We start from the raw sequence: 68629 nt of genomic DNA on the forward strand, positions 1-68629 counted from the left end.
TGAGCAGTTGGGAACTTGATTTTCGCCATATGCATATACATTTACATTTATTTGAGTGTTTTGGGTGGCCGTGGGCCTCGTGTGGGGCATATTGATAAAGAATATGGGCGGCGGGCGGTTGGAACTCCGATATTAATGGAATTTCTAAATCAACGGATTTGCATTCCATTCCGCAGGAGCGAGGACGACAGCCCAGGAGCCCAATTCATTCATTCAGGATTAGCTGAAGCGCTCTCTCTTACTTTTCGGGAATGGAATGGGGATGGGCTGTAAATGTGGATGTGTGCACGTTCAACGAGCCTCATCATAAATCTTTGGGCATTTTTACTATGCAAGGACCGAAACTGTATTTTAGCCAAAAGAAATTAGAAAAACTCCCGGGCAGGGACTGAGTTATTGCTTACCTGCTGCCAGGATCCTGCTTCCTGTGTGTGTGTGTGTTGGCGGTGTCCTAGTCAAATTCATTCATAAATTTTAACACCGCTTTAAGTTGAGCTGTCAGGCCGAAGGTGCGAAAGAGAAAGGGGCCCAAAGCGGCACTCGGCTGGGCCATAAAAATGTCGCATTATTTTATGCCGACACACGTGCGAGTTCTGCGAAGGACACTTCCGGCATTAAGGAGACCAGAGCCTCAAGGATGCCGCGTGGAATCGGAAAGACTCCCGGCCTAAGTGACTCGCCTCTTTGTGGCCAGCTCCATTGTTCGGAGAATTTGCATAGAATACGTGGACAAGGTCGCTCCCTGAGGAATCTGAGCACCTGAAAGACTCCTACCTGGCCGATGGATTGTGCAATCGAAACTGGAGCAATTAACATCCCTGCTAATTGAGTCCGCCTTTGCGAAGGTTATTAGGGGAAATCTGCTTACGGCTATTATGTGTAATAGGATTTCGAAGGAAGCAATACTACGTTTATGAATTGTAAGGAATTCTTGCAGGAAATACAACATAATTAAGTGTTTCAGTTTCGAGAAATTTATAAACCAATAAAACCAATAAATCTATAAAAAAAAATACTAAGGATAGTAAGAAAACATTGAAATATTATAATAAAATGGCTCAGAAAAATTTAAATAATTTATCTTTAATTTAACAGCAGATAGATATTAGATCTTTTGGTTGTTTATCTTGTTTTGTTTGCTATACTTTAATATTTAAGAGTTTCTGTTGGAAAGGCCATGACATAAATGTGATTTGCAGATAGCTGATGGACTTATATTGGATATTGCTAGCCTCAGATATCGAAAGATAGACAGACTTTGACATGTTTCAGGTCAGTGCATTTGCAGCTGCGAAATATTACTCGAAAATATTCCATTTGGCGTGTCAATCATGCGGCGCTTTGATTGCCATGCAATATAGCAAATATTTCTGCGTATGCAACAAATTTGCGCACAATTCGCATTTCGCTTGTGATTGATAACGGCACGCAGACCGAAAGGATATAAAAAAAGATACATAGATACATGCCCGGCATGCAAATATTGCCACCCTACCAAAGAAATCTGCAAAATTGAATCATTTCACAGTGACAGCGAAATATGAAATCAGAAATGGAATTACAAAAACTGGCAATACACCAGCCAGGCACCTGCAGTCGCAACGGAAACGCGGGCAAATTGAATTGTGTCGCCCTCGGAGAAAATCACCCAGGTCCTTGGCCCCTCGACCCCCCTTCGGGCATCGTCTGTCAGTGAGTTCTTGAGGTGAAAATGCAATTATTTATTAGCAAAAAAGGGAAATCTAAGCCAGGCACACTGTAAAAACTAATCAAAGGCGGAGCAATATTAATTTAGAAAGGAAAATAGTTAGGGCTCTAATAGAATAATCAAAATGTTGTATTATTTCCCAAATAAGTCTAATTAACCATTCTCATTTCTACGTAAAAACTATTACTTTCTATTCTGTATGTATGGATTAATTAAAGAATGAATTGAATATTCTTTAATTAAAACATAATTGAAGCTTTATTATTGTTTTTAGAAAGGAAAACCATCCATGATGTTTTTCTAAGGCTGTGTTTTAATAATCGTAATTAACATAAATTTTGATTCAGAACTCATGTACATAAAATAACTGCTGTGGGTAAATATTTTAGCATTTGTTTTCCGTGCATCCACCACCCGTATCCACATATGTATCCTCCCATCCAACCGTTCGGTGCGGAAAGCCGGAGCGAATCCGTCCGTGTGTACATGACGCCAATCAAAACATGACGCACGGCCCACAGAGGGCGCCACCGTGGCCCAACGCACGTAACGATTTGGTCGCTCTGCGGGAAGCCAAAAGGGAAAGGGACCAACAGGGCGGATGGGTGATGGCTGACACGGGCACGTATGTAGAATTAGTTTACGAATTGCTGCAGGATACGTGGGCCAACATTTTTCAGCAAACCCACCATTCACAACAACAACAGCGGCAGCGGAAAAAGGGCCTGCACGAAATGAAGGTCCTTGGAGTTGGGTTAGAAGTAGACCCAAATGGCACAGTGGGTAACTTGTCAAATAAAGAACTTATCGAAGTTATTTTGGAATTTTCGTATTCAAAGCCATCCGGGGTGCGCTGAACCCAAGGAGCTGGCGATATGAATCTTGGCCAGGTTTGATTTCTTAGATGCTTTCAATGGGGGGAAGTTTATGTAGGCGAGTGTTTTTGACTGCCAGTATGTATCAAGATGGAACAATTTGATAATATACTGACCCATAAAAAAGTGCGGGAGGGTTTCCTAAAAAACGAATAAAAGTACAAAGAGTAAATATATTAAAGTAAGGAATTTAACGAATTTCATTTAACATTAACTTTAAATTATTTTCTTATATTTTTAATATAAGTAAAGTGAAACTCGATACATTTCCACTGTGGCCAGTCCGAAAAATAGACAAGTGTGCCAAAATGGGAAGACAGCAACATCATAGTTGCTTGGCAGTTGGGGGAATTGGCTGGGATTTCGGTGGCAGGGCTTTAAAAGCGAGATGGGGAAAGTAGGGGCATTACGATGGGGCAGAGAGTGGGGAGGCGCCTCGAGAAGTGAGCAATTTGGAGTGCTTGTAACGCGGCGTCTGCCGACAAGCGACGCAACCTGAGGCACACAAATTTTGGCAGCTCTATTAAGCGATGCCGCTCCGGATCCGTATCCGGAAAACCCCCCCTCCCCGCTGCCAACTCCACCTTTGGGGAGGGGGAGTCTAGAAAAACCCCAGAAACCCATGCCCACCTTTTACCCGAAACTTTTTTTGTGTTTGCCTCTCTCACAGTTCGTTGATTTTTCTGGCGGTGAAAAGGGGTAAAGGAAGTTTTCCAAGAAAACTTGGCCATATGTGTGTGTGTGTGTGTGGACTTTGAAATGAATATGCATGGGCATGAAGGGGCGTGGCTGGTTAGGGGGCGGGAAAAACTCTTAGCAAAAGTAAATTTAAAAGTTTTTATGCGCTACTGTCGGCGTGTCCGCCTTGGAGATATGTATACATATACATATATACATACATATATATGAGTGGAGTGCGCACTTTTAGACAAGTTTTCTAGTTCTTTCCCGTTACAAAGTCCCCCGAAACCCCTTTTTTCGATGCCGTAAAATGTGCGATAATTCACATAAGCATTCTTATCATGTGTGCGTGTGTGAGAGTTAGTGTGTGTGTGTGTGTGGGCGTGGAAAATGATTTGAGAGTGTGCGTCTGTGTGTGTTAAGTGCGTGTGTATGCGTACTTCCTGCGGAAAGAAATCACCTACCGAGCATTTAGGCAAGCGAAGTTTTCCCGGCTCACGTTCCACTCGAAAGCCATTACACCGAACCCATGCTAAAATATTAGTATCTCCATTGTCACTTTATAAATCATATTTCAGCATAAAGTAGTTATTTTGGGAAAATAAATAAATAAATAAACATTATCAACCCAATATTGTTAAAAATTTTCGGAATGCATTTTACTAGCTATTCAGTTAACGTTTGTTTCAAAATCAACTTAGAAAACTACTAAATGTTAATAACAGGGGAATAATAAAAAAATAAAACGTCCCCATATGAAATATTTGCATAAAATTATGAAAACAGTAAAGTGCTCCCAAAACACATATAAATGAAACTTATATATTTCTAGAAAGTAATGCCACACAGCATTTTTGCCGATAATTATTATTATCGATAAGCTTTTTTCGATAAACTGACTTTGTCCTTTTGTATGTAATATAGTTTGCAAATAGTTTGCATATCAGTAAACTGATTACCAGTGAAAAATGCCGAAATCTTCCTTTCTAGGATGCCTATAAAAATCGGTGGAGCTAACAAATCACGAACATTTTTTTTTCCCAGGCAAAGAAATTCTAACATGGTTTGTAGCACCTGGCGTTCTTACTAACATTTTCGCACGTACGCATCCGAAAACCATTTAAATAACGCTCCATCATCTAACCCACCCATGGCTTTGTGGAAACTTTTACACGGCAGCGCTGTTGCTCCGGGCTGCTGCGCTTCATGGACTCCTGGATGGGTTTTCCACCCAGCTTTTCCACCCCTTTCCCCCTTTCCCGCTAACCCACAGCACCACACCCGACCGCTTTTCCCCGCTTAGCTGGCGTTGATAAATGCACGGAGCATAAAAGTTTGAACAAACTACTTGAGTTTTTAGGCAAATTTTCGCCCCGAACTAGAACGTAAAACGTAGCCAACTACTTTCCACTTTACCTGGCGGCGTGCCACGCCCCCCTTTTGCCGTACCGCCCCACCGGCACGCCCACTACAAATCGCTGGGCCCATTAGAGGCTTGGCAAAAACGCCGCTAAATGCGACGTGAATTATTTAAGGCACGTGTGTTGTGCAGAATGCGGCAAATTCGACAGTGAAATGCATTTATTATTGAAGATATTGTCGGAGTCTGCGGGCGGATGAAAAATAAAGGGGAAGTAAGATGGGGCGGCATCCTTTGGGCCAATTATGTGGGTGGCTCTTGGGCGAAACGAGAACGGGGCGGCTATACGTTTTGATAAACGTTTTACAGTTTGAGAACTTTTCTTTTCTGGGCTGGCACGTGATTGGAATTACGCGTGTTCCGCCCTTGGCCCTCAGCCAGAAATTTACACAAATCCACAAAACACTGGATGCCAGGATGCCAGGATGGCTGGATGGATGGTGGCTTCATTGGATGACTCCCATGTGCGGCAGTGTGTGTGTATATATTTGAAACATGTTTGCCAGTTTGGCAATCGACAAATGTTGCACACACTGTGAGAATTAGCATAATTTAGTTTTCGCGCTCGGGGCGTTCTCGAATCTCAATCCGTCGCATCGCATCACGATTATCGCCATTGATTGAGTGCAAAGCACTTCAGCTGGAATAAATCTCCTTTCATTCGGAAATTACAATCGCATTTTCCTCGAAATTGATATTGATGAAATGTATACCACTCGGTTATATAACGTGAGTTGTATCCATTTCATTGAATGTGCCCTAATTTAATATCAATTCATTAATCCTTAAGAAATACATGGAAGTTTCCAGACCATACAAATTGAGATATATATCCTATGTATAATTATTTTCTCCCAAAACATAAAAATTGAATATTATCTTAGTGATGTATTTATTTGCGGAGTAGTAGAAAATGGAATTAGAAAACGGTTTTTCAAGAGATGTGTGTTTTACATCAGACGATTATTTTAGGGTCTTCAAATTGCACCTGAGAAGAAACCTACAGGTAACGAATCAAATCATAAAAAATAAACAAGGAAAATCTTGTTAATTTTTTTCAATTATATTGAAATATTCGACCTAGTAAGTTAATATTAATTAGTGCCCAAAGAAAAAACTAAGTTGTGCAGGCTTTTTCTCAGGTGTGTCTAGGGCTTAACTGTCCCTATTTGCTCAGTCTTCAATTGGCAGCTGGCTCTCCGGCACCATGGACATGGAGAATCATCTCAAAGGGATCCCACTCGAGATCGGACTCGTGCTTGACCCGCCGGCGAATGGGCTGCGTATGCTGCGCATGGTGCATGGCCAGCGGCGGATGGTGTCCCTCCTGCTGGTGGTGCTGCACCAAGCCGATGGGCATGTCCTGGGCGTGCTCCACCAATCCTGCTGGCGGCTGTGGTGGACGGTAGTGGTGCAAGTGCTGCGACGGATGGTGCTGCGGCTGCTGGTGGTGGTGCTGCTGCTCGCTAACGATCTCCTGGATCTGTTCGCGTGTCTGCTCCCTCTCATCGACCTTCTTCAGCAGAATCTCGCGCATGAAGGACATTCGATCGAAGTGCTCCCACGTGGAGCGGAAGGACTGGTGGGAGTATTGGGCATGGCGCTCCTTCTGCAGTTCATCTACGTAGCGCTGCTTGATGATTGACCAGCGCGTTTGCATAAGAGCTGGAAGGTATTAGATGTTTTGGGAAAGTAGGGAAACATTTTAGAATACCCATTCATTTAAGCTTTAACCTTTAACCTTAACCTTTAACCTTATTTTAATACCAATTCGACAGGACCTTAGTAACATCCATTTAACATGGTATTAAATGAGCTTGGTACATGCTATATATATTTCAATGGAATATCTTTTGATATTTTCAGATAACTTACTCGGTGTTAGACCCATCTCCATGGCCGCTTCCTTCCAAACCGCTGAGGTTCTGCTCTGTCCCTGTCCTTTCTCACTCCGCTGGCGTCCAGCCCAGAGCGATGGACGCGTCTTTATGGCATCGATGATACGTCCGCGCATGCTATTGTGCAACGAACTGGGGCGGCCCAACTTTCGCGGCGGCGTGGCCACCGCCTCTGAGGCCACAGTGGCCGGTGGAGGCACCAGGCCCGTGAAAGCGGTATATGTCATCCCATGACCTTGACCATGGGGCGGCTGAGCGATTAGATGCGGCAGTGGAGGGGCGGTGGGTGTGGTTGCGGTCTGCAGCCAGCTGAAGCTACCACTGGGTCGTCCGCGACCATGGGTGGCGGTGGGTAATGGCGGAGGCGCCACTGGGGCAGCAGGTTCCTCCCCCACACTTGCTGCTTCAGTGGCTGTGGATGGGGCATCGGAGGAGGTGCCTCCGCCACTGCAGCCGCTCGACTGAGCGCCCACGATCTTAGCCACCGTAATGTTATACATGAAGGACATGGGCTCAAAGTGCTCCCACTTGGTGTTGAAGCGATCCTTGTGGAGGATCTGGCGGTGGACCAAGTTGTGATAGTGGTACTTCATCTGGCTCCAGATAGATTGCAGCTTAACTGAAAATTATAAATAAATATGGTAAAAATTTTCGTTTTTTAAGTATTTATATGTTCTAAACTTCGTATAAATAGGTACTTTTTACTTCACTGCGTCTATTTCTTCAATTCATTAATATTGTAATATCTTGTAGCACGGTGCAGATAACTAAGCTTACATTAAGCCACCCCATTGCATTCATCAAAGTACATTCCACCCGTCAATTATTTCTACTGCGAGTGCTTCAATTTGCATTATATAGTGGCGTAGGCTCCTCTATTATTCCAAACGGACAGAAACCTTTACTTTCTATCCAAAATGCCCTTTGTCTATTTTTAGCCAAGTGCAGTGACGTCATTCAAGAAAATAATAAAAATTAAATAACCCTTCAAGAACATTGATTCAACGTGGATTTTTTTTATCGAGCAGTTCTTGAACCTTTAACATAGTTTTTTTTAGCCCCCTTTAAGAAACACATGCCGACGCCACTGAATGCACTTCGAAAGAGCTGGCGAAAGGAGAGTGCGAAAGGCAGCAACAAATGGGCACCGCTAGCTAGCTGGCGAATGGAGCAGTGGCGTAGAGTGTGAGGGGGGCTTATGGCGGAAAGGGGAATGGGTACAGGTACAGGGACTGGTACATTCTTGGTGGGCTCACCTGTCGGCACATGACCGCCGAACTGCTCGGCGATCTCTGTCCACATGGGCGATGTGACGCTGCGGCACATGTGCAGCTTGTTGTTGGAGTCCCAGATCTCCGGATATTTCTTGATCGCCTTCAAGAGCTGGGCCCGATTCACGAACGGATCTTCCTTGGGCATGGCCACACCGAAACTGGTCACACTGGCACTGAATGATACCGTACCGCGGCAATGATTCCAAAGGCGATGTGAAACTGCGCCGGCGGAGCACAACTGCGTCCTTTGACATCAATTATCGGCGAATAACTGAAAGTAGAGTTTGCAAAAATATGCGAATTGAAAATGAAAAGGCACAGCGATTGAGGAAAATAGAGAAAACGATGACGGCGACGGCGACGCCAGCTTTTCGTTGTTGTTGCCCCGATGCCGAAGAGATTGGAAAGGCAGCGAAAGCGTACACGAGATGAGATACACAAAATGCAGGCGAGAAGAGAGAACAGGGAGAATGTGCAAAAAAAAAAAGACAGAAAAAGGAAAGAAGAGTCAGCAGCGACGACGTCAGTTTTACATACAAAAGTCTCCGCGTGTAGGTGCTTGTATCTGTGTGAGTGAGTAAGTGTGTAAGATGGCAGGGCGAAAAAGCAAAACAGACACAAGCAACAAGACCAAAGAGGAGACAGACAAAAAGCAACAACATAGCGCAGCAGCGGCAGAAGCAGCGAAGCTCAGAGCTGCAAAAACCGAAAAACAACAGAGAAGAAAAACACTGAAAGAAGAAGAGGAAGATGGAGGAGGCGGAAAAAAGCAGCGGGCAGGCTGCCCAAAAGAAAGGCAACGATAAACAAGCTACCTCTCTTTCATTGGGGGTCTCCTCTCTCTCCCACTCTCTAACTTGGAGCCACCGAAAACGAGAGGGTGTTGTCGGTGAAGGGGTGAGTGGGGAACGAGCATTAGAAGCAGCGAAAAGCGAAACAAAAGAGCAGCGAAGAGTGCAGAGCAAAATGCAGGTCCGCAAAACGGAGAGCAGAGAAATCCACGATGACCGAAGTCGACTGTCGGTCGAAGTGGTAGGTGTGCGGGTGTGAGGGGGAGCAGCGAACGAGAGAGGGAGGCAGGCGGAGGAGACCCGGAGTCCGAAGCCCGGCTGTCTAAACCGGAGACCCAGCAACAACAGCACCAACAACACCAACAACTGCAACAACCAGGGCAAACAACAACTGCATCACGAACACGCAACAAAGTGACGAAGCAACCGACGGACAGTGGGACGCATAGGAGCTGGCACAGTGGGGCCAACGGCGGGTGGGGGATAGTAACGCGGCAGTAATGGTTTATCTGGCTAGAAACTTGTTAAGAACCCCATCTTTAAGACTAATAGTGATTGCGAATGCAAGTAAAATATTTAACATTTTCGTGAAATATGCAATTTTCAATATTTATCTTCATATACTATGATATGGCGCCGTAAGATAGGCAACACATTTTTCGCATATGAAGGGTAGATTACGTATACGTGTAGTTGTCTTCATTGTATTAGTAAAACTCATTTAAAACTAGTTTTTTAATTTTTTGCTAAACACTTTATATTTACAAACATGCTATATTCAAAAAACTTTTAATGTTTTTCATAAGTGAACTGGGCGTATACGTTATATCCTCATTGCATGCGGATGGCGCATTATTAGGAATATATATTTTTAAAATCTTGTGCATGTTCAATATATGTAAATATCGAGACATTGATGTTTGCTGACTTATAAATTAAGTTAGCCGTTTTTTCGCCAAATTGAGTTGGCATTGTGCAAAGAAGTGGCATCACTGGTGGGTGGACTGTTCGGTCGCTTGCTCGGTTCGTCGTCGTTGGTCGTTTTGGGCGCTGTGCGTGTGTTTGTGCGAGTGTACGTGCAATGAACCCGCAACTACAATTGCACACAACTGCAGCACGCACACTCGCACACCCGCCCACACACACGCACTGCATTAGTATTGGCAACGATTCGTAGGCGCTGCAGCGCGCTGCGTTCATTTACTCAGTGCCCCAGACCCCGATGCCGAGCAGCGACCCACAGTGCAGCCCCCACCACCCACCGCACACCTTGCCACACCACTTGGGCACCAACGCCCGCCACCACCGCCACCACCCCCTCAGATATCCGCATTCAGCGGGCGAGAACGAGACTGCAAAACAAACAAGATTCGGCATAAATCAGAGGTGGTCAACTATTTACATAGTGGGGATGTTTGTATTCGGGAGCGGATTTGTGTTACTTAAAATAAACCAAAGAGCGCCAATTACAGCGATTTCAAAACTAACAAATAAAAGCCAAGGGAAAGTTTGGTTTTAATGCTTACAACACTTTATTGGACCACTGCCAAATGGTTGATCAACGAGTTACTGACCTATCGCATATAGAAACAAGTTTTTCTTACGAACAAACGCATGTTTTTTATTTAACTGACGCCTGGATAATATACAGCTTAAGATATGAATATTAACGCTTGAAATCAAATTGTTATGCTAAAACTATAAAAAGATCGTAAACTCGGTTTATGGACGAGACATTTATATATTTAAGTACCCAATATTTACACGCTACTCGTTTTAAGACACCAATTAGAAACTTTGATATCGTAGCAAAAAAAAAAAAGAATGAACCCCCCCACATGGCGATTAATTCGGGGCCATAAAAAAATTGAAATAGCTGAAAGAGCACACACACATATAGTACGAAGATATATCATCTGAAAACATCGAAGATGAAAGTCACTCAAGAATCAATTCGATTAGTGCCAATTGCTGCGTGTATACGATGTGACTGTACGAAATGGGTCCCATTTGCCGGCATAATTTAGCAGTGAATTGGGGTCGGATTGGGGATGGGCCACTTATCCGTGCCCCCGCTTAATTATTCAACGACAATGGGCAATTGTCATTGGCGACTCTATCAATCCGGGATGGCCACTCCACGGTGCCACATCTCCGTGCATCTGTAATGCGGCCGTTAATGTTTTTAATGCCCCCCATTTTATTGGCTACTGTTGCGAGCTATCTTTGTGGCCCTGGATCCGTAAGTATATATATCTGTGAGATGCGTAACTATGAGCTCTACCACCGAGCCGCATAATGAACGCACACGCACTTTCTTATCGGCCGAAAAAAAAATAATAAAATAGGGAGAGGGACGGCGTCTTTAATTTTTATGGCAGCATAAATGGTCCACCGTAATTTGCTAGATTAGAATTAATTTGAGTCGCAGTCAGGGAAGAAGCACTTGCGAGTACAGTGAAGCTAGCTATTGGATGGACTGTTTAAGCGAAAAATACAACAAGCTTGTTATGAAAAGGAAATTCATATTATAATTTAATATATTTAATAAATATACAATTTTATCTTAAGTATTAGAGTTTTTATGGTTGAGTTTATAGAACAGGAACTGTAATTACTTTCCCAACCTTTAGTTACATTTTTTGTTTGATTTGCTACTTTGTAGAAACCACTGTGTCTAATAATTCTGCGGACTAACAATGCCTGTGGACAAACTTCGACAGTAAAAAGTAATGTATCTGGGGATGGATTCTGTGCGGGTCGGCCGCACATCAACTGCAGGCAGATAGAGCGTCTGCTGGGGCCCGGGTCCCAAGTTCCAAGTTCCAGGTTCCTGATTGAGGTCCAGACCCAGGCACATCCACATCCACAGGCACAGGCTCCAGCTCCAGCTCCAGCTTCAGCTCCACATCAATTGTCGTTCTGCGGATCGGAAGGCACCACCGTGGACCATGGAGCTGGGGCTATCTGCTGTCTGTTGCCTTTGTTGGGTTTTTATTTTCATTTATGCTTTATAAGTGCTTCATTAAAATCGCGTACGGCAGCGGGGAGCTGTGTGGCGTGGGGCGGGAAGACCTTTGTCAGCGTCATCATCGTGGCACACACAAGCAACAACAAAAAGTATCTTTCGGATACATGTCCAAAAGCAAGGAAAGAAAGCAACATGGTACGAACCAAAAAAAAAAAAAACGCCAGCGACGACGGTGAAAATAAATAAAAAGAATTAAATCCAAACATGTTTTTACTCAGTTCACTTCGTGGCTCTAGCTGTGCCTTAAAATACAAAAAAAAAAACAACGAAAAATCAGTGGAAAAAGGCAAAGCAAATCCAACTTGAATAAAAATAATAATATAGTGTTCGATTTAAAATCGTTTGATTATACTGTTGTTGTACCGCTTAGCAGTTCACCAAATAATTCGAGTCGAAAGCTAATAATAAGCCTAAATAAATTACATTTAATATTTATTATATTTATTTAATAAAAAAATTAGTAGAAATTAGTAGATTAGTAGATTATATCTTATGGGTTATGTTAATAATAAGGACTTGGTTGATTAAGTTTGTATATTTAAATGCACAAACAATATGTATTTCCTATTTATTGCTTTTATTAAGACCAAGCTCATTTGATTTTATATTATATTTTATATTTATATCTATATTTATATTTTACATTTATTTTTCCAGTGCCTCGGCTAAAAACTCCAACTCCAATAGCAGCTCAAACTCCGGTTTCAAGCCTATGCCCCCTGCATCTGTATCTGTATCTCTGGGTGCCTGTGTGTGTTGTACCTCCGACTGCGTGGCAATAAGTGTGCCCCGTTCACGGGGCAATGCAAAAAAAAAAGAGAAAAAAAAAAAAACACACAAAACAGCATTAAGCATCTTGTTGTTCTTTTTTTAAGGTGCGCATATAAAGAGGCCTTAACAGCCATCCGACCAGTCTTCGGACCGTTTCCCCATCCCCGGTTCATCACAGTGGATTAACTCGCTGAAGAACGCTGTCAAAAAAAGGCATGCATGCAGCGGATTAGGATTATGTGATATGTGGGTGATAGTGGTAAGCCCCACTATAACAATCATATAAGAAAGAAGAAACCACATGGAATACTGTTATATCAGTGTTCTGGCATGGAAATTAATCTTCTTGAGATCTTTTACAAGTAGTTTTTGAGCTCTTTAGTACTTTATATTTTTCAAGAAGGGTTTTTACTTATGTATGTATGTATATTTGTATTTATAATAATGAATATAAAGCGCAAAGCTATTATGCTGACCATTTCTATGAACTCAAAACTGAACTCCACAAACGAAAGCTGCTAGTAATGGTATGCTATGGGAAGCAAAGCTTAGCGGACCACTCGTGCTGAATTATTTATGAGCGCAAAACCCTGAAAATCGCCCACAGTGCAATGGCACCGATTGCCAACGTCAGAGATAACAACAGCAACAGCAACTCCAACAGCGACAGCGGCAGCAACAGCAGAGGATCGCATTTAAGGCGCAGCATCTCGCATCCGAGGAGCGAATCCATCCGCACTGTGGGCCGCGGGACGGACGGAGTCGCATGGAGTCGAGTGGAGAGTGGAGAGTGGAGTGAGTTCGCAACTCCTTTTCATCCTCATGCCATGTGCAAATCACATACAGTAGCAAAAAATTTCGACAGTTATTTACGATTAGCACAAAAGATACGAGACATGACATGCGCTGAATGGAGCTGGGGACAGGGGCTCGAAAATGGGCATGGGGCATGGGGCATGGAGTATGTGTATTGGGAACGGGGGACTGGGGCATGGTTGAGGGACTGAAACTGGGGACAGATCGGACAGACTCGAACCGGGAACCCAGCTTCCAGATACAGATACAGCCCCAGCTTGGGCCTACGCTCCCCATCTGTGCCGGCTACTGTTCCAGCGGGTACGTGTTGCCTCAGCGGGTGTCGGACCACAGATCGCCGCTCTTCAGGTATACTGTATCTGAATGCAAGATACAATTTTAGCCAGCGAAATATCACCAAGAAAGTATCTTGCATATAAGTTAAAGAAGAAGTATTTCAATGCCCAATCTATATATAAATTTCTTAAATAATAACAATTATTACAATACTAGTTTGATTAGTCAAACTTGAGTCGTACTACTTATGCGACCATGGCTGTATCTGCACTCACGAACACACACACACTCGCAGATGTGAAAAAAAGAACATAAAGTACGCACACTTATGCATACGGGACAATGGCGATGGGGGCACATTTGTTAGCCGAGCTGCCTTTCTCCAGCGCCAAGAGCTGACCTATTAAATGGGTAAACTACTTTGTGTATCTCCATCTCTGCATCTATTCGCTGATCTAAAATGGGCCATAAAACGTGAACTTCAATGGTAAAACGCGATGGGATGCGATCCGAGTTATAGAGCTCGAAATTACAGGGTCCAATCTATTAATGGATCATTGTCGTGCATCTGAATTGGATTGCTTTAGAAGATCAGCAGGGATTTTTCTAGGGGAGATATACTAAACATACAACATCATATCGTTCTAGTTAGCATAATAAAAATCTTAGAGCGTCTAACTAAAAAGTGTGAATAAATCTTAACAATTTCCCCCTAAAATCCAAACTTCAAGTTGCAGAGGACGGAAAAAAATCAACCCAAATCGCTGGTCACTAATTGTGGCTGTCTGACGCTTTATGGGATTTCATTAGCCGCTTCTCAAGCGGCAGTCATTAGACCACTTGGCCACCTTCCATCCAGAAGGTTCCGTTCCGGAGTGCAGGCGAAATTTATGGACCTCCTTCGCCCTCCGGCGAATCATTTGCAGAAACTCCTGGAACTCCGGGAAGCCGCAGCTCCTGTCCTCCACTATCCTGACTATCCTATCCGTCCTTGCCAGTTGGCCAGTTGGCCATTTCGCTGTTTGGCCGTTTGGCTGTCAGGCAGCTGAATAATTTAGCTGCGATAATAAGCGGCTGTAGTGCAGTGTCCACTGGCCAGGATCGCATTTGGCCATAGAAAAGTCGCTCTTGGCCGGGGAGTGTAAAAAGCAAAAAAAAAAGAAAAACAATTTATCGAGTCGTGCGTCCTGTTGCGTGCCATGCAATTTAATTGCGGTTTTCGGGGGCGTGGCAGGGACGCCTACCGCCCATGCCATCCCATTGCTTCGCCTTTGCGTGCATTTTAATGCACTTTATCATTCGCCTGTGGCCCCGTGTTTTATTATTTATATTTACTATAATTTTCCCGAACGGCCGGCAATAAAAAAATAACAACAATATAAGCAGCCATGGCACAGTAGCGAAAAAGTGGAGAATCGGGGTAAATAGAAGCGCAATAATTATAATTAAATACATTTTTACGTGCCATTTTGCCGTTCGCAGGTTTTTCCTTATGCAAATAAATAATTGCGTACACCTTTTCCACGGCGTGTTTTAAAACTAAAAGCCCAGCGGAGTGAAATAAAAATGGAACATAAACCGGGGAAAAAAGTGCGGAGGCAATTAATAAAGCCCCGGCTACCGGAATGAGAAATAAAAGCCAGAATATCTATGAATAAATCAGCTGGCTAATGCAATCTCAAATTCAAGCGTGCTTTTAAAAAGAAAAATAAATATATAGATTTAAATATATATAATTAAATCTTAATTGTAGTGATTATTTGTTATTAGACTGTAATAACATTTATTTACTGATTATCATAAAAGAAGTCTTATAATTAAGAATCTTTATTATTTAAATCTTTCTTAAATACCATGAATATCAAAAAAAAAAAAAAAAAAAAAAAATTAAGTATTTCCTAAGGATTTCTTACAACTAATACTACCATATTTTTTTTCTCAAAATATGAAAGTTTCCGGAAACACTAAAGACCATATTTTGGTAACAATTTTGCGCTGACACATTTGATATGAAATTTGATTAATTTCGTCACCTGATGGCACTTGCTGATAAGCCATTCAAATTAAAATGATTGACACTAAAATTGCCTTAATGAATCATTAAATACAAATTACACATAATCGGTGACATTCTCCCCATCTATTTCCTTCATTTCCCGCCGCGAGTTTTCTTCTGCTTTTCTGTAATGCCTGAGTGAGTATATTTTGTTTTCCTCATGCAGGAAAACGCTCCGTCATTCTGTCCCCCTCAAAGTTTTTCGCTTCGTGTTATTTTATTTAGGTTTTCTTTCAGTTTGTATTTTTTTTTTCGATTTTTATTTGATGAACAAAATTGCGTGCCGATGCACGAAGGCAAAACACGCATAATGGATAAATGCGAACGGCAAAATGAACAGGGAATAAATTCTAATTGCGTGCTTTTGGCATAAAATCAAAATTCGTTATAAAAATGCGAAAAGTGAAGGAACACAAGGGAAGCACAACACAATCACACAAAACACCAAACAAAAGGGCAAAAATTGCTTGCCAAATATGCCCAGATTGAAGTCAAACACAAAGACCCAAAACAAAAACTTCTCAGATATTTATTGGATCACTTAGCCGAAGCTTTACTGCACTTAAGTTGCTAAAAAAAATACAGTATGCTTCGCACTTACAAGATAGGGAAACAAAACTAGCTTTGGTTATAAAATAAAAAAATATTTATAGTTTTAAGTACTAAAATAATTTCTTATAATAAAAACATTTCAGCTTATACATATATAATTTATACATTTGCGTGAAGTATTACTTTGTATTTCCATTAGCTGTTGAGCTTTTAACCTTAAGCCTTAGTTTACATAAACTACTACTATAAAATCAACTTTAATTGCAAAGCTAATCAGTTTAATATATGCTAAGCTTATAAGCAAATAAGCCTATCCATTGGATATAAAAAAATTTAAAAAAAGATTTGATATACGTTCATATGGATGTTTATCTTTGTTTTTGTGAGGAAAATACGTGTGAGTTGTTTTTATTTTTTTTTTTTTATTTATCATAGCCCGATTCATAATTTCCCCTTGGTCGGTTATCCCTTTCTATAAGGATAGGGTATTGCGAAAAAATCAGTTTTAATAAACGTGTCAGGCAACAAAAAGAGGCAACGGTAGCAGCTATATATACACTTTATATGTATATATATGTATAGCCGTGTGTGTGCGTGCATGCAACGCATTAATTATGAATTTAATTCACCCAGGCCTTTGGATGTTTATGGCAAGGGGGGTGAGTGGGGGAGGAGAGGACTGCAAGGGGTTGGGGGACACGCAGGCAAGTGGCAAAGTCAACAAATGTGCAACGGACACAATTTTCTCAATGCACAAACACGAGGCCAGCCCGCGGCCAAATGGCCTGGCCCCTTCCCCATATTTTACCCCCTTCCCGGCCCCTTGTGCCCCTTCAGCTCCATTGCTTGCCACAAGTTGCGGCGATGTCTTCGCTGCCTTTGCCACTTTTTCGTAATTTTTCATTGGAAATATCGCGCTACGCAGTTGATTGCAGCATTTAATTAAAGCAACAGCAACAGAAGGAGCAGCAGCAACAATTTAAGAGGGACACCACCAAAAATTAACACACTAACAAAAATATGTTTAATGTATGGCCTAAGATTTACATTTATTCATTAAGTGCAAGGTTCGCTTTTAAAGGCAGTTCTTGTAAATGTTACATGGTAATAAAAGCGAAATTATTTGCCAATATTTCATTTTCGGGATTTATTTTTTAGGCGTTCTTCTTTTAAATCCTTCTATTTTTTCAAATATTTGAAACTTTTCAATACTTTTCTACAGTTTTGTTTAAGCAAGTTTAATGCTACTCATAGTTTAATACTACTCAATTAAATGTCAAAAATCGATTTGATAGCAGTGCAATTTTTTTGCAGTGCATCACCAAGAACCGCATCAACAATTGCAATTATAACAACAACAGCCAAAATCAGAGAAGGAAAAAATAAAATAAAATCAAAGCGAAAAGCAGCAGCAGCAGCAGCAACATCCTGAGGCAACAACAAAGCATAACAACATGTTGCCGAGATATTTATGCGCAACACTTGACAGATTTATTTATGTGAGGTTATGTTGGTGTGTTGATTCCACTCGGCCGCATATATATACATACATATACACATACGTTTATATGTTTGCGTTCCATGCTCAATCATTCTGGAAATCGGACTGGAAGGAGGACGAGGCGTAGATGCATCAAAGAGATAACTAAAAATTTTCGGTTTTAATTTCTACACTCATATATCAAATTTGCCAGATACATATAGATTCGCTTCTGAAAAACTAATGAACACACTCGTTCATTTATATTTGAAAATATCAATCATTTTTTTGAACAGGAGATGTGTGTGTAGATACACAGGATTCACATTCATCTGTGCATCGCTGTATTTTCGTTATAAAATGATAACGAAAAATGATTATCAGAAAAACTGATAAATGTGTTTTCGGGCCTTGGAAGCATATAAATTATAAAAAAATTCGTAGTTGCACTTAGGCCAATTCCTACCAAATGCTTAACCCATGCTACTTTTTAAAAATTTCCCCATCTAGTTCGTATTCTCATTGCATGTTCTATAAATTCCCGAAGGTTTGCTTGTCTAACCATCACATGTCGAAAAGATTAGCCCCATTTTCCATATTTCTAGCACTCGATTCGGTGGATAAATCTAACATCGATGGGGCTGGTGCATTGCGGAGGCCGGGGCCATAAATCAATTTACATTTTCTGGGACTCTTCCTCTTTTTGGCAAGTTAAATTTTAATTAAAATAGAATGGAATGGATTCGAATCGAATCGAATCGAACCGAATGGAATGAAAGCAACCGCAGCCCGAAATGTGCTGCCCCAGTTCGGTGCGTGGATAGCGACAATCTCCCAGATACTTTTCGGTTTCGAAAATAGCTGAAATATCTGCTCTAGTCCGTGCATCGCCCGTCCGATTCGGATACAACATAATTATATTGGAAGCTGGCCCATAAATCAAAGGCATAGTGTCGGCACACAGCAACTGCAACTGCAACTCGGTTGAAGAAATGGAGCTGCGAATGGGTATGGCCATCGAATGGTACACTGAACAAAATATGGGCACTGTTTCCCAAATAGTAACTATTATCATATCTTTCGCTCTGTACTGTTCTGAACTTATGACCTTAATTTCCTTTAATATATTGATTAAATTTGGAAATTATTATCTTATGTATAATTTCATTTTTCTCCGATTTTATAGTTAATTAGATTTATTTCTCCCTGTGCATGTTTCGTGGTAACGAAAAGGGAATCGCTTGTGTGGGCGTAGCGGCCGAAGAAAGAACCTCTCCACCATTTGGCAGCATGTGGCAAGTACGCGAACGCGAACGCAAACGCTTCACTGCAACTTGTAGCTGCAGATGAAACTGAAGATGATTTATGCTGCATTTGTCTGTCTGTCTGCAGCATGTGCTGCATTCACCCAAATTCATTTTAACCAAGCCCAATAAATTGAAACAATATTTATTTTTCGATGCGCTGCCAACATATTTATTACCGTCGGATAATAAAGGCACAAGGCATTTTACTAATGAATTCAAATTGAGCCAACAAGTTGAGGAGTGAAATGTGCTGAATTAAGTTCTGGTTTTACAACTTAAAGTAGAATATTTTCATTATAAAATGGGCTTACACACATGAGGCTTTACATATATTCTTATTCATTTAATGTTAAGTGTTTGTAACATTTACTTGTATATTAAAGTAAGTACTAGTATTAAACTATTTGCCACAAGAAGTCTGGTTCTTGAGCTGTAAGCGAAACCCCTTGGCAACATACAATACAAATTTAATAAAAATATAGTTCATTTATTCAGACTTTCATTTGGTTTCTTATCTGCCGAAAATGACCTCCAATAAAGTTCGCATTTGATAGCACACAAATCAAATGTTTTTGAAATGAAAGTCGTTGTCTTGAGTTTGTTAAATGATCTGTGGACGGCGGCCCCAAAGATTTCGAGTACAAATTGGTTGCCAGGGGGGGTGGATGGGGCTGGAGGATGGGGTCAGCGAAGGTCAGCGGTGTCGTAAACCGAAATTTGTTATTTATACACGAGCGTTGACACAGAAATCGGGCAAGTGCCATAAATTATCGCATAATATTAACATACAGCCACGTAACGAGTGCCACATCTCGTGCACTTTATGTTCTGGTATTGGATTACATAACGCCGGTTCGCTTGAGTTATGATTGCAGCGATACGAGGCCGAAAATTCTATCCCGGCCATAGAAGTCGGAGTCGTAATATTTCATATTTTATTGGGATGAAATATTGTTGCATCATCAGCGCCGGGGGAAGTCTGTCAGAAGCTAGAGACCGCAAACCATTTCCCGATGAGTTATACTCCCTGTGCTGCCTTTTCGGGCTCCACCATATGCTCACTGACCGGCAATTTATTCAGCGATAAGAAACTATGGTTCTCATTTGCATTTTGCTGATGGCATCTGGTTAACAAAGTCCGGAGTGAATTTATCAAAAACCTTAAGATTGGACTTTTCTCGTACAAAGAGAGAAGTGGCTTTAATATTTTAACATATCGAATGGTCACAAAAGATAATAACACACTTTCTGTCAGCTTCGTTATTACAAATTTAATAGGCCATAATTAAATATTGTTAAATGGCTTAGAAATACCTATTTCATCAGTTGAAACTACCTGAAATGTCAATATTTAACAACGTGCCTGTACATCAGACTCAGTCATTTCGACTCCTTGCCATATTACGCTGCCACTTTTCACCACCAAAAATGAAAAGCGGCATTTCCCTTGGCCATAAACAGCTATCAAAAAAACACATTCATCGTTACGGGCATAAATGTCGCGCAAGAACATACTGTAATCAATGAAAAGCAGATTAAAGTTATTGCCATGACCGATTCTCAAGGCAAATGCTTACCCGGATAACAAAAAAAAAAAACTATGAAAGAAGGACTTGCAGAGCTTTTGTTTGGATACCATGGCGGGGATTACGGATTACAGCCGGTTGCCATGGTCATAAACATTTTTATTACACCAGTATATGCCCATTCAAATCTGAGCGGGATTGATCCGTGCGATTCTCACGTTGTAAAAAAAGAAAAAAAATGAGTAAAGAACTTTGTTCTTTTCAAACCGCCCCGACTTATTCACCAAACTTACAGCTGCTGGCCAGAGAAACCGATTCCGGTGGCATGCGGTGTAAATTTCACAAAGCCGGAAATAAATCTTAGTTATGCCTCGGCCGAAATCCCTCAACAATGGAAAACCCAATGCAACTCTGAAACTCAAAAACTATAAATTGCGTCATAATTTTGCGCTGGCAAACAACAAAAGGGGGAAAACGGCGCTGGAAAATTGTGAAAATCTTTTTGGGGGTTCAGGTTAAGAAAAATCGTGATCGTCGGGGTTCAGCAAGAAGCTTGTTATTATCGCCAGGACCCACCCATTTCACCCATTTAACCCATATGCATTCCCATGCATTCCCAACCCTCGAGAGTCGCGACTTTTATCATGCAAATGATAGCGCCTTTCGCCGATCTTCCTTGAGATGATGCCTGGCCTGGGAAAGGGCTTTATTAAATATCTATAAATCAGCGAGCGAAAATTGTATTGTTACGCAAATTTGGCTTTCACCTCCTTTAGAATTCACGCGTTGACAAAAGGTAATTGTAAACTTGTTGCCTTTTGTTGGGCAGCCAAAAGAAGAAGTCCCCAGAAATCGCAATCTATCAATAAAGTTGTCGGGTGGGTTCTTGACAATGGGTGCACGGGAAAACAACAAACAAACAAGCGATGCCCGCTTGAGACGCGAATTTTCCACGGGGTTTCCACACAACTTTTCCTCACAACATGCAGGCCATTGTCTTCGCTGCGGTTTCCAGTTTTCCTCGTCGCTCTCACATTACAGATCCGGGAATAATGCCTGTTCCCCCCCTACCCCTGAGATATTTATTTTTTTTATTTTATTTTTAAGGGTCCTCCTTTTAAGGGTCTGGGTCCGGATCCCCCTGCAGTTATTAATTACGCATCAAAAGATACCGATCTGCAATTTGTATCTGAAGAGGCCTCCCAGTCCAACTGTGATTTGTTGCCCTGCCTTTAATGGCTTCTATCTTCGATCTTGCCCCGATGCAGATCCATTTGCATATTATGAAATTATGTAAATGGCCCCCAAAAAAACACAGGCCCAGACAATAAAAACAGTAGTCGCCTTCGCCGCCCAAATTATATGAGAATTAATTATGGCAATTAGATCTTATCCGTTGCGGTGGGTCCTCCGTTCAGTTGGCGGTGGATTATACAAATTTTAATTAAAAATTAGTTGGCATTTTATTTTACGCTCATCAATTAGTGGCCGGCCATCGGCTAATGATCATGGTGGCGTCTGTGGGGAAAAACTACAAAGGAACGGATATGAAAATATGAAAAAGGGGAAATCAATTGGAATTGGTCATGGAATCCATATCACCTTGGGGCTCCGGTGTTCTGAATCTTATATACCATTTAAAACATTAGTTTTTTCGAGTTTCAATTCAAAATGCGAGTTCCCAGGCATCTAACCCCATTTAATAACATATTTCTCGTAGAGTAACTATGATATCCGAAACCAATTTATTTGTAAATGAAGGGAAATGAGGGAACGATTTAATTGGATTTTAAATAGATTCCAACAGTTGAAAACTCTCGAAGATCTCGTGTACAAATAGATAGTTATCATTTGCAGAATAGTACCTTTAGTGGAATTGCAAAATAGTTACAACATAAAGTACTTTCCGGAATAATTACTGTGCAATGCAACTCTGCGGCATACGACTATCCAGATCCAGATAGGTATTATTATAATCCAAGTCATGACAAATTAAATTAGATTCCTCTCATAATCCCGCATTATTTAATTAAACCATATCATAGACGTTAACAAAGTCAATTGTTCTTTCGGTTTTTCCGGGGCATAGACCATTTGGTTTACTCCCAACTAGAAAGATTCAAGTGGTGATCATACTGCGAGTGAAGCATTTTCGGAATGCTGCGGAAAACAAAAGGCGAAGCCAGAAGGGAAAAACGCCAAGAATGAATCTCATTTCCCGTGGCATCGGCGGTCTGGGAAGTGGCCAACTCGGAATCTCCAACTTGGCTAAATGGGAACTTCGCACCGTGCCACTTACAGAAAATATGTGGTAATTATGCTGCCAGTTACAGACAAACAAACAGAACCGCCAGACTCTGGAGTCCGGAGGCCGGTGGACAGAACACAATGTTGTAAATTGTGCAGTTGTCGAGTGGATTCTATTAATTGTTCGGTTAAACGTGAATTTTCACCGGAACCGTCGGCAAGTTTTTCATACGCTGCCAGAGAAAGGGATTGCAGCCAAAGTCGGAACTGCAGCTTTGTCCAGAACTATGTTATACCCTCGATTTTGAGACTAGCAAAACAAACTAAACAGAATTCTTGAAGTACTGTGCTCAAAAGCATAAAGCTCAATTTTTTGAAATTTCAATTCATTATATATGCATATTTCCTTATAAAGAGGTATGTACTTAGTTTAAACTAATTTCTTGAACTCCTTTCCTGGTTGTTTTTGATCTTTGTTGTGGCGTTTTGTTATGAAATGAGTGAGAGGCAGCGAAGTGAACCGAACCGCACCGCACCGGCAAGAACTCAGCTGCTCGAACCACATACCAAGATACCCCATCCCTGTGCCGACTCCCTTATTCCCGGCTACCTTCTTCCCGATCCCCCTTAGGCACTCCGCTCCTGGAACCCAGTGTCCAACACCAGCTCCAATTCAACACGGTAGAAAATAGTGCTCAGGTGGAGTTCCAAGATAAAACATCATTCTTTGCCTTCTTATATTTCACTTTGTGGCAGCATAAGCTTATAAAAAACCGTAAATGTAAATATGTAACTTCTTTTCTCTCAGTGCAAGCGCTCAGCTGTTGTCGTTGTCGGTGTCAGTCGGTCGCCTGTTCGCTCGGCTGGTTGGTTACTATAAAGTCTGTCGATCGGCGGTTGTTGCTGTGTTGCGGGTTTCCGGTATTATGCCCATTTACAAAGGCTGCGGCGAGAAAGGCAGCTACAACTTGAGAAGTTCTAAGGTTACAAAAAACCGACAGCAGCAAGAAAGCAAACAATAATGACAGCGACAGCAAAACGCTGATGGGACAATGACAATGCACACTGGGCCATAAGCCCACGAGAATGGCTTGAACTTGTTAGCCGAAAAGAGTTGAGGATCGGAAGAGAGTATTGCAATTAAAAAGGAATATTTATTAGGATCCTAACAACAAGGCGGGCTTATACATATATATTAGTAAGCAATTTTGGTACTCCTTGCCGGTTTAAAACTATCACTCACTAAAACTATATCAACTGTTATAAAAATTTAGAATATTTCTAAAACCTAAACCTAAAATAGTTTACTATGTGATACTGCCTTGTTGATATTGAATTTCTTCAACTTAAGAGCTAGCGCTTTAAAGTAGAAACTCTATTTATATATAGGTACATGTACTTGTACGAAAGGCAACATTGTTTTTGCCCTAGGCTTTGAGGCGGTCTCTTTGAGGCAAGTTCGAGCGCACCTCAAGACATATTCCTCCAATCAGCTACTTAATTTACTATCACCTCGATCTGTATGTTTTCACTTGCCGAGATCAGAGTGCGGCTGGATGAAAAACCAAATAAAGGCGAATAAATAACAAGGGGCCAACCACAGTGACAGGAACAGAGACAGAGACGGGGACAGAGACAGAGACAGAGACAGAGACACTGACGACACAAGACAACGTCAGGTCAGCTGAGTGAGACAGGCGACCAGCAGCTTTAATTGTGCCAAAGCATTCTGAGTACCCGTACCCGCACCCGTACCTCAGCCAGTAGATAGTAGATAGTTCTTTGAGCAACCCGTCCGCCAGCAACAGCTGATTCCGAGGGGGGTGGTACTCAGGGGGGGTAAAAGGGGTCTCTGGGGTCTGGGGTCTACTGTCAATGTCATCATCAGAGCCCAAAACCAAAACGAGTATCAAAAGCGGTAGCAGGCAGGCACTCCGGTAGCCGCTGACGTTGGCAAACTGAATGTGCTGGCTCTTGGGTTACTCGGGATCAGTGCTGGCCGAATGGCTACTTATGAGTTGGGAGAAACTGGAGAAGTGGTTATTTCTATCAAAGAGGTGCATTATAAGACTTAAAAGTATATCATTCTGTTATGAAAACCCTTACTAAACGGAATTTAAAGTTATCTTCAGAGATTATTATTATGATTTTAAACATCTGACTGTGATATAATCATAAAAATGTCATCATTGCACTGTTTTTGAAACTACGAAGTATAATGTTATATACCGATTTATCTTATATATGTATATCCATTTTTATATAATTTTATAAAATTTTTAGCTAGTTCCCGCTTGTCATCACTATCTAGGTTACCTTTGCTGAAGGTAAGGGAGTACGCACAGCAGTACAACAAGCAGATGAGGGACGGAGGGCAGGAGAGATGACGCTGTCTTCTCTGTCGCTGCTGGTACTTAAGTTTATGATATGAAGTGCCACGTCCCCTGTCCCTTCGGAGTCCCCTTCTCCGACTTCCCCCCGGAGAATCAACCTTCGCATTGTTGTGCAACAAAAGCGTTGAGAACTTGTTAAAAAATGAGTGGAATTTCGCGCTGCATTGCACTTGGGGCACCACCGCCAGCGAAAAGGGTCTTGGTTGTTTATGTGGATGTGACCGAATCATGCGGGCCAGGATGCCAGCTGAGGCCCATCCAGTGGATGGATGGGTGCACTGGGGGAAAAATTTAAGCCTACTTTGGTACTATTTTAATGGATTGTCTGAAGGGCAAGGATGACAATTTGTTAGGAGCACTAACACTATACTTCTCCAATCTTAATTTAAATAATTAATATGTGATGTAATGATTTGGTTCATGTTGCTCAGCTTTGATCTTTCTTTATCTGCATGGCTGTGCACTGGATGTGGATATTCTCCGATCCCTTAAAACGATCCCCATCTGCACAAGCCGCTGTCATTGTTGTTGCAGCAGCTCAAGAACCCGAAAAGGGTTGCACCCCAGCCTGATGATACGGCCACAACCACGACCACGACCCATATAATAAGCTTGATAAAATCAACGCTCTTGTTCAGGCGCAGAGAAGAATAAAAAATGCAGCCATAAAGACAAGTAATCTAGAAACAATTACTAGGCACACGGAATACCCATTAATAATCAAGTACAGAAGTAGAGAAAATTAAGGTTATAAAATAGATATATTTAAAATGTGTACATTTACAAGAAATCAACCATAAAGTTGTTCGTTTGTAAGATTTATTAGCAAAAAATAATATAAATATATGCGTGACTAAATGCAAATTCCATGTTAACAATGCCCGATATTTTCCAGAATTTTGTATCAAAAATATAGCCCGTATTCCTTTGTCCAAATCCATTTACAGGGTAGGGATATAAAGCGTAGGATACAAATTGTTTTCATTGCATACGGGAATTAGCCAGCGCCTGGGGGCAGAGGCTCTCGAAAATCTGGGGTGGATGTGGCGATGTCAGGACTGCGGACTTGTCTGTCGGCCCATGAAAAACAATTTGGAATTTAATCTGTTCCAGAGGAGCTGCGCACCGCAATGGCAATGGCAATCCCGGCGAATCCCGAATCCCAAATCGCGAATCGCAATCGCAATCGGCATCGACGTTAGCCTGTTTTGTTGCCAGTTTACTGGTGCTTTTGTTTGCTTGTTGTTTCGCTTTTATTTTTGGGTGGATGAGCCCCGGCTTATGTGCAGCCAACTTGAAGTTGAAGTGCAGGGAACTTGCAGCGGGATTAGTGTCACAGGAAAGTCGAGAAGAGCGCTAATAAGATGGCAGTTCCGCTCCCCAGCGACTTGGGCAGATTTGCTGCCGAACTTTTGCCGGTCTAGGGGCGAAAGTTTGAAGGATTTGCGCAATTTCCTATAATTGAAGCAAGCCGCCGGTGGAATCACATCATCATCGTCCTTGATGCTGTCAAAGCATTCTGTGGCTTCCTCTTGTTCAGCCCAGAACAGAAACTCCGCTCCATCGATGGCTTTGCTTGGCTGTTGGGAAAACTGCCAGAGTGGCAACTTTAATTGGATCCACGTGAATGGGCCGTGAAAGCAGACTTTTTCCATGGTTTCTGCCAAGAACAAAATAGAAAGTTCGCCATCAACTAAGATCAGCCAGATTGATAAGCTTTAAACTTGAGATGTCTTGCCTGCCATTCATTTAATAGAATATAATGGGACATACAAAATAGATGGGTTTCTTTCTGGAATGGAAAATTATACCACTCAAGTTGGCCGAGCTTGCAATTTTCAAATAATCTCATTTTAACAAAATGTGGTAAAAGTTTAGCTGAGGAGATGAAAAAGAATAACTTTTTATACTTTTTTATTTGAAAAAGATAAAATTCTGTCTTCATTTAGTGATGAGAATTTAAGTAAGGCCGTTAAAGGAGTACATACTCGAGCATCCATCTTCCAATGACCCACTAGCCACTTAACTGGGTAAATCTCGACCATATGCTCGAAGCCAACGCCACGGTCATCGGATCCACTGGCCATCAGCTGTCCAGAGCCCAGTAACTTGTTCTCCAAACGGGGCATGCATCCACATTTACCAGCCGGCCATCCATCCGTCCATCCATCCATCCATGCACCCAACTAGTAACATGGCAAACACTTCTTTTGTTTTGTGTACTTTTCGTGGTATGTTAATTTTGAAGAATGCCAGCGGTTGGGGTGTCTCCATTTCTGTGTTGCCAAGTGAAAAGAGCAGAGGAAAATACAAAAAAGAGCCAACGCACGCATAATATATTGTATTTTAGCCGTGCCCGTGACCATGTCCAGGGTCGTATCTTGTATCTCATATCTTATGGCTCGTATCTGTATCTTGCGGATCTCTCACACACACACACACACTCACACTCCCGCACACCCGCAGCTTGTGTGTAGCAGCTCCAGCCTCAGTATATCCGTTCGTCGTAGTCGTTAGCTTCTGGTATTTTATGCCCTCCATCGCCTCTTCCTTTCCAGAACACCTTGCCCTTTCTTTCCCAACATTTTCTGGCCTGTCGCTTGGACGGCTTCTGTTGTTAAGTTGGCATTAATGTGTAGTCGTTTGTAGTTAATTCGTTGCCTGTCTCTTGCGCTCCCCGCCCCGATCCACTGACCCCGCAACCTCAACCGCCGCCGTCCGGAACCCCCAACCCACATCTACCCTCTTCAGCTGTTTGGCCGTTTGCGCCCGGGATGTCTGCACTGAATGACTTTAAATGTATCTGTCCGCTGCAAAGTACCGAAAAAATATATTACACTTTACATGAGCCGAAAAAAAAGAAAAGTAAGGAACGAGCGGAAAAGACGACAAAAAACGCACCCAGATACACAAAAAACAAATGCCGAAAAGAAATAGATGGCAAAGGGGACATGATTATAGAGGAAACTTAAGAAATACACTGCAAAAAATATGTGTGGAATCAAGTGGGATATAAAGGGCTTATGATATTATTATAATATTTCTATAAGTTAGGTAAAGTAATATTTATTAGTAAGGACCAATAATGTAATATTTTACAGTACTGAAAATTAGTAGAATTAGAATTAAATATTTTACAGTACTGATTATAGGTAGAATTAATTAATTGGATTTTAACTAAAACATTACAAATTCATTTATCAATTACAAATATATTTAGATTGTAAGAGTTGGAATAGATTAATGACGAGATATATAATATAAAAAGAATTTAACAGATCGAATACTTAAGAGATGGCCTGTTGTTAATAACTTACTCGATTGCACAGTCACTTTAGTTTCCGCAACTGACAGAGCTTCGATCATACCCATTACCCTCGCCGTCTCAAGGGTATATCTCTGAGACACAAAAAATAAAAACGATTTGCGACTCAAAGTGAAATTAAATGAAAACAGAAAAAAGCATTTCCTCGACCGGGGTGATTTGGTATGCTCGCTGTCCACCAGCTGAGACTCATTATATGTATATCCCAAGCCATATAGTGCTGGCCAACTATCATTTCCACTTCCCATTCGTCCTCGTTCAGTTGACTAAGTGTACACAAATTAGAGCAGGTTTATCTGATAAGAGTCGGAAATTCTCCCCTCGCACACACTGACTGCAATCTATTGACGGACATTTAGCATTGTTTCTTTCGTTACCCCCTCTCGTTCAAAGTAGATTCTTTTCGCGTTTTTCTTTCGTTTTCGTGTTTTTTGGTGGTTTTTCTTTCGCCCCAAAAAATTTCGTTGAGCTTGGATTGCGTTAATTTGGTAAATGTTTTGACGTTCTTGCAATTAAAAAGGCACAGGGTGACTGGCGGACATACTGGCGAACGGACGGACAAACGGACGGACAGACAAGCGGACAAGCGGACGGACAGGGGCCCTTCCTTCCGTTTGGTTTACTTTGTTGAACCCGTGACACCGGGCGTCTGTTTTACTAATTAAAAGCAATGTTCCAGAAATGTGTTTACCTGCTGCTAATGAGTATCCACAATGAATTGCTGTCGTAGATAGTCAGTTCCTCCAACTTTATCCGCCGGTGGCCACCGCCAGGGAGTTTCTATTCTATCCACCAAATGTTTCGCTGCCGCATTGCGGATTTCATTCTATACAAATGTATATTAAAATATATACTATATATGTATGTATGTGCGGTCAAGGAGCGTAACAGCCGCAGGACTCGTTTTTGCTGGCTGTGCTTAAAAGCGTTAAGATAAGGGCCAACACCAAGGGAAACGAGTTTTTTGCGCTAAAAATAGCAGTTACATTATGTAAGTTACATGGTAAACGCAGGCTGATCCGAGCGATCATTCCAGGTGGCTTTTTAACGGAATTATCTTGCCGGTTAATTTAATTATTTTTGCGGTTTCCCTTTTATCGAGCTGTGGTGCCAAAGGTGTAGTAATTTTCATATTAATGCGGGAATTAATGAATTGCTAATGGAGTTATTCATACAATCTTGTGACCTGATGACATGGGCTGAAAAATTTTGAAGGTAATGGAGTATTTTTATGGACTTGGTCACACTGACAACAGATTTTGTGTAAGTAAGGGTACAAAATATTGTATATCTAATCCTAATCTCCCCAAGTAAGGATCCATATAAAAAACTACAAAAAAGGAAGGTTACATGTAGAGGGAGGTAAGAACTCTTGGCATATGTTATCCAATCTAAGCATCAGCAGATTCAAAGAAAGTTGCTGCAATTGTGTTGTCAAAACTAAAAGCACCCGTACATCTCGGGCACCATAACTTTGATATCTTATTGGCCCCGTAGATTATCTGTTACCTATCCAATTGTCCAACCCCCCCGATGGCAGAATATCCCAGGCGAATGGTAAAATATTTACCCGGCAGCTGGAGCAGCTGTTTGAGTGCCAAAGTTGTCATGGGGAAAAAGTGCATAAATATAAAAACTAAGGACGAAAAGCTAAAGAAACGCTTCCACTCAGGTTGGCATCTTCATATTGGTTTTCCTCCTGCCGCTTGATTTTTGGTTTGTTTTCTTGGCTCAGTGCGTTTCAGTTGCTGGCGTTGCAGTTTCGGGTGCCAGTTGTGGTATCTGAAAGATACAAAATATGCTCAGCAATTTACCTTTTTCAAGTTTATTGCATCGCGTGTGTGTGTTTGTGTGTGGGGGCAGCTTGGCCAGTGCCTCAAACTCGAACTCAAACTCAAACTCAAACTCAGAAATCAATGTGTGTAACGAAAGGCAGCCGAAAATAAATGTTCTGTGAAGGAATTTCGACGGTTTTTGCTGCCGTGTGTGTCTCTGGCATATCCATTGCCATTTCCATTTCCATTCCCATTTCCCTTAGCAATGCCAAACCATTTACTCCGACGGTCTCGGTTCGAGCGGTTTCGGTTTCGGCCTTATTTGTTTGCCAGCTTGTGTTTATACCTTTCGACTTATTTAATGCCTTCACTTCAAATGGGAAACAGAACCTAAACGAACCGGCAAAGGGCAACGGGGAACAGACAATGGAAGTTGTTTTCTTTTGTTTTGTTTATTGATTTAAGTTTATTGCATGCACCCGAAGAAAAGCCCTTCAGGCGATTGTAGTTGGAAAACCAAATTTGGTATCTAAAGATTCATTTACCATTCTAAACATAATATTGTGACTATAATAATGCAAGAAATGAATGATATATATCATATATCCCAAAACAATTATACTAAAATCACCTATACTTCTAGTCTCTGTATTTTGATAACTAACTGTAAGTAAATAAACAGTCATACTATTTTCTAAATCAGCTTTCAAGAATGTTGTATCTCTTTATCTCAGCAAGACAATTTCCATATTTTAACCATTAGTTGCTACTACTATGTAAACATATTTTCTTTTCTCGGCAGATTCGTAAGATCTTGCCCTTAAAGTGTTGAACAATTTCAAATAGACCTTGTTCGACTTCCTTTTAAGAAAATACCAAGATGATGTCAGATAGTCAGTACATCTGTTTTCGGTCTTGTGTTTCCACGAAATGTTGCAGACTGACCCTAAAAATATCAAGCTTTAAAGCACACCGCTGTGGGAAATATGTTTGACCCACAATTTCTCACAGTGTACGCATGAACGGACATCTACAGGAAATAGGTGTAAGTTTTCCTCTTCTTGTTTTCGTTGTTTTCCCTGTGTGTTTTTTTAGTTTTTTTTTTTTTTTTTTTTGCCAACATTTCGTTATAATGCGTTTGTTTTGTCTGCCGGCCGGTCAGCGATGGGTGTGGGCAGGGGCTGGCGGGGGAGCTCGGTGGTGAAGGTTGAGGGGGCGAAGGACGGCCAGGGGTCAGTCAGGGGGCGGGGCAGTTGCAATTGCAGTTGCAATTCATGCAAGAACGACAGCAACACGACCGAGAAGCAGAACGAACTCAAATGTGAATACGTAAATGGTAATGGAATCATATGTTATGGGGGGCGGAAAAGTAACATGGGGGCGTGGCAGCAGGCAAAGCACACAGGGAAAAATTTCAGCTTACCTTGCAGACTATTTCTTAACTAATAATAAGAAAATGATTTACAATAAATTAAAAGAAAAGATGATAAAAATTAATAATTCATTTGTTTCTTTTTACATTTTTATGAATTATGAAAGTAAACAAATATATAATATGTTCTGATCAGAAACAGTTATAAATATTGTTGCGGTGCAATTGGAGCAACACAAAAACACAACAGCAACAATCAGCGAACAAGCGCGCAAATAATATGTTGGGAAATTCTGTGAAAGCAGCAGCAACAATAGCCCCAAATGCCGAATGCATAAAAGTATAAACAATTGACAGATTCATAAATATGCAATTTACTTCACTTTTTATTTCGCTTGCTGCATTTCCTGTTTCGGGTTGTGTTGCTGTTTCTGTTTCAGTTTCTGTGGCGATGTTGCTGTGTGTTTTGTGTGTGTTCTGTGTTTTGGTGGGCACTAAAATTACCCAACGGCAACCAAATGGCAACACATGCCCATAAATTAGCATTTAGAAAAAAAGGAGGAAACCCGAAATAAAAATGGAAACGACCAACCGACAGCAGCAACAACAACAGGCCAAAATGCAAAGAGAAATGTAATTCATTCCCCAGCAACAACAGCAACCAGAGCAACCAAATGGACCGAAAGGCAGAGGAACAATCAGGAAACATGGGGCACAGTGGGTTAAAAGCATGCCATTAAATGCTAGATATCATATATATTATATATATTTTTAATATGCAAATTAATAAGAAAGGTGGCTCATTAGCAAATGTGTAACATATGGCTAATAATTAAATGTTAAACTAAATATTCATATTTAAAACACAAAATACCTTTAGTTATTACTATTTTGAATATTAGTGAGTTTTCAAAATACTTATAACAATGTCGAACAAAGTTTACTTAGAACAGTGAGTTTAGTGTACTTGCACCACTGTAGATATCCAACTACTGGGCCGCACATCCACCGGCACACAGAGAGAAAAAGCTTATGTAGATTTAAGCTTAATTCGATTTGGTTTTGCTGCCTTTTTGTCTTCGCTTTCAAGTAAAAAACCAAAAATAAATTGGACTTATGCAGCAGGAGCGGCAACAAAAGCGGCAAGTTGGCCAATTTGCGGCAAGTTTACGTTGCCGGTGCGGCTCCGTTTCGTTTCGGCCAAAAAGAGATAAGTCGGGTCAACAACAACAAGGGGCCAAACTGCTGTGCGGTTTAACATGGCCAATTTGACTACGATTTCGGGTTTTGGTATTGGGATTGAGATTCAGATTCAGACTCTGGGTCGCTGGAGGAGAGTGGGGGAGAGGCTGGATCCTGGTCCGGATAATACTCGGGTATAATTTAGCTTACTAAATGGCCTTCTAAGTGCGATAAAAGGACTTTTTATTAAAATTTCAAACGGCTGTCCGGCAAGGACAAATCCGGAAAAACGAAGAACTTACGGGGGGTTGTGGGTTTGCCAATTGACTTTTATTAAGAGCCCAAGTCCCTCCCCCCCTCCTCTCACCATCCCTTCACATAGCCCGGCTATTTATTATGTCAAAGTTGGAAGCGGTTTTTAGTTTACAGCGATTGCCTTGTGTTTGCTCTCCGATTTGTGGCGATTTCTTGTGCCATCGTTTTAATTTTGTTTGGCTTAGAATTTTATACTTATGCGTATTTTATATGGACAAAGGGGGGATAACATAACATGCTTTATGAAGGTTGTTCATAGAAAGGATAATAACTAAATTACAAATACCCCAATCTACTTAAAATTTCATTTTATAAGATTTCTTATAGGAACCTGATAGGATTGATTTATAACTTAACTCTCCTTTTAGTAAAATTTTAATTTGCATTAAGTGTTTTATTTTATGCTATGCTATTACCATCTAAAACTACAAGAAAACACTATGAAAACTCGTTAAATCCTACTGAATAAATTCACAGTATTGTAGCTAGCATTTTCTCGCAGTGCTGGCCTCGTCCAATTGGTATTCCATCAGGGCGTGCCATCATGCATTGTCATTACCCGAATCGCGGGGCCTTCACCTCGCCCGCGCCAAATCCCAGCGAAATAACCAAATTTAATAATAGCGTGAAAAAGCATTCACCTCTTTCATATGCAATCAGAGTCGGGAGTCAGACAAAAACGGCGGAGCTGCAAAAAAGTAAACTAAATTCTGAATAATGATGGCCACGCGGAACTGAACTGAACTGAACTGGAACTCGAACTCCAACTGGAGCCCAATCCGAATCCCAAACCCAAAAGCCAGATCCAAACTCCGGTTCTCTACGCTTTCTGATTACGCCGCGTAATGGTGGGAGTGGGAATCGGTATGGAAATCGGAATGGAAATCGGAATGGAAATGGGATTGGAATGGAGATGGGGCTGGGGATGGGGATGGGGCTTGGAGGTGGGAAAGGAAGTGGGTGAAATTTCGCCAGCTGAATGCTGAATGCAAATCGTAATTTGGGGGCTTAACGTTTGATGGGTTTTTAATAAATGTGCAAAAGGCTGAAAACGAAATCGCACAGATTCGCTTGCCAGTAATTTAATGATTGACCCCTGAACTGGCTGCAAAGGAAATGATCAAAGCGAAATTTATGTAAAGTATGGTTTTCAATCGAATACAACTAGTCACTTTGAAGTATTTATAATACCAATTAAAATGAGATTTTTGAAAAGCAGCACCAATGATAAATAACATATTTTAACTCATTAATAATGAGAATGGTCATTCTATTGTATTTTATTTTTATAATTAAAATTCCAATCATAATTCGCAGCTTACCACTTGATGTGCGTTTAATGAGCTCGTGAGAGTCAGCGGAGTGCCCCCCTTGGAAATTTGTCAGCTAATCCAATGTGGGATTGACTTCTGACTGGACCCGAAACTCCTTGACTCAAACGGAAGCTGGCTAATAAGGGGATTCCCCGGCTAGCTGCGATTGTCTGTGCATGAATCATGCGCAGCTTTGACATTTATGGCCTCAATTTATTTGATAAATTTCACACGCACGTTATCAATTGGCAGACGACAGTGGCTCCCCTCGGTGGTGGGCAATAAATTTTGACGGATTAGTTCGCTTATGAGTGGCATCGGCAAAAGGACTCGAGGAATCCCTTGGCATCCAAAAACGGAGCGAGTGGGCGAAACTATTCGCCATGGGATAAACTGTAATAATGGCCATTATTATTTATTTTTATTTTCCTACCCGCTGTGTGTGCGGCGTATCAATTTTCATAAAATATCGATGCCTGGTTATTGATAACCGTGGCTAAAGTCATATTATTTCCCGGTGCCCGGTTCGCTGCGGACCGGATCCGGCGTGAAAAAAAAACCCTCGGATTGATAAATTTTCACATTTCAGGCCTGCTCAGGCCGTGCATTTGTCAATTTGGACGCAGCTCGGTGGAGCGACTTCTGATTCCCCAGATTTCGGCATTGGGAGAAGTCATCTATGCCATGATTTTGGCACAAATGAGATAGTCATAAAGATTATAAAATGGGGGGTGGAAATGGAGGTAATGCCATGGGATGGAATTGGGATTGTCAGAGGGAATAGATTGCACACATTTAAACTTTTAAGAAAGAGTCTTCATCTTGGAAAATAAATTACCAATGATAGATTCTTAAAATCATTTTATTTCTACTTCAATGGATTTAATATCTGCTCATTGGGTTGTATATTTTTCAGCAGAATAATGTTACAAAATATATGATTTAAATACCATCATACCACAAAGCTAGCTTTTAATGCACTTGAATATTTTAAGCGGAGCAAATAAACAATTAGTTATCCCCATTGTTGAACCCCTTAATGAGCATTTTCCAGCACACCATAAGCTGCATTTAACCAAATCATGATAATTGCTCCAATCGAGACAATTTGCCGAAGCCAATTGATTAATTAATAAGGTGCTCGAGCTTATTCGAAGCTCGGAATAGAAACCGGGAAATGATTTTGGGTGTGCCGCCAGGCCACCAGTTCTCCTCCAGTTTCTGGGCTACCTACATAATTTAAAGCTAATTAATTTTCCTGGCGCAGCTCATTCGAAATACATCAATCAAAATCCGAGTTGGGGGCTAATTGCATTTACCTCATGACGGTTTTCATTTTGGTACCGCCCCTTCTTCAGCTTTTCCATCAATTGGTGACAAATTATTCACGCTGTCATGTGGAACACTTTTCCTGTGTGTGTGTGTGGTGTGTGCTTTGCATTGGTTTTTGGATTTGGTTTTGGATCGACTGAATTTGGGGGCACATTTGGGGTAGTTTGTTGCCCTCAAAATAAATAAATAGAGGTGAAAGAAAACGCTGATTAGGTATTATAATTAGTGGTTTGTTGGTTTTAATATTTCCCGTTTATTTGAATGGCATCAATTACCGAACACAATCAAGAAATTACGATTTTTGTTTTGACTTGATGTTTGAAGGGAACGTTGATGTAGGCTAAAGCTAATTAACACTTTAAAAAGGCGGCGAGTAATTACTTATTTATACTAAGTTACAAGTTTAAAACAACCTAGTAATTGTGATATTATTCCTCATATTATGTTTCCATATTAGTTGTGCCTAAAATGATGACATATTTATGCATGAGATACCATTCTTGGTACTGAACCTTATTTGATATGCACCTCAAATCCTAGTTCTTTTTTTTTACACCTAATCCAAGTCATACAACCCTATTCAATTATTAATTTCAATGTGTTGCCCTCTGGTGACCCACAAAGAAGACGTCGAGTTAAGATGGCTTGTGGATAGATAGGGTCTACGAACGTGTTCGTCTGGCCCCTCGATATGAGAATTATGGGACACGTTGCTATCGCCAAAATCTAATGCCTAATCCTCGAAATTAATTACCTTCGCTGCACCTTTGCCGCATTTCATTCAGACTGTTCCTATGAAATTAAGCGAAAAGAAAGAAAATTCCATGTAGCTGAAAGCGATCCTAGTGCCCAGATACGAGTAGCTCTCCAGACACCGTACTTATGCCCGTGCACGTTCCGTGGTGAGAGCATCAAGATAGTGTGGAAAAAATGTGAAGGCGGAGGCCACTTGACGCTTCCTTCGTGTACACACTGTACTTGCACTGAAAAAATAAATGTACGAATAAAAGAGGAGTTCCTTTTTGCATAGGCCACGGTCTCTGGAAATATTTCCTACTTCTCCTACTTGAGATTATATTAACTATATATAATTTATAAAGAAATTCCATCTAGAATAAGTACAATTATAATAAAGAGGATTATATTCAAAGTGTTAATGGTTATTATATAACCATGTTTTTGAGTGTGGATTTCCTTCGAGTGGAACCCTGTATGTCTATGGCTTGGATTATAGATGACCCAGGCATCGTCAACTTCATCGTCATGTAAATTTTGAAATATAATTGGCCTAATATTTTAGCCTGTCCGCTGTCTGTTGGTAATACCCGGTCCCAGACACGTACTACGAGTGTGGCCCGAGGCCCCTGGGCCACTCGCACTTGGTTGGGTTACTTGGCCCGAAAGCCCATAACACTCGTACTGGCACTCATGCTGCAGGCCATGATTTTTATCAGTTTACCTTAGTTTGTGTTTGGCCAACGCACCCAATTTTCCACGGAATATGGGTGTAGCCCGTTGCCAGTTGCCTAATGTGGAAACCTCCTTCCATCCTCGCTCGTTTCAGCCCAACCCAACCCAGCAAACCAACCGTACCGAACCGACCAAACTAACAAACAGCAAACAGAAAACGACACAATCCGTGCATTAGCCAAACTCAAACTCAAACTACGACTCCAGCTCAACTCCATGCCACTTGTTTGCTGAACTTTTGATATTTTCCACAACCAACTCCGATAGTTGCCAGTTGGGATCCGCGAACCTTGGCATTTGTCTGGTCGATGGTCGATATATGTATAACTGAATCTGTGGAGCAGGTGCTCCACTGAATGCGATCCGCAGCCTGGGAATATTCAATTTAGCAACTATAATTATGCATCGACAGAACGAGAAAAAAACAATTTATTCTTCAAGAATTAAACTTATGCTGAGAAAATGACTGAATAGTCATGTATGGATAACGATCATGATTTCATCAGGATTTAAGACATATCTTTCATTTGAAAGTTCATGAATCAATAATAAGATTTCATTAGCCGATGGAAATGTGTACGATTCAAAAATATTCGCTTAATATATAATAATAATCATCATAATTCAGTAATTCCCTTACTAATAGGTGTAATATTTAATGTACAAAGAAACATTTCTGTGCCGTAATTGGCATTGCTTTTTGTAGCAGAAAACATTCCCAGTTTTCAAGGAAAATACACCCCCGTTCTCATTATATCAAAAATACATATATTCTTTATTTGTTGGTAACTGGTGGCAAAGATGTCCAAGTCATCGCGTAGCTTCAAGTTCCCACCAGTCAGCTCCTCTTCCGTGTCCTCGGTTTCCGGCAGCGAATCGGGGCTTGGAGGATTGGAGGACATGTTGCACGTGACAAAGGTGCGAACTTCCCAGGCGGACAACGCAGAGCATTTCTTGTACGGCGATGGGCCAAAAAAATCGAATTCGGATCTGCAGAAAAAGGTCAGTACACCCGATCCGGAAGAGGAGGTGCCAATGGAGCCACCATTTGTGGCATTGGTCAGCAATTTGCCAATGGAGTGCACTGAAGGCGAGTTGCGGAAAGTGTTCACCAGTTTTTCGATCCGTTCTCTAACCATTCCGAAGAAGGGAAAGCGACCCAAGGGATTTGCGTATGTGGAAATGGAATCCCGCGAGGATCTCATTCGACTGCTCAAAATGGACAAGCTCAAGTGCCGTGGTCGTTGTCTTATGTCCAAAATAGGTCAATTGCCACCCGAACCACCGACAAAGGCAGCTGGAGATGGCTTTTTACTATTCACTGGGCGTTCAGGCAGCCAATTTGATATAAACTCTTGCCATTATTCGGCCAGTATCAGTGATCTCAGCAGCATCGGTTCGCCAATCTCAGCTAGGAACTCACCATTGCTTCCGGAAAGTGAGTCGTCCTTTTTCGGCAGGGATAATCCTATAAAAAGGATACCAAGTAGCACTGAGGAAGTGGAACGCCGCATGGAAATTCGTCTTCAGAAACTGGCCGAATTCGAGAATTCTCAATCGGAGCGAATTAAGAGTGAGTGCGAGGATGATCCGGACGCCTTCATGTCCTGGAGCGATGCCCTAGACGAGATTAGAAAATCTGAGGAAATTTAGTTTTGTTCACAACTTTATATCAAATCATTCCGAATCCTAACAATAAAAGCATGATAATTGATAATTTTTGTAATAATGTAACTTAAATGCACATACAGAATATTTTTGGCATAGCTAGAAAAGTATATAGGCTAACTGCCGCTTATGAATTATTAAAACAATAGGGTTTCGATTTATTTTCCATTTAAAACCTGAAGCCGGGAAACCCGTCCAATGTGCACAAGAATTATGGATCCAAAGTGAGCTAATTAACAAAAATGAAATGCTGTTAATGAACAGTGAAGTGTTCATTTGCCCCTTGGCAACAGCTGCAGGTTACCAAAACCAAAAAAAAAAATTAAGCGAAATTAAAAGAAAACAATTAATCAACAATATTGACTTAAAGCTGTCAACTGAATTAAATTAAACTGATTTATTAAGGTGGCGACAGTTGGGCGATCGAACCGCTGACGTCCAAAACGCGATGGTGACAGTGATTTTGACCCTCCGCCACCCAAAAAGCCGTCCTCTTTGGACCAACAAACAAAGAGCCAAAAAACAATACAGTAAGCATACGCTAATTGACCAACTAATTAGCGCATTTAATGGCTGCCATATAGATGTACTTTTTGGTGTATGTGAATAAAATACGGTCAACGAAACAAGAAAGACAGACTTGCTAATGAAATTAACGTAGCGTGGTTAATAGTTTTGCCAAATTTGGAAAATTGTTTTCATTAAATCGGTCGGCTTTAGTTTCCAGTTCTGCTCTTGTCGTCATCTTTCTCATGCATTATCTTTATTTCTTTATTAATTTTATTTGTCTGTTAATTCCCGGTCTGCACTTAATGACTCGGCCCTTGGAGGCACGATTTTTGCCAGCGGAAAATTACTCATAGCCCCAGAGACACCATGGCGATGACTAACTTGGCGTCATAAAAATCCAGCCCACTTTGAATCACCGAGAGTGGAAAATTCGGAGTTTGTGTATACATAGATAGGAAACTAGGCTACTAATTAATATGGGAAAAATTTTTCATTAGCTCTGATACGGTTCATTTTGGATGGTAAAAAGCTTTGCTTTTTGTTGCTTTACCTAAAAGGTTTTCTGGCTGATTTTTTTTGGTATCATGCTAAAATCTAAAGTGTGATTTAATGTAACTAACTCGTTTGATTTACAAATAAAATTATGATTGCCTTCCAAGTCCTTGTTTCATATCACTTTAAGAGTGAATTAAGTTTATTTTCTGGCTTTAAGGTTCCTCATAAATTTCCCTGCTCAGACAACTGATGAATCCAACTTATTTTCAATTCAACTTTATCTAAATTTATACGTTTCTCCGTTCCAGCACTTTTGTTGCTTCAATTCATCGACTAATTGCTTGAGTTCGCTTCAATTAGACTGGCCGTTCTTCTAACAATTCGGCCGGTTGCACATAAAATGTCTGTCGACGGCTTTCTCCCTTTTGGCCCCGTCTATCCTTTTTTCTCGGCCTTTTCTCTTCTCCTCTCGACCTCTGTCTCTTCTCATTAACTCAACGGTGCGGACAGCCCTTTCAAATTTGGTCAGAAGCGTGGCCAGAACCGCAGTGCCACTCTAAGCTTCATTTTTACACGGCGAAAAATATTCCAAATAAAAACCATAATTGGATAAATATCAGACTTAAAAGTATTTAATCAAGCTTTAAAAATATACTTTAAAATTAAATTCCGTGGATAAAGTAAGTGCAAGAATACAGCCATTATAATTAGTTGTAAAAAAGGGACTATAAATTTATAAAAAATATATTATATATGTTTTTCTCCTTGTGTACATTCAACTACCGGGCCAAAAGCCAGGGGCCACGTCCGGAATGCGGAATGTTCTGGCCATTGCCGTTGCCAATTTCCGGAAAATGGCAATGGGCATCACGAGCAGCAGAAGCGCCGGCCGTTGGGCGTAAATTAAAATTAAATTCAAATGGAAAAGTGTCGTCGCCGCGACCTGGACTCTGATCCGCAGTCGGAGGCAGGGACAACCGGCGACGGTGTTGGAGCTGGAGGCAGAGTCGTGGGCATTGGCCATTGGCACGTCTGTCGGTTTATGCAACATTTTAGCAATTATATTCGCGTCGGGCGACATTACAACGGCAATTACACGCAGGAGCCGCAGAACATGCCCGTGGGCGGATGGCCACGGAGTTTGTGGAGGGGGGTGTGGCACTCCGTCCGGCACTCTGGCATTCTGGCATTCCGGCTTACTGGCATTCTGGCATTCCGGCGTCCCTGTCATCGTCACGTGGAGCGGCAACGTGATCAACTGACGCACGGCTCTGATGGACGACAGTCGCCGCCGCAGAGGGTCCTGTCATTGGCAGACTGGCTAAATGTCTGACTGCCTGAATGGCTGGCTGAATGGGCCACCGGCCGGTTGACTGACTCGGATGACAGGACATGGAGTGCAGGACAAAAATATTTCAGCTTAATAACTGAAGTGACGGCACTGAGCAGTTCCTTTCGCACAGGGAACAGTTTATATCTTTTAAAAAACAAGTTAAAATCCCTTGAATGTGTATTAAGTTTATGTCGGTCGTTTTTGTATTCCATTGAGTTTCGAAGGACAGATAATTATAAATATATTAAAAAAGGAAAACATTTAGCATTCATTTAAAAAAAAAAGCGAGAATTAAATGCCATATGAATGGTTACTTTGTTGGCAGATAAGTGACGTTTTTATGAAATTCCACTTTAATAATGTATATTTAATTATACGTATTCTGAAGTTAAACCAAACACAGTAATTCTTAATTAAAAAACGAATTTTCCAAAACTATTTAATATGGTAGAGTATACCAAACAAGGATGTTCAAAAATATTAATTTCGCCCGTGTGGGTGTTTTTCTGTGGGGTTTGGGTAAATGAAATAAAATAAATGAATGGAAGCAATAACCGACCGACATTACATAAAAATCTACTTGGCCAGGACACATAATTTGTGTGTGTGCGACGTGGGCCTATTTAGGTTGGTTGGTTGTGCGTGTGTGCTTGTGTGCGGAATATGGCCGACACTTCCGTTCGACATGTTGCACATGTTGCTCCCGTTTCCGCTCCGCCCAACTCAACACAGTTCGGCACAACTCACCTCGTCTAACCCACCGCCAACGCCCACTCCACACTGGGAAAAATATTACATCAATTGTTTTTTTTTTAATAATTATATTGGGTAAAACCTAAAATATACACTAATCTATTTTAACTAGAACTTATGATTACAAGTAGTATCTTTATCATTATAACTTAGTTTTTTAAATATTTTTTTTTTGAGATGGAGTCCTAGATGTTCTCTAATTTTCCCCATTTCTTCGAGTGCATACCGAACAACTCATATAAAATACAATATTACTGAGTCGCCATATATTGTTGTTGTCGCTCGGGATGTTCCTGTAGTTGTTATTGTTGGTCACGCATGGTGTTCCTGTCGCTTGCTGTTTTTATTGCCCGGGCTTCCTGCCGTTCGCTTGTTTCATAATTAATATCCTTTCACACATTATTATAACGGAAATGAGTGGGGATATTTTTATTTTATTTTTGCACACACACACACACATACAAACACTTTTTCCATTTTATTTTCGCCCGTATGTGGGCCCGTGTATGTGTGTATGTATGTCCTGCGGTCGGGCAGCAGGAGCTTGTTAAGCATTTTATGCGTTTGGTTTTTCATAAATTTCATTCCGACACAACCCAAACAAGAAGTGTGTAATTAAAAGCTCATGAAAAGTGATTAAAAAGTGAGTTGCGGCTTCGCTCGGTGTCATATATTAAATGTTTTCGCCTCCTCCGCCCCTCATAAAGTTGTCAAAAACACAAGCATAAAAAAGGAAAATAAAATATTACAATTTTTCAACCAGCTGATGCTGAGGTCAGCAAAGTCCAGCTTGACTTTATGGTTGGGAAAAAAAATGCAGAGTTGAGTTTGATCGATAAAATCCTAAAATGTGTTTTTAACTTTTATGTAAACCAGATCTTCTCTATTACAAGGCCCAATTTACATTTTGCTCTCTGAAGTAATCTAGAAAAGTCAATGCCATCTTGTACAGCCATTTATGGCGTTTTCTCATGGATATCAAACAGGTTTTTTCCCAATTTCCGTCAATCAAGAAAACAAGCAAAGCGTTTTAACGCGAATTGGGCTCTAACAAATGACTACCAATCAACTAACAGGTTTGAATCGAATTTGGATTTACAAGGGCGGCTGATTCTCATTAGAAAAAGAATGGGTAAATGTTACATTGAAAGAAAAAACCAGGAAATTAACATTACTTTGTTACAGACATAGAAATGTCTTGAAGTATCAAGGCTTTTCTTTCAGTGAGAATATATATATATGTTGAAAATGTCCAGCAAAGTTGACCAGCTGAAGTGATTGATCCTTTTCCTGCCACTTACCGCAACCGCAACATTTCCCAGAGTTTCCTAGAATTCTCTAGGCTGACTCATATATTCTGGGACCTGTGACGCATTTCGTTGGGTGGGAATGGCTCTTTGGAGGACGACATTTAAGGATTAGCATTTAAGAACATATTTATGGTATGCATAAAGATATTTAAAGTGTCCTGCTGCTGGCAGGCTTTTCGGCCGATAACCGGCTTACACGCATGTCCCCGCCAAGGATGACGCATGACTTAATGCCACGGATTTCTGGTGGGGCAGGATGGTGTTTTCGGACTCCGTACGCCGAGCCACGGAGCCACGGACTACGGCCAACGGAGTGCCGGATACGGGAACTATCGCACATGCAGGCAGGCAGGCACAGGGCACAGTAACAGGCACACGAAACGGAACGGAACGCATGAGTGGCATTCCCGCGTCATTTCCATACGCGACCACTTCGCCCGATTCGCGTGTTGCGTGCAATTTGCGTGTAATTCTTGAAAATTCTGGAGGAGGTGGTTAAGGAAAATGGATGGCATGGGGCGTTTTCAACTGCAGCAGTGTCCTTTCGCAGTGCGTGTGTGTGTGTCATCGCTACGCGCGGCACATAAATCATAAGCAACAACGCAAACTGCGTCGCTGCAAACAAACAGAGGCAGGGGAAAAGCTAAAAGAAAAAAATGAGTTACTGAAATACACAGGAACGCATCGAATATCTAATACCTCTCTCACGTTCTAAAAACATATGAAAAAAGTTATGATGGTAGATTATGCACCTAGCTAGTTGAAAATTATCATTTAAGTTGTATATTTTTACCAATATGTACTTTAAAGAGCAGCAAGTCAAAGAGTTATCCCAGATTTTGTACAGTAAGGTAAATGTAGCGAGTATATCCTTTTTACCACACGAACAAAGGGTATGAAAAAAGGACGCCAAAGTGAATTGCGTAATTTATGCTGCGCAGGACGCGCAAGGAAGTGGCAGAGTGAAGGGGCGGGGCGAGAAGGCCGGAAGGAAGGAAGTGAACACGGACGCACTGTGCCAGGGATGACTGTACCACCGGCAGAGCATGCAGTTTTCCACCCAAATGGAACTCCCTTCGGGAAAATGGCTATTCGAAGTTTCAGCTGCGACGCAATAAGGAAAACTGCGATTGTCTTTAACTCCAAAGCAACCCTCCTACCGAACAGAATCCCATCGCTTTGTACTTTCCCCCGGTAATCCAGCTTTGAATTCAATCAAAGGAGGGTGAAAACTGAAGGAAACTGCGCAGTGCGTCGAGGAAACTCCATCTCGAAGCCCTAAGCGGAAAGTTGCCGTGGAAATCCTGAGAAGTTACATATGTTGTGGCTGAGTTCAAGAGATGATCTTTATCGTAAATCCTTTAAAACAACAACCAGTCCTTTAGCAACCTTCGGGCCAAATGGGAGTTCTTCGGCTTATAGAAATATATTTGATGAGATAAGAGGCTTGCAATTACTACAAGGTTTTTCCTTTATAACCACAATTTATTAATAATATTTATTATAATCTTACAAACTTAAAATTATTTTTACACATTTTACAATAGTATGAATCCAAAATATAACAAATTTCTGCTTAACTCTAACTAATTCATATAAAATAACCAACAAATGTAGAACGAATTATTTAGAGCCCAATTCAATTCATGAAAGAATATAAATATAAAGTTAAAAATATATGAACGTAGATGGCAAGGCTTTTGCTTTTGAAAGTTAAAAGCACCTTAAATAAGTGCCTTGGCCATGTACTTTGTTACCCACACATTTTTCATTACTTATTCTCTCCCAGTCCAATCCAATCCAATCCAATCCGATCCAATAGAGCCCGCCCCTTGGTTGCGTTTTATTTTCACATTTTGCTGGGGTCGCTCTGACACACACAATAGTGACAGGTCGGTCAGTGGAAAATATGAATACCACTTGAGCATGTTAACCCCGAAAGGCGTTTATAAAACTGTCCAAGGCTATTAATATCAAAATTCCGCACACAGAGCAACCGCCTCGGGGCGGCAACTGCGCAGTGTTTTGGTATCGGTCGGAACGGAGTCAGGCGAAAAAAAAAGTAAAATTGAGCAGGACACTGACACGGACACCCAACTAGCGAAGTCCTGGTCAGCCTATCAAGCGCAACGGACGGACGAAAGCGACAAACGGACAAGCGAACGGACGGACAGTTGGATAGACGGACGGACACGGACAGGCCGAGAGAGAGTGGCATGTTTGGCGTCCATGAGGCGGAAATGAAAGCGCCTGGCAACAGGGCGTAAGGGGGGGTTCCCGGTCAGTGGACGGAGGATTATCAACAGGCAAGCACACTCACACACTTGCCCAGATACCTAATAAAAACGAGAAAGAACGCAGGATGCGGTAATTCGGCTAAAGGATACTCATTTTTTATCAAAATCAAAGCTATGAAATTTAAATCATGCAACGATGCAATCCAACGTTGTAACTAGTTGTGCATTTACAAATGCAGCACTTTAAAGTACTTTTAAGACATTTTTCAAGAACTTCCTTAACAATTATATATATCCTTTTTGTTTGTGAGTACTGGGTATGAGCATATCCTTGGTCAACTCGGCCACCGCACAGTGGTTTTTTTTGCGTTTTTTTTGGCAGAAATTCGAAATGATGACCTATCTTCGCCAAATTTGGTTTGTGTTACTCTTTACTTCCCCCAAGATGATTCACAAAGTTTCAAGTGATTTGGTCAACTTTCATATAGCTGCCATATAAACGATCTGGCCGATATGCCATAAAAATATTTACATTACCAAAAAAAAAAAAAAATTGTATCTATTTTTAATAATATTATATTATGATATTATAAACAGAAAATCAAATAAAATAAAATCATATTAAGATGTATATGATGGTATGATGATATACAACTGCCATGTCCTTTTCATTTCCTTTTTTAGCCGAAACTGAAGCACCATGCAAGAGTAATGGTACAGAATTATTATTATCATCCGCAAGGTCCGAAGCTAATTTTCTTTTAAGTCTGTCACTAGCCTTTTCATAAACTAGTTTTGGACGACCAACTTTGTTTGAAGTTTTCCAATCAGCGATTATACTAATACTAGATGCCAGCCATTTGAAGCGCTTTTTCTTCAACCTGTCCAGCGATCTATTGCAACCTGGCAAATGTTTCCTTATGTAATCAAAGAAGGACTTAACATTTTTATTTATCAATGAAATACAACATTCATTTAAATTATTCTGACCAATATATGCTGCCTAACTGCATCCTCAGAGCGACTATTGTTGCTCCAAATGTCAAGCAGCTCTGCATGCCCAAACAAGTATTCATCTACAAAAACGTAATTTTTTCAAAAAGGAACAAAAAGGTGCATATGAAACTAGTTGTATAATATTATACACATGTTAGTTAATAACTTGCCGTTAAAATTCTTTTGAAGTGGTTTGCCATACAAAAGTTATATTCCACGAAACACAGCTACATTTGTTAAGTTGACTGTAAAAAGGTACATAAACAAAACACGATACAACTACACAAAAACATATAACATACACAAAAATTTTACTGAACTACAAATCTACATACCTGGCCTACTGTTTTCCATGACACCACCTTAAACTTTTTAATTCTCTGAGGAAATATTAACCACAAATGTTGCACAATGATTTGCCGCCAATTTTGTCTTACGCATGTTATCGACAATCAGCTGTCTTTGAGAGGTGGGCAATAAGCCAAAATCAATTACAATAAGTAAAAATCGACTTTTTTTTATCTAATTAGACTATCCTAAATATAAAGAAACTAAAAATTTTTTTATTCCGTTCAAAATTTTTTTTGACTTTCTGCCAAAAAAAACACATAAAAAACCAATGTGCACCGGCTGAGGGCAACTCCGTGTTGTCGGGCGGAAGGCTTTTGTTGGATAAAGCTAAATGCCGGGCCCCTGCCGTCATGTGTCCATTGTTATTTATGATTAAAAGCGCAAGGACTTGCCGGTGGGCGACCACCATTGCGCCCCCACATATTTACATGCGAACCACCTCCTTTCCGAAGCCCGTTTGTGTATGCTAAACATAACGCTGCATGTGTCCATACATGTCCATCACTTAATCACGCCACCAAACACAACCCACCAACCTTGTTTTCTTTTTTTGCCAGATTCCCTTCTCGGATCGCGAAGGATATGCTGGAAAGTTTGAGAAAAATATAAGGTTGTCCATTCTTGATTACTCTATAACTTTGATTTTGTTTAGGGATTTTGCATTTTAAGTATATATGTCCTTCAGTTTAGATCCATGCGTCCATGCTACTCATAAATTCGCTACATCAATGTAATTTTTAATGGCCTTTAAAGCATAAAGTGTCCAATGTTCCGGATCGTGTCCGAATTTAAATATGTAGTGCATGTCAGTTTACGCTTTGTTAGTGAATCCTTTTTCTGTTTGAATGTTACCACCTCTGCACGTTTTTAGAAAATCTTCGGGATCTCAACCTAAGCCCGCCTGTCAGCCGAAGCTGAGTCCTTTTCTCGCCCGCTCACTGAATAATATGCAAATGGGTTAATTTTTATTTATTTTCGTTGGGCATTCCTTTTGCATTTCAACCGACTCGCTTGGATGATTCACTTTATACATGTGTATACGTATATGTATGTTAGGGTCCGCATCAACAGAATTTATGATGCAATCGCCTTACGCATTCCGGTTCTGGTCTTTGGGGCTCGGGAAACAGGACTTGGCAGGTATCCTGCCGCGTATCCTTGGCTTCAAGATTTCCCATTATTATGATCTCCTGCTTCGGCTCCTTTGGTCCTTGTGAGTGTTTTTTATGATGCCTGGAATTCCAAACGAAGGGAGTGTATATAAGGCTGGTGGCATCTTGGGCTTGATACGACTGCTTATGTAATATAACCAATTCTGAGCTGAGTTTGCTTAGTTGGTAACGCTCCAAAAGAAATAGTTGCTTCTGTACTTATTGCTCATCATTCCATTTGCTATAGGGACTGCGATTACCAGGTATCTACCAGTCGTGTCCTTCGATTAGAGGGTTCTTCCTTGTTTGGTTTTACTTTATTTGCAGCAGCAGCAGCAGTTGCCAGGCGGCATCTGGGTTGTCCTGCATGTCCTTCCGCCATTAAGGGTGGTTGTTCCGCCACAGGCGGTTAGTTAGGCTTTGTTCCCTGCCCGCCGCCGAATGGACAAAGCATTTTATTTGAGCTTTTTATTTTGCTCAATTCCCTTTTTTATGCGCCGCATTGCCAACTCCTTTTTCCAGTGTCTTTGTGTGTGTGTGGCCTTTGTCCTTTGTTTGCGAAATGTGTGTCAGTGCGTCAGTCGGTTGCCAGGCACTTGGTTCGACTATTTCCGGTTTCAATATGCGCACTGCCTTTGCTTTGCCTTTGCCATTGCCATTGTCCTTGCCGAGTGGTAATGGTACAGTAGGTACAAGTCCTTCGGCCCGCTTCCTCCTCGAATTCCACTTCCAGTTCCATATCCAGTTTTATTATCCCTTTCATTGGCACAAATTAGAAGTGCCCCTTTGCCGCTGGCTACATGTTATTAACTTTTGCTATGCCTTGTCGACTTGTCGACAAAAAGGTGTCAGCGTTGTGGGGTCCTGATTTACGACCACAATATATATACATCGCACTTTGCTGGCATAAATGAATACGTTGGGCCAGGATCGATCCTCCTCACTTCCCTGCCACCACCCATCGAATTGACAGCTGGTGAATGAGTCCTTGCGATGACTTCAATCCACAAAATACGAAATTCAGATGTGTAATGAGCTGGAAAACTACTTTGTGCGCTGTGCTGCGGCACCATATGAATAAAAGGTAATATTTTCAGAATAACAAAAAGCTGAAAAACAAAAGACACGGGCTAACTTTCCGGTGGAGCGAGATCTTATTATTTTGTTTTTCTCGAAAGCATCAAACCAGTTGGGGAACTTGAGATGTTCCAGTAACGTGACAAGAAGATCGGTTAGGATAATTATTTGCCTGGAAGGCAGAGTGTTTCGAATGTTTCTTTGTTACGAACGTTGATAAATTAAGATTTCAAAATCAACTTCTGCTTAAGTGATACATCGAATAATTTAACTAATTCTAAGGCTCAAATTTTCCTCTCTCAAGATCTGTCGATGCATATGATTACCGCGGGAAATTCATACTGCTCCGAATTCGATAGAAAAGATTTATAGATCCGATTATACCGTTGATAATTCTAGCTTTCTTTAAGTCAATTCATGCTCATCGAATGTGAAAAGAACGAGCAAAATCAGAATCGAAAATCAGTCAACTAGACAAGATCACTTAATCAGCTGGGTTGCAATGAGATTGGAAATTGTGCAGAGCTATGCATTAGATGGGGCTCGAAATTGGAGCACATCGATCGATCCAACGATCACTCGATCCGATCCATCGATTCGTGGATCCAATCTTTGTGCCAAAGCGATTTCATGCACGACAGCCTGCGATCGCAGAGCGATGAAAAGAAATCATTGAGCTGGGGATCCCGATCTCTGGTTTGGGGATCGCAGTTGATTGCCTCGCCTGCTCCAATGTCCACGTATCCCTCTGCGATTCCCCCCCGATTCTGCAGTTGGTGGGGCAATTGCCGGCATGCCATCAATTAAAGTAATTTAAAGGAATCAGTAACGAAGGCAGCAGCAGCAGCAGCAACAGCAGCAGCAGCAGCAACATTGTAGATAATGCTCGAACCGGCTAAAGAACCAATGCCCGTAACTAGATCCATAAGCTGAAAATCAATCAGGCGGAAAGTCAGACGGTCCCGAGGAAACAACAACAAAGCCCAACAAAACACAGAGCGGTACGGTGCGGCATAAAAAGAAGCCTATTAGAAGACAAGCGGCGGCCCAAGGCGAAAACAACAACTGGGCAGTCCGACAATCGAGAATAACAGCAACGAAACTTAAAATTGGATGAACTAGAAAGAAAAAACAGTAGCCACGAAATCGATTGAAGAGCTAAAGACTTGGCGATTGGAGCGCTCCAGCTCGAGCTCGAGTCTGGGCTCCATTTCGATGACGGGTGACGAAGATGTTGTTGTTGATGATGATGATGGGCGATGACGGTGCACAGTGGGTCAAACTAAGCAAAAGGAGGGATTAAAGTTATAAGATACACGAAAAATACTTCAAAAAAAGGTAACCCTTCGACATAGAATGCAGCGAAATTTAGAAAAATATATATTATATTGTGATTTATTTTTAAGCGATCTCAGAATTTAAGCCACTTAAATAATATTTATTTAGTTTTTTCTTTAGACCAAGAAACTTTTTAATAACTTTTCCAAATAGGCAAGACCCACTGTGCATGATGACGAGGGCTTTGCTTGCAAGGCATTTACTTAACAATAGCTGCAGCACTGTTAAAGAAAAAAAAGAAAACAAGAGCAAAAGTCATCATTAACAAACAGTAGCCGAAAGAAAGAGTCGGGTCAGAAAAGCGGTTGTGGAAGTGGTTTGGTTTTCGGTTTTCTGTATTGGATTGGGTATTGGAGATTGGGTCTTAAGTCTAAGGTCTGGGGTCTTCAGACCAAACTACGACGAATCAATAGACAGACACGATTAGAGTGGATAAGCGTGTCTGTCGGCTATAAAAGTGTAATATCTGTAACTCATTAATGACAGCAATTTTGGGCAACCGACGATACTAGGCCTCATGGTATAGACCACGGCATAGATACACACTCTGTGGCTCAGCTGGACCCGAAATTATTATGCTAAACTGCGAGTGTAAATCCGTGGGCAGAAACACAAAGCCAGCGACTTAAAGGGGACACAACTCTCGCTCGTCCGAGACCGACTGGTTCCAATCAACTGCCACTTAACTAAATGACTCTGCGTCTTGAAGCCAGTCAGTCGAAGGTGAAGACGAATTCGAAGAGCCGGACAAAAGACCAGACGGAGCCTCAAGACCCAGAGACTCAGAGCCCAGACTGGGCCCAGGCCAAAATCCCAAAGAACTTGTGTCCCGGTGTGAGTGCTCACCGATTTTATCACGAATGACTGATGAATATGCCATTAAAGATATACGAGTTCGAGTACGGGTATGAGTATGAGCCCTCGACTCTCGATTCTTGACTCTCGATTCTCGAATCTCGAATCCATATTCCGCAGACACCGACACATAAATGACCAGCTGACCGAATTGAAACTGATGTGTTATTGGTTCTCGGTCGGTTTCTGTTGCGGGCCCGTAATTGCGGACCCCGTGGGGTTTTTCGAAGGCTCTGCAAATGGAAATCTCTTCAATCTGTTAGAGCAACCCGTCCCGATTTGTGATTGTGCTGTTTTCTGTGCAAGGTGAGGTTGTTTGCTTTGGCCCAACCGCAGGCAAACACAGTAAAAACAACCTAAAGGGGAAAAACAGCGTCCATCCAGAGGTAAATGGAAATAATCCAAGGGGAAGTTATGGAAATCTATTCACTCTTAAAATCCAGGGTCAATAAATAATGCACTTACTTTGAAGTAGAGTCGAAAACCAGGGCAGTACTTGCAGTACCAAATTTATAGCGTTCAGAAATCTTAAATTATTTTTACAAATATTATTTAAGGAATTTATTTAGTTATTCTTGAAACATATTTATTTTTACAACATTTTTTTTTAATTTATATATATTTTAAGGCAACCTAACCGACGCTTTTTGGAGTAGGGCATCGCATCTGCATCTGAATCCGCTCGTAAATCACTCGAAAAGTGAACTTAATATCGGGGCAACCGCAGGCCTCACCCTTCGGTCAGTTTATGATTGCTACACTAATCACGGCCCACTTCGATGGGCCCATGCCTGCGATCGGGGTCTCTACATGTGGATGCACTCGGGAGGAGACTGGGTGTGGAGCTGGCTACCGTGTTTTGCGGTCCACCGCGATTGTCTATCAGCTCGAGTTTGGCTTTTCTTTTGGCCTGGGCCAACGCCTCCATTTACGAGGCACCCCGCCCCCCAAAAGTGAAGATTTAGGTTTTATTGTCTTGCTTTTTTGGGACCCGAGGGCCTCAAAAGTTAGAGTGTGCCATTAATTGTTTGGGCTCTGTGTTTGGACGGAGGCAACTTTCCAAAATTTGGTTAGTTTTTTCTTTGATAAATGCTCAGCTCTGAAATATTAATTACACTTGTGTTCGGGTGTTGAATTTGCTTGGCGGCCATTTCCTCGAAAATTTATTGAAAACAAACTCAAGGCGCGACTCTCCCTTTTTCTGGAGATTTATGCCATTGTTTTTATGTGTTAGGTACAGTCGCAGCGAAATTGGGTTGCATAAGCGGGGTTATCCATTAACTTGGACGACTACTTAGCTCAGCTTTTCCGCCAGATGGCAGTTGATGCATTGCCTCCAACTGGCAACCACTTATCATAATTTTTCCTTGTTTTGGATGGCGAAAAACACCTACGTTACACAGAAATGTTAACTTGTTTAGTTAAATATGATTTAAGGAACCGATGAACTAAATAAAGGATATCTTCAGTATGTTACAGTTGAATTTGAAAGCTTAAATCCCATTTCCGATTCCCGACCAAATCACTCCATTAGCGTTGACATCATCTCATGACTAACTCACTCGTTTGTGTTTATAGATCAAATCCAATTCCCCAACTTCGAAGAGAGACCAATAATGACTTAACTTATACAATAAACGCACAAAGCAGCGGCTCATGAATCATTTATCAGTCATCGGTTATCAGTGTAGTTCAAGTTTCGAATTCAGGCCTTGAGTTAAAAAGTAATTTTACTGCTCTGTCAGCTTCACGTTGCCACCACTCCCATTGGGTTTACTAATCAATTCGGGTGGTTGGGGGCTATGTTAATAAAATTTCATTCATTTTGTGGCAGATTGGTGGAAGCCAGAGGATACAGTTGGGGAAATCGTACCTCGACAACGTGTCAAATGGCGCAAGAGGATATTGAATGCCGCAAAGTCTCAACGCGTTTCTTTCAGTGCTCTAGTTGGCAGCATACAAAATGTTTATTAATGCTAATGAATGTCTCTCGGCCAGCTGCTGTCCTCTCATCTCATCATTCGTAGCCATTTCTCTACACCGAGCGAAATAGTTGGGTATGCCATTATAAATTATAGTATTGCTATCATAAATTAAAAGTTATATAAAGTTATATTGCATATTCTTCCAAAATTAAATCTAATTTATCATTTAAGATACTTTTTATGATACTTTTGTTCCTATTTTAATGAATTTAATAAACAAATACTGTTGTTTTTATTTAGCTTTTCATCTCAAACGTTTTTCCCAAATTTATAGATTTTTTCCAGTGTAGCTATTGCTGTATCTATCTGTGTCCTTCTATCTGTGCACTCGCATTTCGTTCATTTGGCTGGCTTCGTCAATCAAAAGTTTCATAAGCTTCAATGATGAAAGCACTCCGTTGGGGGCCGTTGTCCACTGTCGACGATGCTGGTCCTGCCTCCTGTTGCCAAGGTCCTTGGTGCTTGGTCCCTGGTCCAGGGTCCTTGCATTGGTCAATTACCAGAACGGGCTCCGAGGGCAATGGTCTGGGGGCATCATCGAGTATGCAGCCAAGTGTAAATGAGCAAAATATCACACTGAATTGCAGAATAGAGGCCTCGGGCTGCAAATGAGCTGATCTACTTGAAGCGAAGCTCGGCTGTTGCTTCCTCGGGGGTGGAATATAATTCCCAATTATGCGCACTTCAATCGAATGCAAAATAACGTTTTCAATTTGAACGCCTGCCGCACAACTCTTGACTGCTGACTAATTCGGCCCCTACCCTCAATTGTTTTTCCTGTTTGCCCCCACAATTGCCGCACTTTCCACGTCTTCCATGTTTAATTATAAGTTCAATGCAGAATGTTGCCGCCAACCGCCCAACCGAATTTCTGCCTGGGATTCAGCTCCTGTCTGTCAGTCAGTCAGGCAGTCAGGCTCCCCTGGAAAAGGAGCGTCCGCCTCCAGGGAAATTTACGGAAACTGCCGTGCTCAAACACTGGGTAAATATTTCTAAAAAAAAATTGGGACAAAATTTTGATGTAAATAAGAAAAAATCTTTTTAAAAATTCAAACATTGCAATAAAATCTAAAATAATATGAAATTAATATCTTTATTGAATACATAAATAAATACATGACAAATATATTTAATTTATAATCATAAATTGTTTTCTCAAAAATTAAAAAAAATTTTAATGCCAACCCTTTTTTTAATATTTACTTTAATCTTGAACTTATCTACTCACAATAAAGTCAGGCCCACTGCTACTTAGATGTCCTCATGCCCACATCGCCATCTGCCTTCCACCGCCATCGCCCCCACATCCTTTGAAGCTCATTTCGAACGAGGAGGAAATATGAGGAGATGTCGAGGACCTGGAGGGATGACGATGGCTGCCACGTTGACTGGCAAGTGTTTCGTCTAAATTGAATATTGATTATGAAAATAATAAGCAAAAATTGCGTAACTTTCCGCCTTGGCCTGACAACACGAGCAGGAGCCGAAGAGGGGGAAGAAAATTAGGGTGGTACAATAGAAGCATACGCCAGCATCCAACTTCCTTGAGGGGCTGTTAAGCAGGGGGAGGGAGGGGGAGTGGGAGTGGGTCGCGAGGCGCTGCTCAAGTGTCCATTGATTGACTGCCAACATGGCGTATACGTAATAAGAGCGTTTTTGTTTTTTTCGGGGTGGGCGGGGCTAATCAAAGAGTGTTAATTTACCCAAAGGACTTGCTAGGAACAACACTTTCGAAACAGAGAAAAAAATAATAATAAGGGAAATTATTTTAATAATTTTATAAATATTACATAAATGAATATTTATGAAAATGTCGTACTACCATTTCTTAGTAAAGTTAGTTGTGATGTTGAAAGCCCTACCCATGATTAACCGTACAAATTCACTACTAAGTTCTTTAAGCTATGTTCAAAATAATTTCTATGCAATTGCAGTATTATTTTTCTTTGTGTATTAGTCCATCCCCGCCCCAAATTCGCCTCATTATTGTACTTATTCGGCTTTGTATTCGAGTTGGTCGAATCTCATTTCGGGGCGTGCCAAATTGACGTTTCGTCCCCGGCATAATTTCGTGATGAAAAACTAATTTGAGCCCGACTCCCATTTTCACCCCACCCATATTGCCTTTTCGCAGAAGAGGCGACAGCTGCTTGAAGTCCCGCGTCCCGCTCCTTCGTTTGGCTATTAATAAATTAAGCAATTAAATGCGCCGAACGCTTTGTTTGTTTGTTTAATGAAAATCTAATAAATCGCTTCCGTGTCCGAGGAACTACTGCTAAACAAATGCGATTTGGCCCCAGTCACGTGCGTAGTGCATAACTCTCGGTTCCGATTTGTCCACGCCCGTTGGCCTCTTTTACCGCCTGGGACACTTAACTTTGATGTTATGGCCCCGGACATCTGTGGCCCAAGTTGGTATGCAAATGCCTAATTAGCAGTATGGCCAAGAAGGTGGAGAATTTGCTGGGGTACAGGTGGGCTGGGAATGGGTGGATTTTAATGAGTTATCTAGCTGGCAGATGGCTCCTTTATCGATTATAGATTAAGTGGTCTTCGTTCACCAATTCCACTTAAAAAGGATTTACGACTAATTTACACAACTTGATTGAATACGAAATGCGATTATTGTGTTGGCTATTCCCTAATGCTACTTAACCATCGTTTACTAGTTATTAGCTATAAATAATTTGCCTTTTGTTTATGTTTTTTATAAACGGCACGCAGTAATAGCAATTAATACACCTCTTTTTAAAAATTGTATATTTTAAGCAGCATTTTTTGTTTGTCTTGTTGATTTAATATTATGACATTGAGACTGACATTGAGCTCTTCAGTATGTTGAACTCTAATGTAATATTAAGAGCTCAAAACTTATGACTGTAAATTAATTATAAAGTTTGTCGGCTTGGCAACCAAATATAATCTTAGTCAAGCCTATGAAGAAATAAATATCCTAAACTTAATTAAGAAACTTTCAAGGATTTCTCGGCTGCCTATGGAATCCTTGGCCAAATTGACAAATTGATATTAACAACCATCGGCAGCTCTCGTCAAATATTTTATGAGCATGTTTCGCTGTATCCAGCTTTTTATGGGTCGTGCAATGCTAATGGGCTTATGTGGGTGCTAAAAGCGACTCATCCCGGTTAATAGGCCATCCGAATAAGGATAATTAGATGACTGGGTCCCGGGCCTGGTCCTCGGCCTCGGCCTCAAACGGCTTAATCGTCTTGAGTTTAACTCGACAAATAACCGGAGGCCAAATGCCATAAAGCTTGGGTTTCGCCTTTCGTCATGTTATTTATACTTTTTTACAACATTTAAATTGCTACGAGCTAATTTCGAAATTGCCGACGTGGCAGCCCAAAAATCCAGCTGCAGGGTATTGGGTTCCATCGTAAATATCTCCTCATACGAAATGCCCAAGAAATTCTGAGGGGCGTCGGAGAAGAAAGTCAATAAAACTTTAAAATAATTTCTACTCAATTTGAAGCTCGGCAACTCTAGAAGCCCATTTGCACGGGGAATCTGGCAGGGAACTAAAATTCTCAAGATCTCAATTACCAGGAAAAGATATGGAATATGGGAAATCGTTGGGAAAGGGAAAATGTTGCGATGCAGAGGGGTAGGGAAGAGGGCGTTTTTAATGAGCGCGCCGCAGGGGAACAATTAAAAAAGCGTAACGTGATCAAAATTTCAAATGTCTTTTTGGTCCTTGACGTCTCTGTCGCCTCTTAGGCTTTTTTGGCCATGAAATTAGGCAAAGTGCTGTGGCAAAAAAGGAAAATACGGAACCCATAAAAAGAGAGAAACTGCTCCGAACATCAAGTTCGTAAAATTTTAATGAGTTTCATTTGGTTTTTCTCGGCTTTTAATGTTTTTCGCCCTCGCCCATTCGCGCTGCCTTCCATCGCTCCCTATGTGAAATGATGCGAAAAAATGTTAATGTAAATTTATATACGAATATAAAGCGTTGAGCAAGGAATAAATGCGCTTATAAATAAATAAATTAAGTCAGAGCGCAGCTCTAGTTCCACGAATTTATCTTTCTTACAACGAAATACAAATTTGTGGGTAGCGAGCTTATGGAACAATTTAAATTCTCATTGCACTCGTTTTTGCACAAAACCAAAAACACAGTCAAAAAAGTATCCCCAATTTTAGTTACATAACAAACACATGCAATATCAAGCATTTATGGATCACAATGGCTGGTAATGAACCAGGAATCGAATCGAATCGAATCGCAGTTAACACTCTTTCAGCTCACTGATAATTTTCCAACCCCCCAAAGCAATTAGGGGTTAAGGGGTTATGTAGTAATTTGTTGTACGTGGATAATGAAAGTCGAGCAGCTTCGAGGGGCGGGACAACGCCCTCGTCAAATGTCAAGTGCATAATTAGCATCCGACTTTAGCTGGAAAATGCCCAAATGTCGGTGCGAGTGGTGCGACTCGAGGAGGAAAACCAGCAGGGTATGGTCAAAAAACGATGGCTACGTGGAGGGGGGAATGGTGCGGAGTATGGTGTTGTGTTGATGTCACTAAATACAATGGGAATATGGGACAATGGACCGATGGGAGCTGGGGATGCGTTGGACCTTTTGACCAAAACTGACAACACACAAGGGCAGAGGGTGAGGGTTCGAGTCGGGTTCCAGTCCAGAGTCCGACAAATAGACCAAAAACGCTGGCCAAAATGAACAGCAACATCGAAGCAGCGACAAAGACAAAAGGTTAATTACAACAATGCCAGCAGCAACAATAACAATGGCAATCATGAAATGATCAAATTAATAAAGAGCAGCAAACAATCGAGAAACGGACCGAAGTCGCAATGCCAAAGGGGGTGATTAGAGCACTGGGAAATGGGTGAGGAAAAGTGTATGGGAAAATTGCAGTGGAAAAATTACAGCACAAAATGGAAACAAATGTTCGACGAAGTTGGCAGTAGAGATGGTATGTATGCACCATTATGTAACATAACCGCTTTTACAATTAAGACAGTGGGTTGTGTTTATTTAAGTAGCTTACTAAGAGTTAATAGCTTGAATAAAGTGACTATTTTAAGGAATCACTGCCAATTTTGTGTATATTTCTTTAATTTGTAAAGTGCTTATATTACAAATAGACATACAAATAAATATAAATACATCAAAGTTTGGCCATTCAGTATGTTCAGGATATCGAAACTGTTAGAAAATTGACTAAAGTCCCATCCCTAAGTGCCGGCGACTGCATGGAAATGAAAACAAACATAAATATAATTTATTTGCGTGTAATAAACCACAAAACAAAACTCAAGTCTCTAAGTGGCAGTCCCATCCCCATCCCCATATTGGTCCCCTTTCCGCAAAAGCACCGCACCATGCCATATACCACCTATCATACTCGTATAGCATCCCATCCCATCCACCCCGTTTCAATTTCGGACAGCTGCTCTATCCGTAGCCTGCAGCTCGGCTCGGGAAATGCGGTAGTCGAGTGGAAAGAAAACAAAAACATTTGATTGTGAAAATTAAAAAGATGATTTCTCACACGCGCTCCCTGTCGTTGGCAGCGGCATCATCATCATGAAAATCATCATTGCTGATGGGTTCGGGGATGACGGCGGCAAACGCTGATGATGATGGCATTGGCACAGTGGGATAGCCAAAGTGTGCATCCTGCATGGCATGCAAAGTGAAGATAAGTCACAAGTCGCCGTTCAAAAGTCCATTTAATCCAAGTTTGAAATTCTTCATAGAGCTATTGATTCCTAGAATGCATCAAATGCTTTCCTGCCATCTGACCATCTGTATATAGGCTGCAATCTTAAGCACGGTTAATCATACACGTTCCTTACTTAGAGTTATATGTATCCTGTTAGTTTTAAAAGGTTTCTGAGTATCCTGATATTTTTGCAATATTTTCGCACACCACCTTCCACTGTGACTGCGATCCGATCCGAGTGGTCTTTGTGCAGCAGCCGACGCGAAAGCAAACATGCAGGGAGCAGCGTTGTGATGGCGATGGCGACGACGTTGCATGTTGACAGATAAACACAAACAACATTTGGGATGAATAGGTAACGGCCGTGGCAACGGCAACGGTAACGGCAATCCCGGCGAGCACCCCATTAATGCTTATTACACAACAACAGACGTCCGTGCCCGGGCCCGTGATTGCGTGCCAGAGCGATGGATTCCGGGATGTTTCTGCCGGGGATCTCGTCAGCTCTGCAGCTCTCCAGCCCGGCAGTCCTTTCAGGTACCAGGAGGTCCTGCGCTCCTTGGGCGCCTCAAGTGTCGAGAGCGTGTCGAGCGAGTTCTTGTTTACCGCTGTTGCAATTGTTTTCGCCGTCATTATTATCGCTACGCTGCGTTGTTGTTACGCCATACCAAACCAAACCCAAACGTACTCCCCTCACATGGCCATAGTCATCCGGGGAAGGTCCTTCGCGTGGTCCTCGTCCTCATATTCATCGCCGTACCCCCACTCGTCATCCTCGTCCTGTTGAGCGCTCAAGTGCTGTGGCAAATTCGTTTTGAACGCCACTCCAGGCGCCCGTTCGGATACGTGAGGGCATCCCGCTGCACTCGGAGAAACTAAACAATTTAAATGAAATTAATACGCTTAACATTGCTAAGTAACCAATAATGCATTCTAAAACTGCTCGAAAAATTACAATGGAAAAAATTACCAATATATTTTCACTTTCCAGAAGATGCAGCAAAGTTTGTTTAGAGTTTACATCGTATCATCATTTATTGGTATATTTTATTTCTTAACTTACTTAGTATGTAATGTATTTTTTTTCAAGTGCACTCTCCACCCCTGCTTACCACGGTCCACCCTAAAATGTTCGGCTTGCATGTTGATTACACTTACTCCTGCTAGTATGCGCCCTGTCTCACACAAGCTGGCGAACTATGCGCTTTCAAGCACTTAAGAACAGAGTTGAGTTGCAGGGAAAATCGGAAGATGGGAAGTTTGGGGTGATGGGGAGGTGATCCACGGGGTTTGCTGGAGGGGAAAAACAGGGGCCTGCCGAGGAACGTGGGAATGGCAATGCAATTTGTCCCGTGTAGTCTCGTGTCCTTCGGCTGCAGTTGCCTGCACTCGAGTCCTTATCTTATGGGATTACATTAAAATGTCTTCGGGACGCTTGGTGAAGAATCTGAATTGGTGGGCGTAGATGGGCGTGGGTGGCGCATGGTGCACGGTGCTCGGTGCATGTTCCTCGTCAATCTTCATTTTGCCCCCCCAAAACTGTTTGCCGACAACACCGCAGCTTGTATTTCAATTCGAGCAATGGCCAGCTGGGATTAGAATTGCCAATGCTGGCCAAGTTAGCAGTTGGCATATTAAGTATACGTTCAAAAAGCTTCCATCCATCTGGATCGAGTTACTTGGGCACCCAACATATTTTGGCAAAATATCTTATAGCTGTTCTAACTATAATTTAATGTAATTTCTTTCGATTAGAGCGAGTTAATCGATTGTCTATATATTAATGTCTGAATACATATTTATATCTTCATATATAGTAAATATTATGTAACATTTTCTATATATTGTACTTGTACTAAGTATTATTCTTGTACTAAGTATCTTAAAGGGTAGACCAGTGCGTGATTTCATGCTTTTCTGTGGGATTTACTTTACTCCCACCCCAGAACAGCCCACCAGTTCAATATTACCTGCTCCAGAAGTGGACATTTTACTCCTAATTGGATAGTTACACCCACACGGCGAGCATAATTACTTTGGTGGAGCGGCAAAGGCTACCTGCAACTAATGTCAACCGAAATGAGCCGAACTCGAGAAGGAAATGAAAGTAAAAACGCTTTCGATTAGCTCTCATTTGGAGGGCCCTCATAAAGGTGCACCCAGGTATGTTTCGTTTCATTTCGTTTTGGGCAATTAAATGCAAAGAAGGCCGGGCCGCAGCCCAAAAAAGGTGTCACTCGAGTGGTTCGGGTCATTTCGCTGCCACAATGGACACTCTTCTTTTTTGTGGGGCGCAAAGAGGGGCAACTGTGGACGCAGGGAATGCCAAATTGGATCAGGCTAATGCTCGGCAACTGTCATGTGCAGTTAGGCAAACATAGCATAAAATACACACAGCTGCACTGGGAGAAACTACTATCGAAACTTGTAATTTTTCGATGGGAAAATCTGATGAAGTTTACGTCTAACAAATGCCCCTTAGTTTGAGATATTTCAATCTAAAACATATAGTGTAGTATTTTTTCTAAAGTGTATATGAACTTTTGCCCAGTGTAGCCACATACACACTGTGTATGACACTTGACGCTGAAAGTTAACGCACGCGACGCCATTAGGCGCAAGTTGGCCTGCAACGGCAAAACACCTAACCTCACTGCCCCGCCCCCTTATTGCTTGCCGCCCCCTGCCCATTTCTATTTCCATTTCCATCAGGCGAGCAATACGACAACAACAGCAATGAAAGCAAACCGAAAGAGCCAAACAACTTTGAACATTTTCGACAAACATGTCACACATTCATATGCGCAACGCACCGCCCCCGCCCTTTAGTTATAAAAATAGGGGCGCGGCACAGTGGGCACTAAAATATATGACAAAAAGTACTTGTTATATACCATATTTTATTTGGAAATATTGTTTTACTACAAAAATTTTAAATCATTTTTGATTCTTAATTTCAGCACCTTTTCTTTTTCGTAATTCCGCGAAATTCGGATAATGTTACTTAATTTTTGGTTTACCTTCTTATTTATTTTTGGTCATTTTTTAATGTTTCTTGCCCCACTGTCTGAGCACTTGACACCACATGAACGTGAGCACTATTCGACCTGACAACAAGCCAAGATATCGCTGTCGTTCCTGTCCAGTAAATCCACTGGAAAATTATGATTATAAACTTTTTGAAAATATTAAAAATAAAATTTAAAAGAGGAATTTTCATAAATAAATTTAAAACAAATTATAGTTTTGACAAATATAAAATCGCAGTTGAAAAGTAGCGAGTAAAATTGGGATTCTTATATATATATGGACATGCCCCATGCTTAACTATGTTTCATATTTTTCAAAATTTGTATTAAGAGGAATATCTTTACTTCTAAATCCAATCAATATCTCTAGGTGTACCTCTGTTTTCTCGACACTGTCGCGGCACCACAACATCGATCGAAATCGAATCATACGGCCGTGTATTTCTTGGTGTTGCTGCTGTTGTTGTTGTTGTTGGTCGGGGGCCCTTCAATCAGCTGTCAAATGAAAATGTCAAAATATCAAAAGTGAAAAAGGCAAAGTAAACTTAGGCCCGGGGTCTCGAGCCCATTATTGTGTTTCTTCCTCTGCTTCTATGCTGCCAGCCTTTTAAGAGGTCTCCTGTTCTCTCGTCTTGTTGTTTTTGAGTGTCCATATGTGCGCTTGTGTATATCTCTTTTTGTTTTGAGTGTTTGGCATCGGTCGTTCCGTCAGCCGATTCGTTAGTTTCGTTAGTTTGTCATGCAATCAGTCAGTCATCCACTCGTCGCGTCATTCCGTCACTCAGTCAGTTCGTCAGTCAGTCGCCTCAAAGTGGCCCTAAAAATGGGGGAGAAGCCTACCACAGTGGCAACTGGCATTCAACAGTCCATCGATGACACATCAGTTGATCGATTGACAATCGGTGGCAAGTGTATGCAACAATAAAGAAAAAGTTTCAATAAATAAGAATCTGAAACTTCAAAAAAATAAAACAGTTATGTAAAATCTAATTTTTTGTATTATTTCTTTCAAATATGCACTTGTAGCGGTGTCGTTCTTATGTGAGCTCCACTGTATGTACCGAAAGCAGGCCTATACCTCAAACTGCAAGCAGGTCGTAGAAAGAAAAATCAACAGATAGAAACCAAAGACATTTCGTGCCTTTGCAAGCACTAGTACATATATGTGGCTACATATACTGGGTACTTTGTATACTTTAGATATATGTTTATATATATATAAGACTGATACCTTCGCATTGAGGCTAGCAAGTTGACGCGTCTCTGTGGTGCAAGGTGTTTGCCATTAAACGGCTGGATAAACAAACACATTCGAACTATTCGAGTCATAGTCGAGTCAGGAAACCAACCGGGCTCACAAGGACACAAAGGCGCAAACTATCGTTTCCTAATTGGGTTTTACGACTCATAAACAAAGGCACACTGGGGACACTATTTCACGTAACTTAGGTTTGGAAAATTATGTGTTTAAACGGTATATTTACGGTTCCAGTGTTTATTCATAATTTATTCGAGTTTTTAGTGTTGATTAATCTTCACACATAAACTAAAAATATAAAAAACCAAAGCCTTTCTAATGAAAATGTTCTTGTATAGATTCTTATTCTATATCCTTGATTACTGATATGATTTAGCAAAATCCTTTAAGATATTCTACCAACACCTTACGGCGAATTGAAAGTGTTTGAAGCTAGATGAAAATCAAAGACAATCCGGTGAATAATGACGTTTGGTCTTTGGTGAAAACATGACCGTGACAATAATCGCATTTCCAGCGGCTGGCTGGCTTCCTTATAATTCGGCACACCTTACCAGCAGGCATCGCAAATCAATGGCTCCGAAGAAACTCACGGGCCAAATGAACCGTGCGAGCCGAACAAACACAAACGAAAATGGCCATAAAAGAGCCTAGCCGTTGTGAGATTGTGCGGTTTGTGTGTTGGACACCATTTATGGGGTCTGCCCCATTGTACTATCAATATTTGTGGCTCCGGCTCCTCTTCGGTTTATTATTTTTGGCTTTGTGCATGGCATTACCACCGTTTTACATATTCGGGGCGTGTGGGTGTTGGCGCTGCTCGTGCTCTTAACGGGTTTCTCTGGCTTTAACGGTTACGGCCGCTCTTTTACGACACTTTTTATTGCTATTATTAATGCCCGAATCTTCCATTTTTGGGCGGTGCGATCTTTTGTGTTTGTCCGGGCTCGGGTGTTACCTTCAACTCGACTTGAATGTGAAGTAATAATAATCGACAGCAAGCTGAATGGTATCATTCGGTTTGTATCTTCAAGTGGCGAACATCCCTTGGATACAGATTTCTAATCGCTTTTTTTACACATTCAACTTTATTCGATTGGGAAAAAGAAAAATCTTCAGAATCGAAACCAGTTTGCCGCAGAAGTGGGAATCTGAAGGTTGGGTCGTTAAACCGCCTCACGAAAATGATATTTTAATGCTAAGAAAAACCAATGATACATATGTATACCTACTTTATTTATCTAGTATATAAATTTATAACGCGATATATATTTAAATTTTCATATTTTTGAAAGCACACCAACACTTGCTCTTAACGAGCTTCATGCCATTTCAAGTAATATTTCAATCAAATACGCGTCGCCGCTCCAAATTACAACATAATTTTCAGATCTTTTTGCCTTTTACAATTTCCGCATTACAAATTAATTTCTACGACCCTCCGACCCGCCACGCCCCCTCTTCCACCCACATACCCGAAAAAATGCCGCCCAATAAACGCTGGAATATTAAAAAATTGAAATCTGTTTAATGTGTTTACTCGACCAGCGCAGGGGAAAATTTCATTAAAAGGGAAAGCTCCGGCCGAAGGATGCGAAATAGGATGTGGGAGTGGGCGTGGCGGGCCTTGATAGGACGGGGGGCGGAATGGGTCGGGGGTCAGGCGGTTGGGAAATTGTGGCGACTCATGGCGCAATCGTCAATTATGGCCAACAAGGAAAGCGAAAAAAATATTGTGTTCGATAATCAAACCGAAAATGTGCACAGCTTGAGTCAAAATAACGAAAGGGGGAAAGGGAATAGGATCGAAAAGAGCGGAAAAAATAACAGGGCAACAAAAGGCGCAGAAAGCGTAGGAAAAATCGACGAGGGGCAGGACTTTTGAGCAACAGGATATGCGTACATGCGACTTCCCCCTTTTCTTACACACCCGATTTAATGACCAGTACCTAAAAAGTACAAGGGTATATGGTGTTTTCGGTCAACTTAATATTTTTCCATATAATTTTGAGTAAAGGTGGAAAGCATTGATTTAAAATATCTTTATATTATATATGCACTTGTTAAATTATTCTTAAAGATACGTTTTCTTAGGCAATAGCATATCAACTTTTGACAGTATAAAGTATATCTTAACAGCTTTAAAGTTTGACATGCTTTAATCATATTGTGATTACATGGTATCTTATGGTCTAATCCCAGTACTTTATAGTTTTTTCGGTTATTTTCCCAATTTTTTGTATACGTTTTTTCTTTTTTTTTTTTTTGGCAATTTGCCACCCGCCGCACGCGTCGCCATCGCCGTTGACTGAGTCGTTGGCAGGCCCATAATTAAATTACACATATTTTAGTTTGGTGCGTGTGTGCATGTGTGCAGGCCTGCTGACTTGCTTTTCCTTTCCATTGTGCGTCCTGTTTGCCGTTCAGGACCGCCCGCCACCGCTACCCTCCCCTCAGCCAACCCAGGATCATTTGGGCATGACTTAGACATCCGGAGAAACCGAAAAGTTGGCCCTGAGTGTGAAATTAAATATTTTCGTGCGCAATGTTTGCGCACAGAAAAGTGTGTAATCACCGAAATGTGGCCTAAGTTATTTATGTAATTGCCACTTTTTGTTAAAAAGAATTCTATAACTTATAATTCCAACAGATCTAGGCTTTGCTTTTTACAAAACTTTTTAGCATTGCCACCTTCCTCGCCGACCACTGGAATTCAAATTTCCAGAACTTAAAAAAAACGATTCAAAGTTGAAAAAGATGTTGGCAGATTGGAATTTATGCAGAAATTGAAACTTTATTCATTTCGCCTCACATCCGCCAGCACATAAACCAAATTTGAATAGCGAAGTTGTTCATTTTAAAAGATGTAATAATTTAAAAGAATTCCAAGCCTAAACTTATGATATTTCTGCTTATTTTTCATGACTTCTTTGTGAGCGTTATTTGAATTGATTTTGAAACAATAAACCTACTGTTTTATAAACATAGCTTATGGGCTATACTCATTATTTATTTATCGACTACCTAATGAATGCCAGTTCTCGCATTCGGACATTCTCAAGTGGTCCTGCAGTAATCTCTCCAAATGATCGACCCAATGGGTTAGGAACAGCTGCGGGCTGCGAAATGAGATGAAATCGAATCGCTGACGACTCACTCGACCGCAGCTGGAATCGGAATTGGACGTGGAATTGTGACCTTGAATATGCGGCACAAGCACATGGGCAGGAGCGGCAGGACTCGGATTACGAATGCGCTGCGCGTGACTTCCAGTTAAGTCCTAATTATGTCAGTAACTCATACGAGATTGCAAAGGATTTCTGGGAGGACGAAGTGGTGGGAAGGGGCACGGCTGCGTGCCTGACACGTTCGCCGCACGGCGGTGACGCAATTTCCAAAAGATTTGCAACCGTAATACACAAAGGTGGCCCGATGTCCTTCGTTGCAGGATACGCTATACTCGTGTGTGCTATACGCTCTATGTGCGCTATATGCTATATGCCGTATGCCATCAGGGGTTGATGCGCCACCCATTGGAAGCCATTTGAAAATATCTGAAAACAACTGCGGCAGCCGGCTCTCGTCGCTCACTCGATGCCCAAAACAGATTTTACACTGGAAAAAACTTTCTAAAGTGCAATTTCCATTTCTATATGTCATTCTTAGGTAAGGCTTTTTCTAAGAGATAATTAAATACACTCATTTGAGTAAAATGACCATTAAGTATAAAAAGTTTGATTATTCTGTTGTACAGCATAGTGAATAAAATTTGTTGTGATAAAATCTCCGATTTTTCCGAGTGCACATATTATAATGATGCGTTCCAAGCGGGCGTCGGTGGGCGAACAACCCCCGTATGAGCAGGACCTTCACTCATTCATTCATTCATTGTGGCATTCAGTCAGTGAGTCAGTGGGAACCCGGCCAGCCCACTCACCCAGTTATGAGTGTCCTGCGTCGTTTCGTCCTGGCCTAGCAACAAGCGAAAAATTCCACTTCGTGCCATAGGTAAAACGTAGTGGAGTGAACTGAAATCAAATTGGTGGTGCGTCCGATGCTCTGATCCCGAGATGCATCCCCCAAAATCGTCAGTGTTTCAACCCCCGATTTGATGATTCACAGCGGTTGCAAATGCCGTGGAAAATTCCAAGCGTCCTTAAATAAATACGCATGTATGTAATACGTAACCTTCAAATGCGGAAGTAGCTACAAATCTACTAAGCATTTTGATTAAATTAAGTTTTTGAAGTTTTGGTAATTTTTTTAATTAAAAATTCAGTTTATTAATCCTGATTTTGTTGATTTCGTTTTCATTGAATGCACTTTCTTGCCATTGTGTAAATCTAATCATTAATACTTTACTTATTTAAGCCAAAGCTAAGAAGATTATACCAACGAAAGAAATATTTAAAATTCTTTGTGGTGGTCGCATTGAGACAAGGATTCACCTGGGGAGTGTCCTTCGCGTTTCAGACTGATTACGAAACCAAGACGGAGGCAGCGCCTCCACTTCAGTACTTTCTGTTACCATAATCATCTTAATAATTTCACAACTCATGTCTTTATTACATTTCCACCCATCTTCCGGCACCGCCACCGCAATATAATTTCCCAGCTCTCAGAAGAATTTTTTAATTTCAACAGAGCAAAGTATCTTATGACGAGGAACCAGAGGCTCCAGAGGCACCAAAAACCCAACAAAAAAATAACCGAAAGGGGAAAGAGAAATTGTATCTTCATGCGTGTGCCCCGCGACGCGTTTTCATTCCCTAAGTAGACGCATTTTATCAAATATTTTCCATCTCGCGTCTTCGCGCCACGTAGTAATTTAACCCCTCAGTGCTTTTCGTTAAAAATATGACTGGAATAAAGCCAGAACCTCCCAGCAGGTGACCCATCAACCATCGACGTTGAAAGGGCAGCTTAGCTAATTTCCAGAAGGACTCTCAATCGGGCGTAAGGATGAAAATCAGTGCACGGGGCGGCACAATGTAATATCCCCTAATCCTTCCGAGGCAACAAATCAAGTCCTGTGTAATCCACTGGGGGTACGCCTTGATTGAAGTCTTTACTCAAAGACCTATGTACCTACAAAGGATCTAAGCCCTCTTGGTCTCGGCTCATTCGGTTCTCAATGAGCCGCAGTGAGAACTTTGATTGAGAACGAATATTACCCAGTTTTCTTTTAGATTTACGAAAAGGAAAAGCCTTATAAATGAATGGTTCAACTTAAAGATGTGAGAAAGAATAATATACAAATTATTATATTTTTTATTGTCCAATCCTAACGAATTTAAACATATTCCCCAAGCCATCCCCATTTGTATTTTATTATTTTCTATCTTCTGTCGATATATCATCCATCTGTTACCAAAAATACTTGTCG

The 68629-nt window shown here is 41.2% G+C and overlaps 3 protein-coding genes and 1 long non-coding RNA gene across 4 annotated transcripts; 3 read left to right on the forward strand and 1 right to left on the reverse strand.

The window, feature by feature from the left end:
• Positions 1–5557: 5557 nt before the first annotated feature.
• LOC6737651 lies at positions 5558–8297 on the reverse strand. The gene is made up of 3 exons (XM_002084447.4): positions 7839–8297; positions 6560–7201; positions 5558–6349 (listed from the first exon to the last, which is right to left on the reverse strand). The coding sequence occupies exons 1-3, from the start codon at positions 7999–8001 to the stop codon at positions 5865–5867; spliced, it is 1290 nt and encodes a 429-aa protein (XP_002084483.2). The 5' UTR covers positions 8002–8297; the 3' UTR covers positions 5558–5864.
• A 14262-nt stretch (positions 8298–22559) lies between these two features.
• Positions 22560–25753, forward strand: LOC120284770. The gene is made up of 2 exons (XR_006541778.1): positions 22560–22773; positions 24993–25753. It is a non-coding gene; the product is annotated as an uncharacterized LOC120284770 (long non-coding RNA).
• A 12125-nt stretch (positions 25754–37878) lies between these two features.
• Positions 37879–38903, forward strand: LOC6737653. Its single transcript, XM_002084449.4, has one exon. The coding sequence runs from the start codon at positions 37988–37990 to the stop codon at positions 38837–38839; it is 852 nt and encodes a 283-aa protein (XP_002084485.3). The 5' UTR covers positions 37879–37987; the 3' UTR covers positions 38840–38903.
• A 1800-nt stretch (positions 38904–40703) lies between these two features.
• On the forward strand, positions 40704–41324 carry LOC6737654. The gene is given in 2 exon segments (XM_002084450.4): positions 40704–40989; positions 40992–41324. Coding segments are annotated over 2 exon segments (333 nt in total). The 5' UTR covers positions 40704–40778; the 3' UTR covers positions 41114–41324.
• The last annotated feature ends 27305 nt before the right edge of the window (positions 41325–68629 follow it).

The sequence above is a fragment of the Drosophila simulans genome, chromosome 3L, assembly GCF_016746395.2.
Source record: "Drosophila simulans strain w501 chromosome 3L, Prin_Dsim_3.1, whole genome shotgun sequence".
NCBI classification, from domain to species: domain Eukaryota; kingdom Metazoa; phylum Arthropoda; class Insecta; order Diptera; family Drosophilidae; genus Drosophila; species Drosophila simulans.

What these genes read in the sequence shown, in the direction of transcription:
- LOC6737653 (XM_002084449.4), top strand. Translation starts at nt 37,988, where the DNA reads ATGTCCAAGTCATCGCGTAGCTTCAAGTTCCCACCAGTCAGCTCCTCT.
- LOC6737651 (XM_002084447.4), bottom strand. Translation starts at nt 8,001, where the DNA reads ATGCCCAAGGAAGATCCGTTCGTGAATCGGGCCCAGCTCTTGAAGGCG. An exon ending in CGGCGGTCATGTGCCGACAG is followed by an intron (nt 7,202 to 7,838) that starts GTGAGCCCACCA and finishes TATAATTTTCAG; the next exon opens with TTAAGCTGCAATCTATCTGG. An exon ending in GGAGATGGGTCTAACACCGA is followed by an intron (nt 6,350 to 6,559) that starts GTAAGTTATCTG and finishes AATACCTTCCAG; the next exon opens with CTCTTATGCAAACGCGCTGG.